This window comes from Hirundo rustica, chromosome 5, assembly GCF_015227805.2.
Source record: "Hirundo rustica isolate bHirRus1 chromosome 5, bHirRus1.pri.v3, whole genome shotgun sequence".
In the NCBI taxonomy this organism is placed as follows: Eukaryota; Metazoa; Chordata; class Aves; order Passeriformes; family Hirundinidae; genus Hirundo; species Hirundo rustica.
In genome coordinates, this window is record NC_053454.1 from 46,250,755 (window position 1) to 46,311,702 (window position 60,948).

Genomic DNA, 60,948 nt, shown 5'->3' on the forward strand with positions numbered 1-60,948 from the left:
AAAAAGCCTCTGTAAACTGTTCACAGAATGCAAAAATTTCATTCTTTGAATTTAATAGCTGACACAGCTATGTAAAAAATCTTGGTGAGCAGGAAGATAAAGTAGTATGATAATCTGTAATTGTTTAGGTCATAGTAATCTGACCACTAGCATTCTGGTGAGGGATATCCTAAATTTCTGAGGGAATTTGCCGTAGTGCAGAGATGAACTTGCCAGACATAGCAGTTTCAGTGTATGACTGTAGGTATACTATATCTACTGTTCAGGGTACTGTATCTCTATTACACATTTTTCCAATAATACTCAGAAGAACTAGCAACATACTAGCAGATAAAAACGGATCATGAAACTCTGAAGGGTTTCCAAACATGTTCTACTGTATCTATAATATGATGTTTCACTTTGGCTTTGATTACTTCTTGTCTAAAGCCAAATTAACACAGAAAAACAATGGCATGCATTTAGTCAGTTAATACATTCTGAGTTATTGCATTAGATGTTGCTGCCATTTAGAAAAACAGTACAATTTTGGTCTTGGTGGACTTAGCAATGAATAGCTTAAGGGCGACTAAGTACCTTCTAGCTCATCATATACAGAGAGTTCCATTTTCCTAATGGTTGTTAAAGGTGACAAATAAAATGACTGTTGGCAGTTGTACTCCATTCCCCACAGAACAAGAGTCAAATTCAGAATACATGCAATAAAAGAACGTTGCCTAAGTTTGACAGGTTAAAACAATCTCAGTAGGACAGCAAGGACAGACTGAAACAAAATAGATTGCATAAAGGTGTCCACAGGGCCTAGGGATTATATTGTTCAAGTCACAAAAGTGATGGAAAATTTACATACTGCTTCCCAACAGCAAAAAAGTTCAACGTCTGCCTCCCCCATACCCCTATTCCTGCTGTGTAAAGACTTTGTTATAACATGAACTCCCATGATCAGGATGAAGATGGGGTGGGTAACTGTGTTGCCCTGTAAAAAATGGGCTGTATGTTGCATGCTGAATTTGCAAGGCATCAGGCCTGAGCTTTATCCAGCTTTATCTATTTAACCTTTTCTTGACCTGCCTGCAACTTTTTTACTTTATAAGCACTAACAGCACTTTTCCTCAATGCTCAGGTTCTAGGGCTAATTTTTTATCTGTGTTATCTTCTACAGTACAATCATAATTTTACACAGATAGAAATAACAAGGAATTCCATCTAGAATGAGACATTTATGGATAACACAATACAGGAAAATACAGACCTAGTGCAACAGCAGAGGCTTGAGAAGTGAAGAAACATGGTGGAACAGAGAGGAGTACAGGCATGAGAAAATAAAAGATGGGGAACAGGTCTGGAACTGTAGCTATGAACTCACCAATGGTCACTGAAAGAAAAGTGGGCTTGCAACTGAACAAAAGGAGGTATAGGAAATAAAAAAGTTGTATCCAACACATGTAAGAGATGCAAAATCTGAATGTGAAGCCGCAGAACAAGAAAGAATGACAGCTGTGAAGAAACATCAAAAGCATCAAAGCATGTTAGCAAACAAACAGTCCCCCACAGACTCTTGAGCCACAGAGAAGCACCAACATGAATATGTTATTCACACCAAAAACTGAGGAACCCCTGTAGCACCTTCACCAACACCAGAAAGAAATCATGTCCCCGAAGTGTTAGGGAGCTTATCAGCTTGTGAATCTTAAGTCTTTTTACATTATTATTGTTATTAAAATTTTCTGCATACATGTAATAATTGCATTTGGACCAGTAATAGTTCTAGGATTAGACTGTAAAGATGTCAATTATGTTAGCAATAAATTCTGGATTTATGTGAGATGTCTCATTTCTGCCCACAAAGTTCAGAGTACAACAGTGGTACCTACACAGTAGTTCTAAAAAAAAAGTCATTTCTCAGTAGTTCTGAAAAAATAAATGGAACAAATGCAAAGGAAAGGTCATCTTCTGCAGAGTAGTTATATCCAACTTAGTTATTCAGTAATATTTAATAAAACAGGGAAAGCAATTGTTCAAATGTTTTGCTTACTCTCCCAAATACTTGTGTAAGATTGTTGCATATAAATGAGACCATATCTCTAATCTTGACAACACCATATTCTGTTCTCCTTCATGGTATACTGGTTTATTTTCAAACAAGTTAAGAAAAACATACTATAAGAAGCCTCAGACACCAGAATGTTAGCCAGTATATCAGAAAACCTACTATGCTTCCTACTAAGATTAGCTATATTTTGTCTAAATATATATTCACCTTTTGTACTTATTTCTTCCAATGTCAAGACTGTTAATTACCCAAAAATAATTTTCATTAACTGTGGAGGCAGATGAGCCTGCCAGGTCTCCAGCCTGGAGGGATGTCCCTTGAATGGAATGGGATAAGCTCATCTCAACCCTCCCCGGGAGAGATAACCTTTAGACAAGGCTGTTCACTCTGGTCATGCGAGCACCCATGATGCTCTGATATGCCCATGTAGATTCTTTCTAACCTATTGTTTTTTTCCCTTTGGTACCACCCCTGCTTTCCCTGATAAATACCCCAGCTTCTGCCCTGTTCAGTAGGGAGTTGACATCCCTGGCCCCCTTTGTAGGGTGCTGAACAGTAAAGGCTACCCTATGGAACTGCCCTACAACTCTCCTGTCTCTCTGTCCCTGAATCAGCCTGGTATCACCTCGCAAGGCAGAGCTGAAATCACTGCTAAGAGCTGAATCACTTGCAGCCACAGGCTGCATCTTGCTGAGGCTGCCTGGCAGCTGAAGGACTGCCCAAGACCCCTGGAAGGTTGTCTCTAGCGAGACCTCTCTGGGAAGGCTACTCCATCCTGGGTCAGACCACAGACCCCTCAGCCATTCTCACCTACCCATGATGTTTACCATTCTAAAAAAACTAGGTGACTATTATCATACTTAGTCTGTATTTTGCCAAGCTAGAAAAGCTTTTTTAACTTTCCTTATGAGACAAATCTTGTTTTTCCAGAAGACAATTAATGCTTTTTTTCCACTCATTTCAGTTAGACTCAGTCCATTCTGAACATGAATAAGAACTGTTAGTCTTACTACCAATCCTACCTGTTAATCCTTAAGTGTTTGTCTTGTCCTTTGTACCATTAGATTTACTGTTTAAATACATCATCCTTTAGTTCCTTTTGTTCACAGTCCAGCTTCTTTTCCTTCTGCTGTCCACACTTCCTTGAGGATCAGTCAGCATATTGCAAGTATACACTGAGCAGTACATTTAAAAATTGTTCCTTTTATGCCTTATGAAATAATTAAATCATTTGTGAAATTATTAAATATTATCCATGCCAACCCCAAACTTAGAGGAACCCGACCTGAAAGCTCCTTTTATTTTAATAATTTCCCAGTAAGTATAACACTTTCTGCTTAATCTGTTCCATACATTATTTCCATGTTTTTCCTCCCATCTTAACAGTCTCCAGTCTTAATCTAACTACTGTCTTCCCATGTGTCATAATGTCAAATGCTTTGTTGAAATCTATACGCATGAATCATTCGCAGGGTTTTTTTGACTGGCCAGTGATCCTTCCTGTCAAAGAAAAGTGTCACTATAAATATATTCAAGCTTGAACTTCTGTGATAGCCTGCTTTCCATTTTCTTCTCTTAATCCAAAACAGTTAACTTCCTGCAGCTGAAGATCTTGCATCTCACTGACCTCAAAGCAAACAACTCCAAAGTATAGTCTTTGACTTGTCTTCCTGTATTATTACAGGCTGAATAGAAAGTGATCACCAGCTTTATGTGGATATCTGTAATTGAAAACCTACACCACTCTGCCATATCCACATTCTGCACAATTCTATACACAGTTCTTCAGCATCAGGAGGCTTAAACCAACACTGAAAAGCCAAAAAACATACTAACTAAAAAATTATTTAGTGGGCATTTTTTGCAACAACAAACTGGAGAAGAGTATGTCTGTAGATGAAATTGCCATTTCAGCAGTACAGCATCCTTTTCACATCACCTTTTATCACTGTACCCATATCAGAACTATATGCTTTGAAAATTTCAGGTGAAGAAACTGAATATTTTCCCAAGAATTCATCTGACATTCCAAGCACTCATGAGTTTCCTGCCCTCTGTTTACATGTAGCTGTCTTGTTTGTGACCTTCAAAAGCTGAAGGGTACTAAATCCTGTACATGCCTGAAAAATAAAGCAGCCCAAACCACTCATCTTTTGAACTGTTAAACGCAGTCCTAGTATTAACCAGAAATCTTCAAAATTATTCCTGGCTTGGACACAGTTCCAAAACTAGCACAGGATGGGTATCATTATAAAATCTGCAGTTTTTCAGTGGGTGGTAGCCTCATGTTTCTAAAAAAGTTTAAAAGTAGCAGTGCAGACTACTCCATATCAATTACTTGGTATCAGTGCTCAGAAACTTTCCTGGGCGCCCCTAACTGATTTGCCTAAGTGTATGTACGCACAGCCTGGGCATTTAGCTACTGAGGAAATCTTATACTGCAAATTAAAAAACAGGTGTAAACAGATTCCTTAAATCTTTAATGCACACAGAACAAGAAATCAGTTATTCTTTATTTCTCCCCTTCCTCATTCCTGGAAACAGGAATTAAAAGACTATACCAGAAAGAATTACTTCGTGCCATATAAAGTTATAGCCCCAAACATTCTCCTCATCTATAGGTATTTTATCTAAAATTTTACCACAGACAGAAAAGCTCATATTACGTAAATATGTTTCTTGTCACATCTTCAATTAGAATCATGAAATCATACAATCAGTAAGGCTGGAATACATTTTCAGTATCAAGTCCAACCTCAGCAACTAAATGTACACCAGAGACCTGACACTCAGATGTCTTAATAGCCCTGGCCAAATTTTTTTTCTGGGGTCAGCTCCCACATTACAGTCTCCAGAGTCCACTTCATCTCAGCCCTGAGTGGCAGCCATAGAAGAATACCAGCTCCCAGCTCTACCATGCAACCCATGGGTCCCGACCCTGACCTGTGGGCTGACTTGCCAGCCTGACCTCCTGTCTGCCTTATCACCACAAACCCAGCAGGAAGTCTCAGCTGTTGCTTAAGCTTGTCTGTGAACTCTGCTCTGCCCTCCTTGCTCGATCCAGGTCCTCAGCTGGCCACACTATCACATTCAGCTTCCCACCCCCCACTGCTCCTTGACAGTATGCATCAGTAATTAATCTCTTGTTAGAGAACAGATTTTGATTTTTTTTTTCCAATAATTCTTTTGAAGTCCTGTAACATACATATTAAACCTTTTCACTGCACAAGGTCAAGATGGCTACATCAGTCACATCAATCAGCCCGGTCAAAATGCAAATTTTCAGCCTAGAAAAGTGTTGCTACTGGAGCTCCTAGTAGGCTGGTTTAGAGAACAATCTTATTTAAGATTTCCACTCAATGACTTGGCTGGAGGAGTAGATATGTACTAAAGAATTTAACTAGTGGCTAGAGTTGACAAGGATATAAAGAAAGGCAGGAATATGCTAGGGAAAAATTAAAAAAAAAAAGAAGACAACCTGAAATAATATAAGCTGAATGAGATCTGACACAACCAAACAAGCATAAGAAGTAGCAGCTACCCATATGACCTTCTACTACAAGCATAGATAATATCAGTTGAATATGAAAAAGGAGAGACCTTAATGGACTAGTCCAGTGTCTGGTGGCTACACAGAAACTTTATGAAATGTCTCTTCAGAAGAAAAACGAACAAGAGTAGCCTGACTCTGTTGTGACCAGCATTAGATTAATTCTTAATTCATTCTCTATCTGAATTAAAACATGAGGATGTTCTCATTACAGCACTGATGATCTTATGCTACACCCAGTTTCAGATGGGTTTTTTTGATGCAAGAAAAACACTTAGCTCACTCCCCCCACTGATGGCATGAGACTAATCAAAACCACTGGCAAAGCACATTCTTTATTAACAATCATTGCTGTGGCTTGTTTGAGAAGTGGTAAGCTAGTCACTTTTCTATCCTGTCCTATGCTCACTAAATATAAGCTTAAGAAACAAAGTGCCAAGGCCAACCTCAATTAATTTGTTTTCTGGTCTGGCCCCCCCCCCCCCCCCCCCACTTCATTTAGACCATCAATAAAACATTAGTTGTGAATGGCTGACTTGTTCCATTTCCAGCAGGTACACTCCAGACTCATTGCAAGGTTTTTCATTTTGAAAATGTTTTTGATGCAACATTGCTATGATACCATCTGCCTGAGTGACAAATCCCAGATAAATAGCTTTATTGGGACACTCTCTGTCCCTTAACATGCAATCTATGCTAAACTTCTACGGGCAGTTTTAAATATATTCAGCCCAAACACAAACACTACAGCTTGCACTGTATGGAATACGTTGAAATGTTATACTAGAATATACAGTGTGAGAAGGCCAATACAGAGAAAGGAAAGTGAAAAAGCAATACAGCATTTAGTATTTATTATGAAGGACAAAAAACCTAGACAGCCTACAATCCAAACCATGCTGTTTTTTCCATCCTGCAATGGATGTCCTAACAAGCTGCAGGGAAGCAACAGGAATGAAAGAAGTGAGTCCTCTCTCTTGGAGGCAGGCTAGGAGTCTGAATGTTTTTTTGTACCTCATAGTAAATGCTGAAAGAGCAAAGGTCCTTTACTGCCATCACCTGGCATAAATGAAACCAGAAAAAAATCTTTTCAAGCAATACAGTCAAAACTCATTATGTGCTGTTATGCAGATACAATGACAACATCGCCTGAGATTCTCATGAGAGTAGTCAGAGCATCAGTGAAACAGGAAAACAATAACTCAAGAAAAATATATATACCTTCATTCAACATCTGCACAATGAAACCAAGCATGATCTCTGCAAAACAGATACTATTCCATACCCCAGCAGGGCCAGGGCTTCCAGTCCTGGTGTGCTCACAGAAAGACTTGTAGAATTAAAACCTAAACCTGAAGTTACCAAGTTTATAAGAGAACAAAGAACAACTCCAAGAGATTTAGGATCAAGAATGTCAGAACAGAAAGCAGAATGATCAGGTATGTCAGACACAAAGGCAAAGGTACTATAAAAACACCATTTATTGATTATAGTAAAATTTAGTTAAATATTATCAGCTTTGTGTTCCACAGTGACACTAAAATACATTCAGGTGGTGTTTGGAGAGATGACAAAATAATGTTCTAATCTACACATATATGAAGTTTGTCAGTTCTTCAGTAAATCCCATATAGAAATATACCTTCAGCTCAGTGTGACACACATTGCTACAGCTGAAACCAACAGAGGAATGAAAGAGACCACAATCACTGAATGCCCCTCATCCTTGACATCATAATCTTTCAGGATTAGGCTGAGCTGCTAAATATTGAAGATATGATTAAAAATAAAAAAAAAAGCAAGAGCTTCCCTACTTTAACAGGCCCCTCAAAGCATTAAGAAATAAAGATTAATCCACCAACTTTGTATCACTTCTCAGAGAATTCTGTATCCAGTTTTTAACTCAATGCAGTGGTTTAGTTCCAAAAAAATACCCAGATGTTATGTGGACCACCTCTGTTGTTTGCTGTTCATATATATCATTTAAGAAGTTTTAAGACTCTAAAAATAACATGGTGGGGCGGGGAAGACATCCATAACTCTTTCAATTAAGTTTCTGCTGTCAGGACAGAACTATTTCCATAGGTTGATGTTCAATATATAATCTTTTCTTATTCAATAAGGTAAAGAAAAATGACCCTAAAAATGTGGATAATGCATTTCAAAGCCTTAAAGAATGAAAATTCAAAAAAGCTGTGAATTCAAATAGTAGAAATCTCAAAATACTGATGTAATACATTTCTCCATTTGTTTAAGTATGTATTAGCAAGGAGGAAAGATGTATAATAACTTCCACTTTTATATTTCTTGAACACCTGGCAAAAGCTGTCAGCTGAGGCTTTGATTTGGACAAGCAGTGAACAGGTTAGTGACTTGTATTTACCCAAGTTTTCTGCATGCAATACTATTAAAAACCCAGGCATAAAATTCCTTGGTATAGATATATATAATAATATATATATTATAGATAATAAGATACCTATTCTTAATATTGTTGTCTCTTTTCAAACAGTCAAAAAGAGAAGTGAAGGACAAAAAATGAAAATCAAAGCAAAATGTACAAGCTCAACTCAAGTTTTAATCTAATCCTTGTGCACACTTTTTGAAGATATTTCTTAGCTGTAACACCTATCCTAGATGAAAAGTAACAGGCTTCAGAGACAGAAAACCCAGGATAATAAAGGTATTACAGAGGGAAATAATTTAAAGCACAAGAATAGAAAAGGAGCTCTGTGGAGCTGGAGTACAAATGGTCCATGCTCTACACAAAGAGGCCAGCTCATGGCAGCAACCCTGAAATGGCACTTTTGTGAAGAGCTGTGCTACACTGCAAACTCACTGCTTGAACACACAAATATTTCCACATGTACTTTTGAACATTTACTTGGGAAAAAGCCATTTAACCTTTTTTTCCCCCCATGACCAACTATCAAATACAGGCATTTGTCCCAAAAGAGAATCTGCAGTGAAGATAAATTTTGAAAATAAACTAAGATGCCAATATTAACTATGAAAACCAGCAGAAGAAAAAACATCAGCAAAACCACTAACTTTAATTTTGTGTGTATCATCTTAGCTTATAAAAGAAGCAAAACACCTAAGGGAAGGATTTCAAAATGTGCTAAAGACTGTAGAAGCCCATATTCCACTGGAAGTCAGAGATCAAAGATTATTATGATATTTATATAGTGGTTTGTAAAACATCCTGTTGTACTAACAGGATTAAACTTCCAGTCTTGGCTTTGTTATATATACATAGAAGAAAAGAATCATGGAACAATGCATGTTGGAAGATAGTTCTGGAAATCATCTCATCCAAGCACCTGTTAAAAGCAGAGCCACTTCTGACATTAGAGCAGGTTGCTCAGGGTCTTATCTAGCCAAGATTTGGAAAGCTCCAAGGGTTAGTATTCTGCATGCTCTGCAGATAACTTCTTTCACCTTCTACAGGTCATTCAAACAGTCTGACTACCATCTGTAAACTGGAGTAAGGACACAACCTTACTTCAAGAAGTTTTACAGGAAAAAATTCAGTGCCTATGACACATAATTTGATTAGATCTACATACACACATAATCAATGTGTCCAACTCTCATGCATTTGGATATCTCCCTAATATTTCCGAACTTGGAAACAATTTGAAGAGGTCACAGATATCAAATACTTCTGCAAGACAATTATGATTTAGAGATCAAATTTGTTTGAATAGAACAATATGGATCCATTTTGTTTGAATAGAACAATTAAAATCACAGGAGAAACTGGAATCAGCTGTTTTTTGAAGCTCTACAATACATTCTTATTTTTTCAAAAAGATAATAAAACCTTCTTGAGAGGAACAGTCCATTATCTTGTTTTTACAGAGCACACTGAAGAACAACCTTTTCCACTTTCCTGTCTTATTTCCATTTTAGTTCAAGCCTTTTAGAGCTGCTGTAAAACAAAATCGTTATAGTATATTTTAATAAACCCATTCAGACTTTATAGGCTTTTTATTTTTGCCATAGAGTGACCCTCCCTCAATTCAGGCACAACTGCATACTGCCAAGCAACAACTTCAGTCTAAAACATTTCCTGATACATTTTCTGTAGATGAAGTTAATAGCCCTGAGTCATTGCCTCAGGCCATCAACCTTCTCAATCAGTCATTAATCCCCTGAAATTGCCCAGAGTCTCAATTGTTATTGCTTGAAGAGAGTAAATTAGGTTTTGAACAAACAGAGCAAATAAAGGTCAATGTCAGGAAACAATTCAGTAAAAATTAAAAATTTTGGGAAGCATATTTAGGTCTGGATCAGTTCAAGGGCTACAAGGACTTAACCACAAGGTCTTCTCTGGTTACTGTAGAGAAGACCAGAACAGGGAGTTTAACCTCAATGGCATTTGTGTCAGATGTTTAATGCCATAAGCTCTCAATTCTGGCACAGGGTCAGGCCATACAAGATGCCTGCAAAGTCAAAACACTGAAAACAAAATATAGCTGCATAATATTTTTGTTATCTTGGGGTGGATGATGCATTTCAAACACACTCTGTCACTCCAAACTCTACAGATATCAGGAATATTCTTTTCTAGCCTTTCCAAAGAGATTAGTATTTGGGAGCTACCTTTATGACAGATTTTGTTTGCCCCCTCCTCTCCCACCACACATACACAAGGAAAGCATATTGTTCTTTAATGTTACAAACTGTATATATGAATCCTCATAACATTAGTTTCATTTCCCCTCTTCATTCTCTAGCCCCATTAATTAGTCATTTCTATGGCCACTAAGTAGTTATAATCAACATTCCTAACCAAGAAACAAAAGCATTACTTGCCAGCTGTCTTTAGTTCAATCAGCTGACCATACAGGGCCCATAGAGGACTCCTGCAAAGGTGAATCCCCCACTTATAGAAAACCAGTTGAGGCTGTACCACTAACACCATCTTCCCTCTCAGCTCCTGGGGAATTCATGCATGAGTGACATTACGGCAGCATATGGGCTAGCAAGGCTTAATGAACCAAAATCAGCTGAAACACAGTACAAATATTTAACAACAAGAAAGCAAAAGTGGAGCACAATATTCATATGCCTAAGCTAAACAGGACTTGCCTGGTTACAGATTGTATTATATACCTGTGCAGCTCTTACAGAGAATAACGGTAGAACTGCAGCATCTCAGAAGCCGTAAACATTGATAATAAACTGGGTTGCAGAAGTAAAAAAATACAACATGCAACATCTGCAGGAAATGTCAATGTCATCATTTTACAGACCATTAAGTAACCAGTGAAACATGCAAGTCGGATAATGCCAAATAATTGGATGAGCAGGACTTAATGAGGCTTCAGGTTAGTCACTTAAGCTCCTACAAGGAAACAGGACAAGGAGAACAGGTTTCCACCCAAATTCAGTACTCCCCATGAGTTTTGGAAATGCTGTGTGAGTAAACTTCCTTGCTTTTGCATGGTCTCTGCTAGAGCTCCTACATGTTGTGCCTGTACCAATAAATTGCTGTAGATCTACACAAGTAGATCTGCTGGCTACCACTACAACATAAGCAAAGATTAGGCTGAAAGGTTTGTCATTTCCTTGTAATCAATCCATGATTTTTGTTAGTGATACCCTTTTTCACAGCTTTCTAATTCAGTGTAACAGCACAGGAACTGCGTGGGCATTGGTCACGTGTGATCTATATTGCAAAAACCAGTTCTTGTTATCTTTTGTGAGCATCACAGACTATGCCTGCCATGGAACTTGGCAGATAGGAGACTTTTATCCTCATTTCCACTTTTGTCTCAGTTAATTTATTGCAATAAATTGAGACCCTTATGCACTTAGCCCATTCTGCCAATATATCCCAACACTTTTACTTCTTATTCATCTATTTAGATCTTAGGTCATATACTTTGCTTAAAATCTATCACTGTCTATTAGGTCTCTTATCAAGCTAGTATTATACACCGACTAATGCACAGACACATAAAAAGATATTAAAAACTACATATATATAGCAATATATTTTTATCTCCTTTGACTGCTGCCTTATTCTGGACAATATGCTTATGACCAAAGTTTGCAGCAGTTAACATTCTCTTTTTTTCCCTAGCCTGTTGCAAATAAAGATTTGTCAAGGTTATCACTTTTATACTGCTACTACTGCTTGCTAATTCAGATCAGACCAAGCTAAAAATATCTATGCTCCCAGAGAAAACGGATGGCACACTGAGTAAATGAAAGCTAAACACAGATGACTTGCTCTTCACCTGTACCAAGGAAACAGGGATTAGCTGTCAAATGTCATGTACAGCCCAATTGGCCTCTGTCCTTCAGCAGTCTCTGGGTCAGAGTTAGGAAGCTGTGTTTTGGGAAGCAGCCTCCCAGCACTTTCTGGCAGCATCTGGAAAATATCTGCCTGGGAGAGACAAGCATTCTCCTGTAGTTATGCAAGTGCAAGTATAGTGTCTTTTATGAAGGGGTCTGGAGAGGAACTGGCCCACCGGAGAGCAAAACAAGAGAAATAATTTCTCAGTCTTTGAAGACCTCTGAGCACTCACAGCTCACCTTCCTTACCAAGGATATCACCTCACCAGCAATCTCTGGCCATCCACCATGACCCACTGGTCAGGTTCTGCATCACTTCTGAGCTTCAAAGATTCCTTTGTGTTCTTCCAGCAGACTCTCAGAACCCCTATGAGTCTCTTCTTAGTCCATGCCAGCCCCCCAAAGCTTCCTCTGTTCCTCAGTCCCAAATTCTTATTAAGTGAGAACATAATGGTTGCATTTCAGAAAAACAGCAGAAAAAAATATATGTCAAAAAATCCATAAAGAATCTGACAAGAAAAAAATATTCTTGGCCTGCTGTTGCATTCTTTTCCAAGCACTTACTATTGGCCATTGTCTGAGTCAGGATACAGATGCACAGTTGCTCTGACATGCTTTTGCAGACATGGTCAAAAACAAAGGGTTTATTATAAAAATTTTTTAAACCACTCACCTTTCTTAAGTAATTATTTTCTCTGTCATTTTACTTGGCATTGCCAGAACAACTGATCCTCTAAGTTTGACTCCTGAAGTAGTTGTCATGGAAATTAAGGGGATCTTGCAAATTATTTATTCAGGTATTATAAATGTACGTGTCACATATGCAAACAAAACTGAAGGAATTCTATGAACCTGAGTATCTAAATTAATCCCTGAAGAAGCAATATGTACAGTTTTGTAAGTGTTTACTCGAACCAAATGGCTTGCACTTTCTCTTTTGTTTAGGTCCAGATAAAAAGAGTAGTTGTTGATTTATTAAATTTGTGATAGAGGATCTCAAGTCTCTTGACTATATTCTCTTGCAAAACTTTGTACCAGTTTAAAAGTTTCCATCATTTTACAGTTCTATTCCAGATGCAGAAAATTCCTCAGACTGACAATCTCAAAATTAAAACAGGGCAAGGGCAGCCATTGTATCTATTTGCCCATTGGGACTTATACCTCATTATTTGCTATAGATTGCATGCAGATCATGAATAGCTGAAGTAAACCCCTACATCTACATTTTTTGATATTTACTGGCTTCTCTTTCTTCCAACGCCTGATTAGCTAGAGGCATCAGAAGATTATATCACCTCTTCACTGCTGTGTAAGAGAGACCAAATAGAATCCTATTTATGTATCTATAGCAGCCCCACTTAACATTTTAGCTACTCAGGATTAGGTTCTCAGCTCAATGGCATCTCATCATACATCTAAGATAATTCTATCTTGTAAAAGGTCTGCTCAAACTTTTTACTTATATAGGAAGCAAAAGCTTTTTGCTTTCAAAATTATTATTTGCTACATGCTTCTGTATTTTAAGCTTCAAAACCTGTTGGCTACTCAAAACTGAAGTTATTTGCAGCTTTAAGGTTTTTTGATTAAGGTTGTGTTTTGGTTTGGGTTTTTTTTAACCAAGTTATTAATTGGTGGTAGCCAAGTTCTTAAAAAGAAGAAAATCTACATTTTTTAAAAAGATGTTCCTGCCAAGATTTCAAGTGAGATGTTAGAAGTATAGGAACTTTGAAAATCAGGATATCTAATTAGGCATGAAAATGAGATTTGGGAACTGTATGTCATGCATTTCAGTTCTGAAATCTTGGAAATAAAATTGACTGGTATATCATAAAATTAACTTTGTATCAGGGTTCTGCTTCATGATAACATTGTTAAGATTAAGATTTCCAGAAATATTTGAGACACATAAATAAGAACAGTTTAAAAAAAACCAAAAACCCACAGGATTTTAAATTTTCAATTTGACTGATGTGAGCTGCTCTCACTTCAAAATTTTGGGATGTTAATACTTAGAACTCTGCTTTAGCCTATCAGGTGAGATTTCAAGTGGCATAGCTCTACATTGAAAATATAGACGTGCAGTAGATGTTGAAATTAATTGCTATTTCTTCATCTACACACATTTAAAATCTTATGAATACAAGAAAGTATTTTGGATCTTTGAATATTTCTCCTCATTCTACTCAGGAACTGTAGAGTTATAATAAAAATACAGAGAGTCAGCATAGTAGGTTTGGGTCTGCTTGCATGTTGGTTGATGACCTGATTCTTGAATTTTTCCCTCAAAATCTCACGGAAGAAATACCTCACCCACAAGGAAAGTGTCATTTGCTCTTTGGGCTTTTTACTTCCTTACCTTCCAACCATATTTGCATAACTAAAGAAATACCCCAAATCTGGAAAAAAAAAAAAACAAAAACAAAAAGGTATCTGCCAGCTCCCTAAGAGTAATATTCTTTTCTTTACCTTCTTTTTCCAGTGCTGGAAATAATGGAATTACAGCCTATAGCTGTAACCAAGGACTCGATCAGGGGAGTAATTACAAGCCCCCAGAGTCATTTCCCCTTAAGAGACATAATGAAACATTTGTTTCAGTTGCCTACAGTTTTCTCTTTTCCTATACTAAGAAGTAGGATGTTAACAGAATGGTGAAGTATCTTTATCCTCCTTTCCAATTCTTAGTGTTCATAATTACATAGTTGTGGGAGGACAGAGACAATATCTGTCAGTTGTTGCACTTCAGCCTTTAAGGATTTTGCAGCTTCCATTTACCCTTTCTGAATACACAAGCATTGCCAGAAAAACTCCAGTGAACTACTCCACATTAACTAGCAAAATGTGTGCAATTATCTAATAAACAGGCTGATGGATCATTTCCTTCTAAAGCATTGCCCAGATAATCACAAAGTACATTATTATTATAAAACTGGCTTAACTTCATATACCGTACATATCACTTTAGGTATTTAGGCAGATTTTTACAGCATTTTTAACAGAGATTAACAGCAGGTCCAAACCCTATATTTTTTGGAATCTGCTGAATGGCACACAATACACCATGTGTTTCTACATAGCTGCACATCTAGACTGGTTTGGAAGCTGCTGCTCTGCAAGTACCTGCTATGCAGGTGTTTATTTTTTTCCACAGTGCTGTTCCAAAGCCAGTAAGGTTGTATCCTTCCTGCAGCTAACCAAATTTAATGCATATTCATCAGAACTAGATTAGCGTGAGTTGAAAATAGTTCTTAAAAAATTTTTTTAAAAGAAAGCAATACTGTAGGGTGACTACATTAAACATGCTACTTTCCTAACTACTGTAACTGGTTAAACCTAAAAGGAAATTCTTTTACCAAGAAATCTTGGTTTCATGAAAAATATTTAGGGATATTTGTGTATTTTGTTTTCCTAAGATCTGATAACATACCAAATTCCCCTGAATTGTAGCATACTTAAGTGTTGCTTTTAAATGATCAGTATGTCAGCACCTGCACAAATAAGTCTCTTAATGTAGATCAAGTAATAATGTCTCTGGGCTTTTCCCCTCAACCTATAAGAATCTTTCCAATGTAGAAGAAGCCAAATATCAATAATTATGAAATTTAAAAGAAAATTCAGAGTCTGTCAATTCTGAAAAATTTTGGACCGATAGGGGAGGTCTGCATGAAGCTCACAGAGCAGCAGGTGATCCCTCCTGTGCCAGAAAGCAGGAGTCCTCTACACTGTCAGCTGCTAATTGGGGTGCTGTACATGGTGCCTGTCCTCAGCTGGAAAAGGCTTGTTTCAACTGGAACTGGCTTCATCTCCTTAAAAGTAATCCCTGGGTTCACAATCTTGATGTGTCCCCTGAGAATAGGAAGATCCCGGCCACAAAGTGGTCTTCACAAGGCACATAGTCCATTGCTAAAATTCCAATAATGGCAATATGTTACCACAACAGTTCTCAGAAAAGATCCCAGTGAAGCTAACTGGACATGTGTGTCAACATCATCTTTCCTTCTTTAACTATCCATGGTGGCATATTTGTCTCACCATAGAAGAATGAGTAAGTCAAGTAAGGTGATTATGAAGTTTTACTATTGTATCTTCAGAGAGTTGTAACAGAAGCAGCCAGGCAAGCTGAAAAATGTGTACTAATTGAGACACAACAAAAGGGTTAATTAAAAAGATTTCATTATGAAGAGCAAAACTAACAGAGGGACAGATCTTCTATTGTCCTGTGATTTCCCATTGCCTAATAATTGCTGGGGGAAAAAAAATAATTGAAAAGCCTTCACAGGTCTGGAAATGAAGCTCATGTTTTACAGACTGACCAAGAAACAGCAAGATCCACTAAGCTATTGTTTCTTTGCACACCCTTCCAGGTAAAATGAGTGGAAGATCAGCAGAAAGTACTTTGGCAGCAGAAGTAGAGGGGGTGGGGAGAATTTCACAGGTAATGCCAGCCTTGGGATACAAAAGTGCATTTAGATTGTTACCCTCCTGAAGAGGAAAATGCTGCAGCATAAAGAACAATTAAAAAGAAATAAAGCAAACAAATAAGTTTGCAAAATATATTCTGAAATGTGTGTGATTGTATGCTTCATAACCATTTTCATCACAGAAATGTTTCCATCTTCACATGAATAGGATGAAATAAAACCATTCTTTCATGGTTAAACCTTGTCTAATAACATAGTTTATTCTCAGTGATCTAATTAATGCACTATACAGTACTTCTCAAACAACATTAGAGAAGTTGTACTGCTGTTGCAACACCCCACATCCAAATCAGGCCCAGGTGATACAAGGGTCTGTGCTGTAATCCTCTCACTGTGATCCAGTGGCCCCAGGCAAGCTGGTGCAAATTATACCCCCGCTATAGATCACCTTCAGTGGTGTTTAATTTATTTTTTTAATTAAAAAATTCCAATACAATAAAGATACCTATCCAACTTAATTTCTTGAAAAACCGGTGTATCACTATTGAAACAGAAAAGATTTCTCAGATACTTTTTCCTTCATGACCTGGCTTCAGAAGCACTATGAAACAGGATTGCCATCTCTACCTCCTGCCTTTAGTCTTCATCACAAGAAAACAAAAGTGACTCTCTGATGAGCCATTTAGAAATGCAAATGTGGTGAAAACAAATACCAACTCAGAAGCAAAAAAATCAAGAGAACAGATCTTAGACTAAAAAAAAACAACAAAAAAAACCCACAAAAACACCAGCACAAGAGTCAGCAATTTTTACACCTGAGAGGAAAATTAATGGATCCTCTGACAGAAGGACGTAAGTAAACCTGAGTTTCAATCAGAGGCATGTTTCACAGAATTCCTAATGTCTTCAGTTCTTTTTTTTCTCAGGAAAGAGGAGCCTTAAGAAGTTATGGACCTATTACAAGCTGCAGGAAGATCAAATTTCTTCAGTAAAGACCAACAGTAAATTGTTAATTAAGATAAACATAATTTTTCTGAGGTTTTACTCCTGGGATTATCACTGTCTACAATGTCCTCAAATCCCTTTTTTTGCCAAAATTAAAAATTTACAGAATGCGCCAGGCAGTATCTAAAAATATTCAGAATTATCATTATACAAAATTATGTCTGAAGTGCTGCTCAGCAATGCAAAACTTAATGCATTTTGTCTAATGTGCTGCCCTATATCTGCAAGATAGGCCTTTGTCAGTTACCATGTAAGCATGAAACGAATTTTAATTGTCCATGCCACATTTATTGTTCATCATCTTCTTCCCAAATGCTTTTGAAAAACATAATACTTCTTCTTTTATCATGGAATCAGAGAATCATAGAGTCATTTACCTTTGAGAAGGCCTTTAAGATCATCAAGTCAAACTAGCAACTCCACTAAACATTTCCCTAAGCACCACACCTACGTGTATTTATGGCCAAGTCATGACCAGCCAGTTTCTCCAGGAAAATGCTGTGGGAAACCTGTCAAGGGCTTTTACTAGCCATTGAGTCCAGGTAGACAACATCCACAGCCTTTCCCTCATCCACTAAGTGAGTCACCCTGTCACAGAAGGCAATCAAGCAGGACCTGCCTTTTATAAACACATGCTGGCAGGGCACAATCACCTGTTTGCCATGTATGCACTGTATGATGTCACTCAAGACAATCTGTTCCATGACCTACAGCACCAAGGACAGGCTTGCAGTGCTCTGGTTCCTCGTGCCTTTGCTGCCTTATGGATCTCCATCCACTGAGACAGCAAACCCAAAGACATTGCTAGCACACCATCCCCCAAATTTTGGCATGCTGCCCACACACACCCCTCTAGTGAGCCTCGTTCTATCTTTTTCCTCCCTCAAATCACTTTTAGAGCTCTTCCAATAAGCTCTGTTATTATCATTGTCAAGATGGCCGCAACACTCAAGGGTGCTTCTTTAAAAACTTCAGAGGGCTCCAAGTATCAGTACCTTGTTATCTAAAAGTCTTTCATACCTTTTCTATGTTGCAGTCCCGTGAGTAGCTCCACACAGCTCTGGATCTTTCTCTCCTTCTTCTGCCTTCCTTCTGCATTTCCAGCTTGCTGCTTCCTGTCCCTAGTACGGCCACCTAACCCTGTCCATCCTTCACACAACCTCCTGTTCCTCCCTCCTCACAGCACAGACAGCAGACTCCAAATGACTCCTTGCCCCCTTAATTCACTCTCTTATCACACCCCTAGCTGTAAGGACAAGGCTGTTCCCACTTGTTGATAATTAACTCAGCTGCAATGTATGGGGGGCAAGATTGCCTTTTAGCACTATCTCTATCTGTCTTCCCACACTCTGTTAACTCCTAAGCTAGTTGGGACAGTAGTACCCCACCTGTCACCTGCAGGCTTGGTGTTGTATAAACTCACCTATGATGAAAAGCCCCAAGGTTCTGCCTGTGACAACAGGCTCAGAGCCAGGTGTTGATCTGCTGGCTCTTCCTGGTTTCTCCATCCTTCACTGCACCTGGAGGGAGAGAGAAGGACACTACTTTTTCTCCTGATCCCTTAACTGGTTGCTCCAAGGTCCTAAATGGCCATACCAGGGCAGAAAACTCCCTCTTCCCATCTTTATCCCAGGCCCCAGGCAACCAGCAGACTTGCCTGTCTGCACACAGGGCCTTCAAAAAGGTATCTCCTTTGACCACGATCGATCGGTTATGGAAGCAGTTTTGAAACAGAGCATAGGGCAACTTTGACACCTCCAAGCGAAATAAACTATCGCCCTTGTTAACCATCATTATTATTCAGTACTGCTTTTAGATCCTCATACCTATTTTGCCAGGGCACCTGGGAAAGTAGCTAAAGCATTCACCCCAATAGTACTATTACTTAGTCAAAGTCCTCACAGAGTTCAAAATTTCAATCTTTGTTCTCATCTTAGAGGAACATCCTAAACCCAGATCAGTATTAGCTTGGTTTTTCTTTAAAATCTAACAGTATCAACTGAATGTTTCTGCTTTTGCCTGGTAGTATGTCAGCAGAATAATTTGGCCAGTAACACTCCTGTGCCCACACTTGCTACATACACCTCTGGCCTTAGCCACCAGCACAAAGCTGCAGAGGCTCACATTCATCTCATAATTTGTGTCATCATCAACTGAAATGACAAATCCCACTGTATGCTGAAAAGCAGGAGTATTTTTGAAGGATGTGAAATCACTTCTTTGTGTCCTGCCTGGATTTTGTTCTTTGCCAAGAAAAGTTAACCCGTGACTCTTACACTAGGGCCAGAGAAACATGGAGATATTTGTTATCAAAATTTTGGTCAATTGAGGTTCAAAGATAAGCCACTATCAGGAGTGTAAACACAAGGCTGTATTCAAATTATAGTCTCTTCTGTGAAATCTTCAGTCAATCAGTCAATGATGAGAAAAATGACAGATCATGGATATTGAATCAAAAACATAAACTATAATATTCAAGGCTGAAATGTTTGCATGAGTCATCTGTACAATATCTGGAAGCAGCACACAACAGAAAAGAGGAAAAAAAAGCAAAACAGAGAAAAAGAGATTCACTGACTCTAGTTTTGATGACAGATTTTGCGGAATTTGGGTTGAATGTTACTGAAGTTACTTTAATTACCTTTTTATTAGAGATTTTGCACATCAAGAAAACACAAAGACACTGAGTATGTTTCCTATTAGTAGACAAACAAAAGGATTTGAGGGGTTTTTTGTTCTCTTTTTTTAAACCTTCAAAGGTTTAACCTTTTTAAACTTTCAAAGATGCCAAGTGTAAAGAGATAACTAGAAAATATTTTTTAAATATACCTGGAAAACACGTTTCCCAGCATCATGCAGTAATGGCTACTCTCCGTAAAGAGGTGGTTATCAGAGGGCCTAAATGTTGCAGGAACATATAACTTGTTTTGAGAAAAAAATGTAATGGCTTTAAAAGAACAAGAAGGAAGTATAATCCAAGCTGTGCAAGTTTCTACATGATAAATATTCTGTACAGCAGTGTACATCCTCAGGCTTAAATACAAGATTCTACATACAGAGGACAATGAAAACTGTATTTGGGTGTACATAAAGTTTGCAGTCTGGAGGCCTTTGCCTTTGAAAGTGTGCAAAAATTAATGTGATCTTTCAATACAGAGATCAAATTGATAATAAGTGAAACCTCCATTTGCCTCTGAACAATAAAATAAAGGGTATTCATACCTTCTTTGCCATGGAGATGGAAATCAAGCTTATACTGTTTTCAGCCTGATGCAATGTTTCCTGCCTCCCACTTTATAAGTTATTTGTACTCATAGAATAATGTATTGCTTACAAGATAAAGACATATGTACCAGTTCTTAATGCTCTTCATGAACAGCATCTAAAGAACTTTATAAAAGGTAATGACATACCTACTTATGGAGGGAAGATGGAGACAGGCATGGCAGTTAACTTTCCTAAGGAGCCTCAGCCCACTGGTTGCATATCTAAGAACGTAAACCAAGTATCCCAAAGTCCCCTTGGGGGCTTTTTTGTCTTTTTCACAACACTGAAAATTATGGCCAAACTATAGAAATCGTAACTTCAAATATGACAGAAAAGAGACATGTTCTCAACACTGGGGAGCAGTTGAAAATGATTCTTTTCATGGCCAACTTTGAAAAGTTGGGCCTATGTTAATGGTTATGTCTCTAAGCTTTCTTCCTTAGGCATAGTAGACATAACTAATGGGTTTTTTTCGGATGAAAGTACATATGCTAGTGCCAACTTTACTCCAGTTACTAGGGCAACAAGGAGAACACACTCACAAAATGCACGAGCCAGATAAAATCAGCTCCTGTTTATGCATGAGTTGTGATGATCAGCATTGGCAAAGGATTTAAAAACAGATGACCGGCACTAGGCTATTAAACAGAGAGCATTAATTTTACTCTTTCTTCTCCTGAATGTATTACATTTCACTTACATCCCTTTGACTTCACTTCCTAGCAGAAAATATTTCTAGCTTAGGTATGGAAGTTATTATCATTCATTCCTTCCTTCAGATTCAAGCATCCAAATAAATGAAACTTCAACAGTGCTTAGCATCAAGCAGCTTCCAGTCTCCAAAACTAATAGAACTGCTAGGATTAAACGTTGTAAGAACAGGCTTAACTATCTGGAATAATGTAGGCAAAATATCATGTCATTTTTATGTGAAGAATTTAGATAGTGAAAAAAAAAAAAAACAAGCCTTACACTGAACTAATCAAGGCTACGTTATAGCATCATATCAAACCTTTATTGAATTAATCTTTGGAAAACAATTCTCAGAAGTTCATTCACTCCATCAATAATACTTTAGTCACAGCAGTTGCAGTTCTGCTGTAAACAACTTGCTAATTGTATTTCTCAGTCTTTATGGTGAGAGACATGCTAATGGATTTAAGCATGTCATTACAACAGAAGAGTCCCTCGCAAGAAACAAAAGCTCACAAACAAGCTACTCTCTCCAGCTAAAACATAGTCACCCCACATACACACCCACAGCCACTTTGCTTCTTCCTGAGAGCCTGCATGGGAGAGGAGCAAAATCAGTACAAAATTGTCAGTACAAACATGCAGTAGAGAAATGTTCCATCATCTGCAAGATCAAGTGCTTGCATAATGGAAACAGTACTTTAATTTGACAGCATACAAGAAATCATACATTCATTATGATTTCTACAAGCTTCCCTGTAAATCAGTAGTCTATAATCACTAATTTGTTGTACATACTGACTTTGGCATAACACCCAACACATGACAAGACTTAACATTTAAATCAGGATTAATGCAGAAAGCTACAGCAACATCTTCCACACATATCTGGGCTTAACAAATTGCCTAAATTAACAATATTTATATTTTATTTGTATAAATTTCATTTTTAAAGTAATATGCTATCTATGGGAGCACAGTGAGCATTTCATTGTATATATAAAGTAATGCTTAAATGTTCTTCATGAAAATATCAGATCCTCCAAGTGCTTTCAGTAAATGATATATGTATAATTATCTAATTTATTTTTGAAAATGTTATTGGATAAGTAACATGTCTACGATTCATATGCCATGAAATTAATAAAGCTAGTAATAAAATACTCTGTTAATCAGAACCAAAAATTCATCCTTGTATTTTCATAACACTATGTTAAATCTAAACTGGAATACCATTGTATCAAGTATGCTATGAAACACTGCTGCCATCTACACAAATTAGTATTGAAGAAATTTGGTATCTGTTTCCCTTTCATTTTGCAGTAATTTGCAGTAATGAAGGCAGCAGCTTTAAGAACCTTGATGCTGGGATAATGATGCAGTTTATTGAATTTTCTTATTGTTTTTCCTTTTTGTGTATCTTTTATCAAAAGAATTCCTTTTTCTTCTCTTACAGTTCTCTAGCAAAAGTGAATTAAGTAAATTTAATAAAACAATTTTTGAACACTATGATAAACATCCAGGAGACTGTTTTAAATAGTATTCAGAACAATTATGCTTAAGCATAAGAAAAAACTCATTTCCACTCACCCATATTTCCACTACCTCATTATGTAACTTCCAGAATACATCATATATATATTCTGTATGTTCTATAATTTTACATTTGTCTCAGGTAAAATAACTCTCTGCACAAAAAAATCCCAACTCTCCTGCCCAACCAATCTATGAACAGATAACCTTCATTAAAATAAGTCCCTAAAGAAATAGCTTACATAGTGCTGGATTACAGCCAGTTTTTCTATGTCAGCAGAAATCTGTCTTAGTTCATACAAATATTTCCTTTGTATGGTGAATATTTTTATATTTAATTCCAGAAAGTCAAAAACATCAGGTCAAGCTTAGCATAATTCCCCAGTATCCAATTAAGTGACATTCAGGACTGAGAAGCAGTCTGCAGACCCAAGATTTTTCATTTTTTTTCACTCATGAACCACCAGAAACTGCAATTCTAAATTATATTGACGGAACAAAGAAACCAGAATTTTACACATTAAGTCATTGTGCTTCTGCAGTTCCTATAAAGCTGCACCTACTGCTATCTCTCATTACCCACTGTCTCGTTCAAACCCTTTTCTCTTCTTCAGCAGTCTGTACCACCTCGTGTGGTCAACCTTCAGTCAAAGGCTATATCCCAAATGGGAACTGGCAGTCACCTTCCCAAGGCACAGAGTACCAGCACCACAGCCCTCACAGTATCCCAATTTGCCTCCTGTGTACACATATCGTGCTCAGAGCTCTTCTCAGAAAGAAAGCAGATCTTGGCCCTTGCAACCCTAAGGCAGGTAGATAAGTGTCCAAGGTCTTTTAATAATATAAATGAAGACTTGGGAGTGGCAAAAGTTAAAATCTGAATCATAGGTCCTACAGTGATTCACTGTGTTAAGGTATTTGACACCAAATACTTCATTTAATCACAGTGAGTAACATGCTCCACACATTCTACACAAGCTCCCAGTGACACATTTTTCAAATGCCCAAGGCTGTTACTACTACAACAGAGCTAGAGATTACCTTTCTATCCCTTCTTCTTGGCCTCTGTACTGTGCTCATATATTCTGTACTCTGCTGAGAGCTAGAAATTACACCAGCTCCAGTTATATTCAGATTTTTTTTCCATCACAAAAACCACATGATCAGCAGCATGAAGTCCTGTATTTTACTGCTTGCAGCTGCAATAATACTGGACAAACATTTCAATTATTTGAATACTCCAGACCACTACATGAAGATTTTTATACCAATAATGTGAATTTTGTTTTCAATTTATATGCAACTGATACACTGGAAGCTAATTTTCAGGCAGGAAAAAATAGAGTAATTTCATATTTAATAATATTTCCTTCTCACTTTAAATAAAAAATCATTTTTAGATGGATTCCTAATAAAAATTGATTATATTTCATTATTTTTTCTCAAGCTTTCCGTTAAAATAACATGGAAATGGCCAGTTGCAATATCTAAGCCTAAGCATATCAATGAGCAAGACAGGGGAAGTTTGACTAAGAACTTTTAGCACAGGTGAGAAATTCCACTGGTTGTAGGAACCTGAAGAAGAGGAACCAGCCCCTTCTTGCTTCGATAGAAAATAATTAAGATTGTCCAAAAAAGAAAAGCAACAAAGTGAAGGAGGAGAAAATTAACTAATAATAGAAACAAGAAAATTTTTAGCAGGAGAAAGAGGAAAGAAAGCAAGCAATTACCCGGAAGAGTAATGAAAATCTCACCTGGTAACTGTGAGAGAATTGCAAAGATTAAATAGAGGTGAAACAGAAAACTAGGCTTTAATCTGTCCAGTTCATTGTGAACTGGAAGACACTTTTTTTCCCCCCTTCCCCTTACAGCATCATTTATTTTCTTCAACTTTTAAGGTCTCCTTCACTGTTCTTTAGTCTAAAAAAACCAAGTGTTTCCTGGTTTTCTGCATAAGTAATTATTGCTGCTCTCTTCTGCAATATTTCCAAGTATTCTTTTTTTTTTTTTTTCCCCAAAAGTGCTTTTTTTTCCCCAAAAGTGAGACTGCCAAAACCCCTGGGAACACAGCTTCTTTGGCTTTCCCCTAAAAGATAAGATAAGTTCCTCTCCTAGAAATGACTCACACCTCTGACCTACTGATTCTTGAAGAAAATGTGAAGGTGCGGTTCATTTTGGTACACAAACGCTGGATCCATTTTGCTGAGCATAACATGGACAAATATGTTATTCATTTCCTTGTTGGTAAGCCCTGCTTCCCACCTTGGGGGAGAGATGGCAGGAAAGCACAGCCAAAGGACATCCAAAGGGATAAGGAGGTTGAAACCTTTCTCACGTTTTCTCTAGACTATCACAGCTTTTCTCTGAAAGTTTCATTAAAAACAGAATCTAGTTCAGTAATCAATAAAGTGCTTTCATCACATTATATGCCAGGTGTGAATATTTCATAGAACAACAGGTTTTGACTATTTATTTACACCCTATTGTTCTTGAAGATTTGGACACATGCAGACTAAAACATAACCCTGTAAACTTAATCTGGTTTCTGTTGTACTGAAGATTAACTGTATTACATTTTAATCACAGCAAGAAAATAGACATAAAATTAAGCAGTCTGTAAAAAATATAGGCTTAAAATATTCTTTTATCCTTGTCACTGCTTTAAAATATGTATTATCAGGAGAATGAATCCTACTCTACTACCACCGTCAGCATCTCAAACCAGCCAGACAAGATTCTTTAAGAATCATGTTTCTTATCAGCACAGTGGAACTGTATTCTCCAGCCACCCTCAAAGAGTACTCGAGATACAGAGATAAAGAATGTACTTGGTACAATTACAATAAAGTAAAATACCTACCACAGCCTTAATTAAAAAAAAGAGAAAGTAAAGGCGTGCCACTGTGAAGCCTGTTTCACGTTTCTTTGTGAAACTCTTCCAACTGTTTCCAAGGATGCACCTTTTCACATAACATGGGCTGACATGAAAAAGCTTATACTCTAACCAATACTTCTGTGTTTATACAAGTCAAGAGATAGTTTTAAATGATTAGAAAAGCTGCTAAGGTATTACAGCTACCAAAAAAAAAAAGTGGTTTGGTTTTTTTATTTTTTCCAAAGTCTTTCTAAATAGTATGGAAAATAACCCCATGCGTCTTTTAATAAGTGCTACAAAGTCTGTGATGGATGCATTAAGAAAACCAAGAAAATTTGGAGTAATTTAATTCAGATTTTGAGCTACTGTTACTGTACAACTATTGGAAAACCTTACCCCTCTAAAATGGACCCAATCAGGATAACAGCAGCCTGTGCCTTCCATTCACTAAGGATACCACTAAGTCTGCCTGATTACTCTGTGTGACATATCAGGGCTATAAAGCATCTTCCTGTGCATGTCATCTACAAAGGGTTACTAGAGCAAGTGATGAGCTGAGCGATTTCAGCACAAGGAACAAAAAAAAGGAACTAGACCAGAACCAATCTGAAAAGTAAATCATTAACACAAGCACTTTTGGTAGGTGAGTGTTTCATTCTGTGGCTAGCTGAATTCTGATTCCTAAAATCAACACAGCAGAACAGAGGGTGTCGTGCTAATGACTGTGTTTACTTACATTACAATCACGCTTATTCAATACATGGTTAATGACTAAGCACACAGTAAATCTATAAAACCCAAGGACATAAGGTACCAAGAGGCATTCTGCTTCATTGTTACTTTGGAGCCTAATATACTTAGTATCAGTTTAATTGGATGGCTTCTCACGAATCTCCAAAACAGAACAAGGTTTAACTATAAAAATTGAATTTACTTTTACTTTTAGTCTAGGGAAGCTACTATTCCATATCAACGGAACTTGAAGACTCATATCAAAATGTATTGTGGAGATTATGTGAGTATAATTATTTGTTCTCTGAAATCTTCCAAAACTTTTCATTCCTCTTGAGTTGTCATCACATGTGTTGGGATCCATTTCCTTTCGATGATAGAAATTAATCTTAGGTGAAGATAATTTATTTGTGATTTGGTCTAATTTTGGTGCTACTTATATATATCAAGTGTCTGAAATGAAGATTAAAATATAAAGAATTATCAGTTCCTGTCTTATAATATTACACCTTTCAATAAAAAACATCTCAAGCCTCCTTGTGCTTTAGGTGGGTTTTCTATGCTTGCACTTAACTATCACCCAACTGTATTAAAGGTAAAAATGTGAATTTTTCAGAAGATACCTATTTCTGGCATTATTTTGGGGGGGTTATAATTTGACAAGTCCATCTGCAGCTGCATAAAGTAACTGAATAGCTTTATCATTTATAAATATTTGGTTTTGTTCATAAGGTGAAAAATATTTTAAAGTAAAAAATGCTACCTGTACAAGAGCCACAACACAAGAAAGAGTTACCAGCAATTGCTCCCCATCAAAAAGCTGTACAATATATTAAATGGCTTCACTAGTGCTCTTTGAGAAAACAAACAAACAAACAAACACGTTTATAGTGAAATTTTAAATTTCCATTCTGGAAACTATTGGAGTTGCTATTTCATGACAACAAAATATGAAATTTCTCTCTGTACCTGGCATACTGATCATTATGTTTTCTAAGCATTTTCATTCAATTATTATTGGTATGAATAATGATTTGTTCCTTTTAAAGGCTTTTTATATGTACATTCCCAACAAAGTTACAAACCAATATGGAATTTTCTAAGGGATAAATATTTTTCCCTTTCTTATTTGAACAGAAAGTATAATTGGCTAATTATTCTAATCTTGCCAGTAAAGTATTTCTTCTGATAAAATTATATCGCATATATTTGCTTTTCTAAAGCTATTGAATCAGGATTAGCAATATGTTTGTGTTTCTGCAGCTTGGGGTCTTGCATCCTTTACTAGACAGTTAAGAACTTGAAAGAGATTTTCTTGTTAGTTTCTTTTTAGTTTCTCTTTTAGTTACACTGATTCTGTAATCTATTCCTGACAATTTAAGGGAGACAGTAAGAATACTATACCTTAAAAAGGTAGTAGAACAATTTCAGTTGGAGAAGTCAAGAAATGCAGTTTCTTTTCTTCTACTGATTCATTGCAATCAATTATATTTAAATAATTGACACTGCATCTGCATATAATATCTTGTCTGACATTAATGGTAGTACTTTATAAAATAACTTTATAAAATAACTTACAGAAGAAATTCGTTAGAGTCATTACAATTGACAATTATTGTATTTGCGATAATAATGCAGTATTTTGATAGCATTATAAAGAAAATTTAATAGATCATACAATTTTTTACTGTGGCAGATGTTTACAACAGTATGTAGGCTTAATATAATGTAACCATTACATATTAGTTAGCCAAATGAACTACTTGAGCAGAGAGGACACAAGTTTCTAATTCTGATACACTGAATTACATCAAAATACCCAAGAATAAATGGTTTTAATACAATCTCTTCCCCCTTCTTCTAAACATTAAAAGGCACACTGATAAACCCTTTGATTTTCATCATCACAGAAACAAGAGAGCAGAGAAGCAACTGTAGACAATGGGGAGCATATCAGTCCCAGGAAAACCTGGTTACAGGCTTTGAGAATATTGGGATGGATTCTCAGGTTAGGTAAATTTTTACTATTTATTCCAATTTCTGTGTGTTATGGAATGGAAAGGGAGAGAAATTAGGTATTTTTATGAAGTAGATGACTGGATCCTAGGAACAGATTTCCCTGCTGAGGCATCCAGACAAAATGGGGACATGTAAAGCAGAGCTGCATGTAAATATTCTCCCCTGGATGCTGCTGGCATTTCATGATAAAGTTGGTCATGAAGCACTGGCAGTTTTCTTTGAAGAGACTCAGCAACAAAATAGCAGAAAAATCACTCTAGCAAATTTCAATCAAGGAAACAGGGCTTATACAGGACAGAGTGGTGAGACTGTTGCATGAATTTCTCCTCTACTCTTCTTAAATGCAATTCTAGATTGAGAAAAAGTCTTAGAAGTACACATTGGACTTAGAGATATTGTTCAAGGAATCTAAGAACATTGAATATACCATTAATTCAGAAGCATAAGAAAAAATTAAAAAAAAAAAAGCAAAACCAGAAGTACTACTTTCAAAATGTGCTTTGTTCATTAAATTAACTTCTTTATATTTTATGCTACCCATATCAGTAATTACATTCTGTGAACTATCAAATAGGATGGAGTCCCTCAAGATCAAGAATGAGATGTACAAACTGCATGTATAATAGATGTATAACGGCAGCAGCTCTGCCAGATTCAGCAATGCAAGGCATCACCACTATCAGAGACCACATACCAAAAAATGGCTCCCTATAGTAAATACCACAGGTAAAACTACCAGAAATTAGACAAGATGACATCTATGACCTCTCTGAAATACATATAAAAGAGAGAGATTGAAGGCTTTGGAGAAATAATTTTCTATTTTAGAAGTATCCCTTCCACCACTGTATCATCTATTATTGAAATTAAATGTAACACATACAATAAACTCACAACAAACCAAAATACTAATGAAATTTTTATTCAATAAAGTTGCACACAAAGGATATCTTTGCAGAAGTATAGCTAGCTCATAGCATGGGGTTAGCTAAAAAAGAAAGCATTTTTAGTAGACATTCCCCATGGGAAATATTCAGACTAAGGAGTCTGACTTCAGTTGTTTCTTATCAGTGGAATGACTTACTGAACAAATATTATTAGAAGGTTGTTTGTACTTCAGAATGCTTTTTCCATCACAAGACTGAATTGCCTGAAGTTTACACATCATAATTTGATAAGAGCAGCCTCACCTTTTACTGATACTTTTGTTGAACTGCTTATGACTTTGGTCAGAAAAAGCTGTTACTTTCTTGATCTTTCACAGAAGGAAGGTAAATTCCAAGTATCATTTTCCAGAACTATAAATTTTTCAGTCCCTTTCCAATCTCTTTCATTGTTTTGGCTAATTCCACCAACACTACACAAACCTGTTCTGTCTGCTCAGCTTATTTTGGAATAGTTCCTTACAGGAGGGTTAAAAGAACATGTGCAAACACAGAGAGGAATGTATGAAGTGCCCACATGGACCACCTCTGTAGAGACAGATCTGTGGTTTTGAACATGAGGGTATCCTGAGACCAAAAGGAAGAATAAATATCTTAATGTCAAAAGTCACTGAATCACCTCTAGAGATTTGCTTGCCTTATCCTTAAGTGTTTCGACACTTGGTAAGAAAAAAAAGCCGAATATTTCTGATTTTTTCCTTCTGAAAAACAGATATCCTCTTCACTATGATGCTGCAGAGAAAAGACAGTATGAAAACCCTTTTTCCATGTTCATCTACAGCAGCTTGTCTAAACTAGCCCACAAAAAGGCCAAATTGCTCTTGGAAATTACTTTCTTCTGATGTTCTTGAAGGCATTTTCTTTGTAATGCAGAAAATTCTGTCATGCTGAATTCTAAGCACAAGAGCTCCAGCAAAATTATGAATATGTTGTGAGAGATGCTAGAATCTAGATATCAAAATTAAACTGTACAATTCTTCACATCCTTTCAGTGACTATACCAGACATTTCCCCCATTTTCTTCAGAAAACTTGGCTCTATTTGTGTGTATTTGTCAATCCACCTGTTCCTAGCAGTAACTCCGAACTTTATAATGAATTTCAATCATATCGGTAGAGGAATGTAATGTCTTCTGAAGTTTCATGAAAACACTCTTCAGTGGGGGAGAGGGAACCAAATTCTATTTCCAGTTAAAAAAATACAGCAGCTGAAACTCAGCAGTCATTTATTCCACTGGCTAGCATTAGCCAAACAATACATCCAAACTTTGGACCCAGTCATGGGAAAAAACCTTGTTTTACTTATCCAGTGGTTGTCTCAGAAAGGACTCCATGGCTTGCAATGTAGATGGAACAATTAGAGAGGAAATTAACTGTAAGTAAGTAGAAAAACAAGAGACAGAAGGATCAGGGAAAGGGAAGAAAAAAAAAAAAAAAAAAAAAAAAAAAAAAAAAAAAACAACAACAACCAAAAAACCTGGTTGTTTTTACCTGCAGTGTCCTAAGAACAAGCTGACATCCGGACCATAATGCAAGTTTCTTTATCAATGTTTGATAATGTTTGCTTATTTTAAAAAAATTATTGGAGAAATTCATGTCAATTTCCTTATTTGAAAAACATTATAGAAGTACTAGATCAAATAGAGAGTTGGTAGGCCATATACCCCAGCCTTTGCTCATTAAAGGCAGGAACTAAAAGCTCTCTGAAATCAATAAAAACACTTCCATTGATGCTATCTGTGAAATTAGAATAAAGTTCTCATACTAAGAATGTTAAGCAGCCCAAAAATGTCCTTGCTCTTCTCAACTAACAAAAGAATTTCTGTCACTTTGTCACAACTTGTTTTACTTGTGTGGATGGGTTCGAGAGCTTTGTATTTAGAAAATTATATTCAGTGAACATAAACTCAAACTCTTCTTCCGACATCACCAAGACAACCACAGTGTAATTTTCGATTCCATAGATTTAAGTTTGCCATGAAGAACAATTTCTGCCAATCCCTGTAGTGAACCATCTTAAGGCATGCAGAAGAAAGGTCATGAAATCATACTGGTAATTTTCCTGTGCTTTCCAGATCTTAGGGAAGCAAAAGATGTTGCATAAGTAAAACAGACATGGCCATAGACTCAAAACTGGTCATCCTGATGTCAGAGTCCAGTGCTCTCTCACTAGGTTCTTTCAGATATTTCACCCATAGAGGCTGAAATGTATAATATCAAGTTAAGTGATTTTATGCAGGCGTTTCTAGCAGAGTAATACAAAATGTTCTGAAAACATAACACAGATGCAATAGAGATGAGATCTGCATTACTGCCTTTCATGATATGCTCTCTGCTGCAGTACTGGCCATCACAGGGAAGGAATTTATGGGTTTAAGTCAGCTCAAGTAGTTTGCTTTTTTCAAAAGTATTTTGCTACCGTTTTAGTATTTATACTCTGTGTTGGGCTTAGACAGATATCCACTCCCCTCATGCTGATCTGGCCAAGTCAGGAAGACATTCACACTCTTTTAGTGGAGTCAGGTGTAAACATTTATAACACCAGTTCATCCTCTCAAATGTGGATAGCTACACTCAGTCTGGTTTGTGCTGAGCTAAAATAAGCTTTCTTTGCAACAGCTGTGGTCAGCCATGTCCTGCATTTTTCCCAGAACTCCATGGGCACACTGCTCCTGCTCAGCTCCCCTGAGCACTCTTCTGTTACAGGGGTCAGTCAGAACTGGCTTCAGTGGAAATGAATGACTTGAGATAGCAGTACATGTAACTACACTCAGGTCTTCAATCAATCCTAAAAATGCGCTGCTTCAAACCAGGGTGGTAGAAATTCTCTAGCCAAAACTAACAGAAAGGAACAATCTATTCACATTTAATTGCCTGTTCCCTGATCAAAACTTAATCTGTTGTAAATTGATTCAGTTCGGAAATGCCTCTACTGCTCTGCTTCCTCAGTTTGTGCAGTGATGAACATTGCTGCTAGTTAGACATTTCCTAGGCACATTTAGGCAGGGCAAGCCTGTATAATTGTGGAGGAAACATGATTTTACACCTTGAACCCTAGGTTCTCTAAGCAGAACCCCAGCTTTCCTACTATAACATTGTTTCTATATATTTCCTGAATTTCTTGAGGTATTTCAAGCAAAATATGTTGTAAGCACAGATGCTTCTAAAATACGACAAGATTTTAACAAATCTTTGCAAAAGAAAATGCCTGCCCCAACATTCAAGTTTATGCCTCAGCATAGGAGATTATTTTAAGTCTTGCTCAACAACTTAAAGCTATACCACCTTTCCTTCTCCCCAGATAACTACATCAAAGGGCATTAGAGTGGTCATTTACTCAGAAAAATAAACTTCTTGCATTTTTGCATTACTTTAGGAGCAAGGTTTTCCTTCTCACCTGCTGTATAGCATCTTGTTATCACAGGACAAGCATCTTGAAGCTAATATCTGTGGATCCCTATTCTACATATACATTAAGTTCCAAATGAGGCCCAGGGTACACAGACAATTCTCACAATGAAAAGGAACATGGGACAGTACATATCTTAAGGATGAGTCTGCAATTCATTTTAGATACAGCAACATATATCAATCTAAAAAAATTAGCTGTCACTGTGTGGCATATGGCAAATATTTATCTCCCTATTTCCAAAACACTCTTTTTCTCAGCATTTTCCCAATTGGTTTATGAGTAAAAAGGCCCTACAGTATGTTCAGCTGTAAAAGCTGGACTTTGTATTTAAATGATGAAAAAACTGCAGAAGGATATCAGTCTACTAATAAGTACTTTACTAATACTAATGCCTGTGTACAGGCATACTGGTCTATTAGTACTTTTTAAAGTAACCCCTCTAAAAATCTGAAATTTCTGACTATGCACTTTTTCTCACTTAGCCATGGACAATTTGTTCCTGTCATTGCTTGGTGGATTCAAAGTAATGATCAAATGTATCAAGAAATGGTGTCTTCCATCTCAGCTAAAATACAGAATTTTTGTTTCGTGCTTTTAAATTTCTCTGCTTAGACTTCAAGCAAGGTCACAGTGATTAGTGACCATGCACAAAACTTGTGTGCATGTCATCATGTGTGAAGGTACAATGTACAAAATCCTCACCATTGTTTTCCTATTCAGGCCTAACGCATAGAGACAACTTCCTCCAATATTATCTGTCTTCCTATGGTTAGCTGCAAGTTTAAGTTCTGTTCCATAAATCAAAAACTACACATGTTGCTCCCCATGAAGCAAAGGAAATGTTATGATTGTTGGTTTGCAACAGAATTACATATATTATGTTAAAAATGTTAAACACCTCAATTAAAGTCTGCCTTTTCCTTTTGTAGACACAAGGAACAATTTTTCCTGCTCCAAATTTTAACCCTATAACGGATGCCCAGTTGCTAGGGGGAGCCCTACAGGGAATTAGTGAGTATCTTGACTGATTCTAACACCAATTTCCTCTTTTTCAGAAAGCTCTCAAAAAGCATTAGGCAAAATATAAACTCATAAATTTGTCACCACCTATCTGCAGATTCTTCAAGGAATCACAATAAGACACACTGATGATGTCCGAATAAATTATTTGCATTTACAGGAACTAAGAGTTGATCAAGATTAATCTAAAATCCTTACCAACAGTCATGAACACTTTATTGAGAAAACAAGAAAAACAAAATTCTGTATTACATCACTAGAGTGAGGGCCAAGAAATGAAAGGATTTTAGTAATGAGTTCAACATTAAGAGCTACCAAAGTCTGCTAAGTCTCTTAATCAGTCATAAGAAATAAAAACAAATGTAGCAGAAAGTTTAAAGAATTAATTATCTTCGCAATTTTTGCTTTCAGTGTTTGTTCCAAAGAATTTATTCACGAAAGCATTTTTCTCAGTTCATATTTTTGCTTTTCCTATTGAACCTTGATGGTATTGCTGAAGGTAAAAATATTGATCTATTTTTTCTTTCATCTGAAATATTTTCATCACTTTAAAACTGTTTTCTGTATCAGAGCTTTCATATCCCTTGGGCTTTTCACAAGACCGTACAGCACTAAATCTTGCATTTCAATTTCTTTAATGAAAATGTGAAGACTCAGATTTAATATCAAATGAACCACAACAAGCATTATTCATCAAGGGCAATCTGAAGTATCATTATGACCAAATTGCCTACAGATTAAAAGTTTAAAACATCTCCCTACACCTTAAACAGTACTTTTAAGGGAATGTTGCTAATATGAAAATATAGCAATGATATTCTTCATTTAATACTCTAAGTACAAATACATTAACCTTAATTTTAATCTTCCTATCAAAGTACATGGAACAAAGTTGTAATTTAAAGGACAATTGAAAAAATAAATAGTTCAGCCTCAGAGAAGGTAAACTCACCATATCCTTTACAGTCACAGAAACTCTGACCCTCAGTCCTGCACATGGAATTCATTCTTATGAGGATGTTCAGTCACCTCTGCTGTCCAACTGACACCAGTGGTACTGCAGAATTGAATAAAATGATATATTTATGTTTTATAGTATTTCCTATATCTTCTCAGTTTTTACTACTATAGTGACTATGTAAGCTGCAAAGATTCCTAATGATAACTATTTTCTGAAAAGTAAAAAGCAACCCTTACGTACAGTATCGCAACCCTTAGGATGGAAAAACTATTTTAAAACTTCAACATAATTTTCAGAATACGCTAATAATATTATTTTTCATAAGCAATAATACTCATTCATTAGAGAAGTTTACTAGTATTTTCTACCTATCAAGCAAACCATCACAGATAACCTCAATAAAATGCCCTTTGGAAATGGAGAAAAATACTGTATTTTAAAACTTCATAACTTTATATGGTTCCTGTGACATTATAACTTCGAGTTTTTCAACAAATAGTCTAACAGCAATTTGCCATCCTCATAAAAGAGATCCCTAATTTTTGTATGACAATTTAATCAATATCAACAGAACATACAAGTATAACTTCCAAGGCTCAGCTACAAATCCTGCTACTGGGCTTAGTTCTGAATCCATGAAAGCCCTCATCTGTTTTACTGATGCTTTCAAATCCATTGAGTTTGTGAGAGGTGATGATGTATCTGATAATAACAGACTGCTTCAATTTTTGATGGTATCTTGAAGTGCAAGATACACAAGCACAGTAAATATAACTGATGTTGGTAAATATTAGTGGGATGTTAGTCTCTTGATCATTTTTTTCCAAAAATTAGTATAATGTTCTTAAACAAAACATGAACAATAACAAATGTAAGTAATTAACACCACTGTGTTAATTTAGAGTCTGTGCCATTTCCTTTTCAGGTTGTGAAAAAGATGTGTTGATTGAAATCTTAACTCAGCGTTGCAACTCCCAGCGGCTCATGATTGCCGAGGCGTACAGAGACATGTATGGCAGGGTACGACAGACACACTTTGTACTTTCATTACTTCTTTCTCTCCTGTCTCCTGTGTACCTGTCAGCCCTTCTCTCAGGTCAGTCACTGGAACCACAAGCCTGTCAGACAGCTGGCTGGCACAACAGGCTGGCACACAACTTTGCTTATTGGCTATTGATACCTGTGATGGTATCACATTGTCATTTCTACAGCAGAACTATTGTCTGCCACACACAGAGTTAGAAAAGGACAGGAAAAGGTCCAAACTAAATTTCTGAACAGAGTTATCTCTTCCTTTATGTGCTTTGGGGGGTTCTGAAATAGATTTTTCAAGTTTTTGGAATAAATAATAAAATAGTATTGTAACCAAAGAAAAACACCATACAAAGAGTTACAGGCCTTTTTGTCTTACATAATGATTAACATTCACATCTCAAGCACTGACATTCTCACACCTCATTCCATATAATCTCATCTATACACTAAGCACAATATTCTTCTGAGCTGCTTAAAGTTATGAATCTTTGAAAGGTGTTTAAAATTTTTTAAGACATAAAAAGGTTTTTTTTAAAAAAAAGTATTTTATCTATACTTACTCTATATAAAAATATCATTTTTGTTATCTGAGTTGTTAAATAGACACAGAGATAGATATTCTATTTCCCAATATACTGCCGCAAACCAACTAACTATGGGAAAGTTGCAATGCCTGCATTTTCCTTAGTTGCTACAGTTATATAAGGACAAAAATAATACCAGAAACACCTTTTTCAAAAGTCTTGTGAAAGTCATGAAAAGCACTGTGTGAAACTAGATACTATTTGATTAAATTGACTAGAAATGCCCTTCCCCTGAAAGAAGCCAGACAAATATATATAACAAAATCCAGTTTTTCTTCATTTCCTGAAGCCTGTAAAACTAAGGGCTCACCAGAAAATTCCTTGAAAGCCAGTGTCTGCTTGACATTGAATCAATGAGCAAGAGTGGGAACAATGAGTCTGCACAAATGCTACCACAGAGCCATCTCTCTTAATTAGGGTTAACTGAAAATGGTTCTTTCAAAAACTCCCCATTACGTGGTGCTTTTACACCATGAGTTCATTAGCCAGCAGAACAGTGTATTTTTTTTTCTTTGGGTAGCCAAAACGTTATCTAGAGACAACCTCTGTGCAATATTTCTATACTGAAATACCTCAAAATTGCTGACCCCTGAATAAGCTCAAACACCCATTTACTGTCTTAGATCTGGAGGGAAAAGAGCTGGATTTAATCACTGTAGTGGGTTGATTTTTGCATTGTTACTCATCTCCAGGAAATCAATTACTTTATTTGGACTGTTAGAAAAAATGAAACACACAATAATTTTGATATTTTAGATGTAGCCTTGAATGAATAAGTATATTTTATAGAGACCTTTATTGTTCTTTATTTTAAGAACAATAACTGAATAACAGCTGTCCAGCTTCCAAAGACTGTGACAATAACTGAAATCAGTGCACCTAAATTATTAAACCTGGTTTTTTCTATTATGAGGTATTTATTAGGTTACCATCACACATGCAAACCACACAAGTTCAGTGTTTATCCATGCAATATTCCTCACTGAGTTTTAATGTTACTTATAGAAAACTAAAGTATGCCAAGCTACCCAAAGGTGCCTGTGACATGAAGCACCCAAGCCCATTTTTTGCTATTGTTCATTTATCTCCTTCATCACTGGACAAGCCTTCTCTACTCAATCCATAGCAGCTGGCTGGTTTGTTTTAACCTCTTCTCTGCAGTGTATCAACTGGACCTAACACTTTAACAAGGGAAAACATTTAAAAGCTTTGTATCATGTTTTTATCTTAATTTCTGCTCTCTGATGCATGAAGATGATCTAGAGATAATACAGTATCATAATAAAGAATTGGCAAATGTCCTTCAAGAATGCAGCTATTTCATATTCACAGAGAACAATTATTGACTTGCTCAACACTAATCTAATTGGATTTTCTTCTCAAATCAAAAATTAAAATATAAACAAATCAGTAAGTCCCTATGAAAACACATCACCTTTAAATTCATACCTCTTTTAGCCATGTAAGTCAACATGAAGTGCTATAAAGCCAGTGGACACAGACCTAAAGACCTAGAAGAAAGAAAAAAGCCAAAGAAAACCTCAGATGTCCTTTTTAAGAATCTCAATCTCTAAAGCTATGAATAATAATAGAAGGGAAAGGCAAGAAAACTGTTTTCATACTCCAGCAGTGGGCTACAGAATATTCTAAAAATCATGGAACATGCTCCAATACACCCACAATTTTAATTCGAATTAATTCATTAAGCACTATGTAGACTTTAGAGTGCAAGATTCATCATGATACTCTTGACAGTTTCTAAAAAACCCCACTAAGAATGTGATGTACCTTACCTTGAATTGCTACAGTTTGTGCTTTGAAAGATAATTTAGCACACATCACACTTCCCTGTCTGTAATTTGTCCCACTAGTTATATTGCATTGATCAAATGCACCATTTGGCAAGCCCAGTTTATGAGTGGTAAACACCACAGGACAGAGAAGAGATGCAGCAAGGCAACAGCAGTTTTAACCTTCTCATTTCAATTTATGGTAAACTTGTTGGTCCAATTCTTTTTCCCTCTTTATTTCATTTCAGTCTGATCAATATGGTAGCCACTATGCCCATTCATTAGGCAAACGTAAACTGTGACACATTAGAAAGAGAGAAATATTAAAAAGAAGACCTGAACTAGCTGCATGATTCAGACATACAGAGAAGTTTTAAGATTCCTTCTTACAATTAGCCTTCAAAGATTTCTTACAGCAAAGATGATTAGGAAATTAAAATAATGACAACTTAGAGCTGTCTTTTCTTATTTCCAATATTTCCCTTAGTTCTGATTGCAGGAGTAATTTTTAAGTAGTATCCATGTGTATTATTAATTCATTTTCCCACAGGCATGTTGTCAGAAGTAAAATGTCTTAATCAATTAATTTCTACTCCATGTGTGATTTAGTGGTTGTCAAATGAATCTAAAGTGCATTCACTGAAGACTATGTATGTTTCTTTATCATAAATTTAAATTTCAATATGCATACGTCATCTTTCATTGCTACTCTAGCCATTAAATTAACTATACTCAGAAATGTATCAAAATTAAAGTACAGGCCTGAAAAAAGAAATATGAGGAGGAAAAGAGGGGTTCTATGCTATTAATCCAGCATCTATCAAAAGTAGTGAATTCAGTTTGAACGTAAAATATAATTGAATTGAAGCACATAACCTTCCAGCTATCCAAAGCTGATATTTTTATGTACTAGGAGCAATGCAGATGATTTTTCTCAAATTATTCACATGGTAACACTGAAAAAATAAAAAAAACCCCAAACTGTGTTTTATGAGATTCATATTCCAAAGGTGCTTACCTCTCTTGGATTTGCACAGGGAATATGCTAAGGGAAGCTGCAGATGCTCTGCTGTGATATTCAGTTTTCCAAGACTTTAAGGAATAGTTGCACTTAAACATCTGCATTTTCTTCTCTGTTCTAAGAAACCGAATACCAACGATCCATTTGGCCTACTGGCTTGTGCACCTATTCTCATTTTGCTCATACTAGCAGAACAAGCATGTACAATATAAAAGTATTTTCTTTTTTACTTAATCTTAGCCAGAACTCATCTTTGACATTTCATACTTAATCATTTACAGAGAAAACCACTAATAACTTTTTAATTTGTCTTAATAAAGTGTGACTATAGAGATAATCCTGTTTGTGCACTTTGGTTTTCTTTTCAAGGATCTGATAACAGACCTAAAAGAGAATCTCTCTCATCACTTTAAAGAAGTTATGGTTGGCTTGATGTATCCACCAGCCTCCTATGATGCCCACGAGCTTTGGCATGCCTTGAAGGTAATCTTCATAGTCAGAATTGCTTAGAGTCGTAGTCATTCACTAGAGTACTGAACATACATTAAATTATTTTCTTTTTTATATATTTCATTGGTTGATAAAATACTGAAAGTTAGTACACTGGAGTAGAGTACAATCACATAGTCCACAAGTCATCAGAAATACAGTGCCATTTCAAGTTTATTCATTGATATGCTAAACCCAGCATAAATAATATCCTTGTCATGGAACAAATACAACCCATTTAACACTCATGGTAAACTCAGAAAATGAAGAAATATTTATACAGAAAAACGTAAGGTGCTGTTTTCACAAGTATTTATGTATTTTACAAACCAAATTTACTTCCACAGCCATGGCCATGCACTAGGGCTCCACGTCTCTAAAGACCAATACTTCTTTAGAGGAACATGTGTCTTTGTATAAACACTTACAAATTACTCTGTGACAAAGCGATGGTAACTCTACTGAAACAGAACTGATTTCCCATTTTGAAGAAAATATTTCCTTGTCTTCCCCAGATCTGAGACTGCGATCCTCACACAACCGAAATTTTGAAACAAACAAAAATATTTTTTAAAATACCAGGTCATTAAATGTTGAAATTCATTCCCACAGGGCATTGTGGAGACCAAAAGCACAACTTCAATTTATGCTTTGAAACCAGGTTGACTAGGCTATTTTAAATAATATTCTTCTCAGGAAATTCCAGAATTACTAACTCCTAAAAGACAGGAAGGCATATCAGAGTTCAACACTGTTTTCCTTTTCTTTCCATGAATATTCACTACTGTCTGCTGTCACAAGCAAGACACAGATCACATGACTTTGGTCAAGATCATTTATCTTGCCAATTTTGAGAATTCTGCCCTCCCCAAACAAAAGAGTTAATAGTTTTTTCTTGTTCTTCAGACACTTAAATCGATTTTTAGAAATACTGGTATGTCTTTATTATAGTTGGCATTAAAAGGATTGTGAAATATCATTGCTAACAAAGGAATCATGTCTTTCATTAACATTATTGACAAAATTGCTAAAGTTTATTTTTTCCTAAACGTGGATCAAACCTGAACATTCTTACAGTATTCTATCTTGACCCAGATTCTTATTGCCAAGGTAAAAAAATAGCCCAAGTGTATCTATGGGCTCTAATGTTCTCCCTTTATCCCAAATGCAGAATACTCATTAACACTATCCATGTGCATATCAAAAGCAGCATATGTACCAGATCTTATGTCAATTGAAGTTTATAAAATTTATTCAAACCCTGTGGGAAAATACAGTGATTTACAGCACTGCACGTACTCCATGTTTTCCTTTAATACCAATTCTATGCTAGATATTACAGACTGTAGCATTCCTAAATAAATTTAAAAAAAAAAAAAAATAGAAGACCAACATAATAACATAATACCTATGCTTACATCTACTTCATATTTCCTGAAGACTTGCTAGGAGGATGTATGCTCAATCTTTGCATCTGATTTCTTTCAGCAAGCAATAATTCTCACTAAAGCTCTAAAATGATTCCCATTATGGTTCTATCAACAGTAGTCTTGCTTCATTTCCCACTTGCTAATGTACATGCTGAAATTCAGATTTAGAAATATATTTTAAATACAAGTGTTTACTATTAAGTAATTTAAACAGTTGATTATGCAAAAGTACACTCTGCAGAAATTGCTATTATTTTGTTATTTCTGATAAGGACAGCATTGTTTTCTTGTAAAAACTGGGGGTTCTACTACACAAAATCTTTTCGTATTTACTTCTTTCCATACAGGGAGTAGACACAGAAGAAAAATGTCTAATTGACATATTAGCCTCAAGATCAAATATGGAGATCTTCCAAATGAAAGAAGCCTACCTAATGCGTAAGCTTTTTTACCAGTCACGGAATAGCAGCTGTACTATGTGTGTTCTCAAGGCATTAGCACACATGAAGGAACAGGACAACAAAGATGACTCCTCAGTACAGACTGGTTCCCTTTCCACAGCCTCTCCCATAACTATATACAAAAGGCTGAAGCAATGTGGTGGGCGGGCAAGCCAGTGGGGACAGTGGCTGAGGGCCCCCAGCAGGGCCAGACACATGTGCCAGTCCCACAGCCAGGTCCTTGTAGAACCTGCCCAGGTTACACTGGAATAGAATAAGCCTATTTATCCTTTATTTGATAATCTTCATTTGTACTATTCAGAGCATGTTCATTTTTGATTTACATTATATGTTTTTTGTTTAACCTAGAATATAATACTGATCTTCAACAAGATATCGATTCTGAGACTTCAGGTCACTTCAGAGATACACTCATGAACCTTGCTCAGGTACTGCAGAAACAGGAACTACGACTTATATTTCTAAAAGAATCATAATGACATTCGATAGTATTTGATAAGTTTTACATTTTAAGCTGACTGTGATTAAAGCTAGTTCAATAAGGCTGCACTTTTAAACAAGAGACAGGATGGAAGTTGATGAGGAAGAGAAACTGAATTCCTTCATCTAGTCTGACTTAGACTTTGGATATCAGGTGGAAGCAAAGGTAAATAGATTATTTTATAAAGTCCCATTGGTATTCAACTGCTGACCCTTTGCTCCGTCTCATGTCAAAAGGAGTCTACTTGTATATACAAATGCGATTGTCATTTTTTAAAGCATGTGTTTTCTCTGTTATCAGAAGATATCATAAACATTATGTGAAAATAGGGATATATGCACACTTGACTAAGAAATAAAGAATTAAAGAGTTCGCTGCTTAAAATATAATGTTCTTTGTGCTATTGCATATGCTAAATTATAAAATGCTAGCACAGAGGCAAAGGAAGAATCCCTTTTACATACTACCTTTTGCAGTTTTACCAGTCTGTAGTTCATACATCGAAGTGGTCATCCTTGTCATTCTCATGGTAGTCACTGTGTTCATTATCTTTAAAATCTTTTGTAAACCAGCCTAGCAAATAATGAAGAATTTCCAGGGGATAACAGCACACATAAGGCATATTTGTACTTTTATATATGTGCATGTCTGGGCAAAAAATTCTTACACAATTTTGAAATAACAGTAGGCTTCACTGAAGGAAAAAAGACAGAAGTTTCAAAAGTAGAAGCTATAAACAGGATTTTTTTTTTTTTCCTCATGCTGGATGAAAATTCTTCCTTGCTTAAAAACAAAGAGCTAGAGATTAATCAACCTCACTTCTCATAATTAATAAAACCATAGGACATACTTTATCCATCAAATGACCCAAATTTAAAATAACCTCTGAGTATACGTTACTAGTCCTAATTTTCTTAAACCACAGATTTTGATAAAGAGGCCTAAAATCAGTAATTTCATGGCTAACAAAATCTGCTATTTCACTCAAGATAAGGAAAAGTTGCAGGAAATTTCAACTTGTCTCAGTTATACTGTATACTTCTAAAGATTGTTAGTCAAATCACTCATGCTTGCATATCATTTTATATCAAAACTCAGTGATTATTTAACTAAAACATACCCTTTCTAGTTCTATAACCATGTATTTCCAATGCATCCTTTAGTGATTTTTTTGCAGAAAACCTCTGCTTTGATTTCTATTAAATCAGACTACTGAGAGAAATAAATATGCTCCACATATGCAGAGCAAACTATTCAATTGCTGTAGTATTGTATTTACAGTTTTCATGTCCAGCCTGAGGCAGAATAGAAGTTATAGGTTATGGTCCTTCCTAAAGAAATTAACAGAGTTAAAAGAGTTTCAAATTCAGACTTCTTTTTTTGAGTATTAATTGAAATATGATAATTTAATTTAAAACATAATTATACAAATGTTACTGGAGAAAGTGGGCATTTGACTCATGTAGAGTATTAAAGTTCTTTTATTGTTCACTGCCCTGTCTTTATTCCCTTGTTTTCTTGTGTATGGAATTTTATGCAGTCATCCCATCATAATTCACTTCAGATAATTTAACTTACTACTAGAAATTTCACTGTGTGAAATCCTCACCACTTGATTAACATGTACATTAACATTTTTAACAAAAAAGAACTACAAATCAGTCATTCTGCAATGACAGCCAATACCTATTGTAATCCTCCCCTTTACATATAAGGTAACATGACTGTAAATTTTAAACTAAATTGCTTCAAACACATATTATTACGGCAGTAATTACATGAGCTTCAGATTCTTAAGAGCTATGCAGACAAGGCTGATTTGTATCCTTATAGGAAGACTATGGTTATAAAAGCAATTCCAAAAGTAGTGTGCTTCTCTCTTTTTCTGACTATAAAATTCAAATCATAGTGTGTTTACTAAAGAACTTAGCTTGATTTCTGTAACTGAAAGGCTAGTAAATGTATGGGAAAATTAGAAGTATTCTTTTGGGGTTTTGTATTAAAGTTGCTAAACAATTTCCTAGTCTTAGATCTTAAGTTTAGACAATGATTACGAGCAAGCAAAATCTCCATTATTTGGTGAGCTTGCTCTCATGGTTTGTGCAGGAAGAAAAATACATTGAGAAAAGATTCTTCTGGTAATATGCATATTTGTAAGAACTAATCAGTTAATGGCCAATGTTACTCCTATCCTTGTTTTCCCCTCAGAGTTACATAATAGAGTAAACAATATAACATCCATACTTCTGAAAAGGGTGGTGGGATTGTGGTGGTCAGGTAAAAGCTTATTTTAAAAAGGACTAAAAGTGGGATAGGCTTATCCACTTCCTCCACTTTTTTCTCCTCACAAGACTGTTCATCATTCCAGAATTCCTCTTATTAAAAAAAATTCAGACACAACACGACAACTTGAAGATATTGTCCACATTTGCAAATTCAACCGTGCAATATACTGATCCAGCCTAAAAGCCTATATATATTATCTCAAGAAATTCAACATAGCTTCATACACAAAGAAGTTTTTATTCCTATAGTGGTTTAGGATTTAACTTTTGAAGGATATGTATCTCTTTTTTTCCCTCAGGGAACAAGGATGGAAGGATATGCAGACCCTTCTACAGCTGCTCAGGATGCAATGGTAAATATGCTCAGATGTGAAGTTCTCAAATGTTTTTAAAAAACAAACAAAACAAAACAAAACAAAACAAAACTAAAAAAAAAAAGTTGAAAAGTGATCAAGGACTTACTTAAAATATTTTGCGTTTTTTCCTCCCTCTTTTTCTAATATATTAGATTCTATGGGAAGCATGTCAGCAGAAAACAGGCGAACACAAAAACATGCTGCAAATGATTCTCTGCAACAGGAGTTACCAGCAGTTGTGGATGGGTAATCCAGCAGTTCAGCTGTTCCAATACAGAGTGGAAAAGAAAAATGTGACTCACTAAGAAAGCCATGCTTTGCATACCAAGACAGTCAGTGTGCAGCAGGACACTAGCCTGAAACCTAAGCGTGAACTCTTGGAGCTCTCAGACTTCCAGGGATGCTAATGGGAATTTGGAAATAATGCAAAACTGGCCTTTGCCCGATGACTACTGACAGCTGTAGACAGAACAGACAGGCATCAGGATGCCTAATAACCAAGAGAAGAATGCATGACCAAAGAAAGGCAAATGTTACAGCTGCACTGAGTCTACACATGACACAACAGGATGAGGGAGATTTTTCTTAAGGATTTTATTCATTTTTCCTAAGCAACTCTTATGAGGGAAAACACCTTGAGAGAGCTGGATGGAGTATTTTCAAGAAATGTCTGCCTGTGAAAACACATTTCTGTGTTGAAGCTTTTCCCCAGAAGTTAAATAGAAATTTTTGATGGGAGCACTCCAGTGTTCACATCTGCTCTCCAGTAATGAACATAAACACAGAAACACAAGGGCCATTTTTATTTAAAAGAGAAAATAAGACAGAGCTATAGATTGCAGGAAATTTATGTGCGCTCATCCAAATCTTCCATTGTAGAAAATAAACCTATTTTATCCGGTGACAAGTTGGAGTTTCTGCCCTGCAGTAGAAAAACAGTCTGTCTGCTGACAAGTTTATCACTGTGCAGCCAGCTGTATTCCTTACATCAACTTCCAACAGTAACTTAGAACCATTTTACTATCATGGATCAACAAATCCATTCAATTGATGATGACAGGATTAACACACCTGCTCTATGTTCTGCTCTCTTCCTGAGATGTGAGGGCCCTGCCTGTATTGCACTCCTTCATAAGTTTTGCAGTCAGTAGAAAAAGAATTTTCTTCCTCCCCTAATGGAGGAAACTCACCCTGGATATTTGTGTGTCGGCATATCTGCATCTTGCAGCAAGTGCGCACTTCATGCAAGGCTTGGCTCCTTGCCATAATCCATGAACCTTGCCAGTTTTAGCCAAGCCAAGCAAGGAAGTTCTCTTCAAGTGTCACAAACAGATGTTGCTAGATCTGCTGCACGCATTCATTTTATACTGTAGGTTGAAGAACCCAGGGGGAGAATGTCCTAGAAACCAGGTTTCAGACTGCTCATGTAGGTTGCCTGACCTGGGCAATATAAACAGAATTAAACACTGAGAATAATAAGGGTGAAAAATGAACTCAGTAGTTACAGTACATGGGAGAAGCAAGGGCCGGGGGTGGGGGGGGGGGGGGGGGAGGGGAGGGGGAGGAGTGCAAGTTGATCATTTCTAATGAACTGGAATAAAACAAAGGGTTTTTTTCCATCCCCACCAAGTTTTCCAGGAGTTCCAAAATATCTCTGGGCAAGACATAGTAGATGCCATTAATGAATGTTATGATGGATACTTTCAAGAATTACTGGTTGCAATAGGTAAGGTAAAGATATGATTTTTACTAGAAGAAATCTCTGAATAAATTCTAGTATACTATCTCTTGTGCATCAAGAATATTATTTTCTGATATTATATCCACTTTAATGTCCTATATTGTGCAATTAATTTTTCAGAGATTATTAGAAATGAATATTTTAACTACTTCCCCACATTTGTATAAATCTAAAAATGTATCTATGCAACACTAGCTTCTGACTGAGCAGAACTAGTCTTTATTGGATAATAAATTTTCTGTGATCAATAATAATGGCATTTCCAACTGATTTTACACATATTAAATAACCAGCTAAGTTTTCAGGACTTTGGTGGTACATAAATAAGTTTCAACCTTTATGTACATTTGTCTTTCATTTATAGAGTAAGGATAAAATATTGCCACAAATAGGACATGCGAGTGTATTCACCGATATTTAATAGGCCCTTTGATGCAACAGCAATGAGCACCCACCACCAAACTTTCAAAATTATAAATATAGTTGTATTAGTGAATATTGGTAGCTTAATTTTAACCTGAGGCATGGACAGCACTACCCAGTTTTACATTTCAAGGGGACCAAAGCCTACAGAAATTATTTTACAATAATCTGTTTACCTGTTGCAACTCTTCCCTCCTAGTTCTCTGCATTCGTGACAAGCCTTCCTACTTTGCTTACAGGCTTTATAATGCAATTCATGTAAGTAGTCATTCTACTTCACATTTCATAAAAATAAGCTTCCCTATTTTTTTGATTGTTTCTTTGTTTGTTTGATTATTCTTAAACAAGTACTTAAAAATCAGTCTCTTCAATCTTTAAGGTGTAATTGCGTGTTCTAATACTGTTGGTACCTACGTAAATTTCAAAGCAGTAGTGCCTAAGCAACTAAGCAGTAAAAGTGCCTAAGCAGTAGAAGTAAAAGGTTAAGTATCTAGATGCCTTAAAAAATTATATCTCTGGTAACTGCCAATTTTTTATTATTATTATTTTTATTATTATTGAAGACTTTTTTCTATGCATAGTAACTCCCTCTGCTGTGCAGAACTCAATGTGCAGTATTCTTACTATGTATTTTTTTGTCTCTAGAGATTTAATAAATATGGCTAAAACTTAAATAATAAATTAATGTTACATTAATACAAACGGTCATATTTCTTTCTAGGACTTCATGCAGATTCTTTTATTTTTTTGTATAAGTGCTAACTTCTTTTGACTTTTTATTGCCACTAGATGTCCCCATTCTTCACAAAATTACATTATGAAAATTTATTTAGAAACTGTTAAAATAAAACACATCAGAACACAAACTATGTAAATTCTACACCTATGGTTAAAACCCTCACAGAATTCACACGAGGTAGCAGTTATTGTGAAATAGATTACTGGCCTCATTATAGTTTGAATGGACTCCACAGCAACAGTCACAACTGCTACTCACAAACTGAATTCCTAAGAATACAGACAAAAGTTCATCACATTTTCCTTTTTTAAAAGGTTCAGTGCATAGATAAATCATGGGCACACGGGGACCCCCAGTTATTCAGTTACATGAAATCTATTATTTGAGTACATGAAAACTCTGTAGGGTATAACCCTTAAACTTCTTTAACATCTAGAATACCTTTGTGGGTACACCTTTTATATGCTATATACTTATACACCCCATACGAGTATATCTTGTCTTTATCTGTTAAATGTTTATATGAGCATTCACAAATGGGCAAACACATATTGTCCAACTATCAAGTTTCCTCTCATTTCCTTTTTTCATTTTAGGACTTTGGGTTTCACAATAAAACAGTTATTAGGATTCTCATTGCCAGGAGCGAGATAGACTTGATGAACATACGCCAGCGATACAAGGAGAGATATGGGAAATCACTCTTCCATGACATTAAAGTAAGTTTTAACTTCTGTGTATATTCAGCACTGCTATCACACAGACTGTACCACTCTGCTTAACCATTTGGTTTAAAACAAAACAAACAAAAAAGCGAGGTGTAAAAACAATAGCACATTTCCAGTGCCTCAATTTGATTTGAGTAAGTGAATAATTCATTCCCAGCTCACTCTCTGTGATTTTATCCCTCCCCAATGCAAAATGTACATATAAATAGGGCATGACAGTGTGAGCTGAACAAGAGTTTGTATGAATGATTTCTACATTAATTGATAACACCTTATCTCATGTTGATCTGTAAGGCTAGGCTGTACTTCAATTTTGCACACTTCTGTACAAAACTGAAGTAAATACCTGGTTTTGTCCTTGTGCTTAGGTAATACCTTCACAAACCCTCTTCCGCTTGTACTCCTGGTCTGTTTCTTAAAATAAAACTTTGTATCTGTTTAATTGCACAAAAAAAATGTCTCTTGCTAAGACACTATCATTTTTATGTCGCTATAATCCAGCTGCAAGGTGTGCAGCAACTTTACGAAATTGCTCATTAATTTTTGGGTTTGGACTTGAAATTAACAGACAGATTTGATCCAGCCTTTCAAATATAGATTGTTTATCTAGGTGCCCAAGCAACCAAAGGCCATGGCAAATGAAATTTAAAATATTCCAGCCTAGAATCCTTATGCGTAATGTTTTACAAAACCTTACAGTAGTCTAGTCCTTGTCACACACCAAGGAAAGAAAAACTCAGAAAATGTATAGTCACTGAAATGTTGATTTTTTTTTTTTTTTTTTTTCCCCCTCCTTGCAGCATTTTGCTTCAGGGCATTACGAGAGTGCTTTACTTGCTGTCTGTGCTGGTGATGCAGAAGATTATTAAGAAGATGAACTCTGAAGGCTGTGCAAACCTATTTTAAATAAAAATTGAAGCTATATGCAATTCACTAACTGTAAGAGATCCCTAAGTTTACATAATAGAACAGCAAAATTTGTCCTGTACACTTGCTAATATTAAATCTTTCTTGAGACAAGAAAAAATGTTGTCAGGAACATGATTTTTCTAATTAATATTTCTGGTTTTATAATTAATGTAAATTAATTGAGCAAGTGGTAAAATTACTCCATGTAAGCACCTGTTTATCATTTAGTGTCACAACCCCCCCAAACATTTACCAACAGCCTCTGGAAGAATTTATTCTCTTCCACTCTGGACAGAAAAAAATATTTTGCTTTATTTACTTTTAGCAAGAGGACTTCTTCCTTTAAGGACTTTTTTTTCCACTTCTCTTTCCTACTTCTTATATCTCATATTTTATGCTCTTGAACATTATTGTTTTAGTTACTACCAGACTAAGCATCTACTCCCATCTATTGTCAGTCACTCACCAGAGTGCTTTTGTATTCTTTTACTTGGTTCACATACTCAATGGCCTTTCTCCTATTCTGCTCGGGGGGGAAAAAAAAAAAAAAAATAAAAAATTAGAATCAAGTACTCCATCCATTCCAGTGCCATGCGCTGGGAAACCTGGAAGATGAAGCAGCACTTAGCTTTAAGCAGAGAACTTCCACAGGATTAAACTCTGAATTCCATTTTTACCTATCTGATTTTAACCACTAATTGAACGTTGACGGTCGAAGCATGGAGGCATATACAGAATGCCCTAGGTGGCACAATTCAAGAATCGACTACTAGTGGTAGCATTGCACCTCCGAGTGAGGCTGAAGCATGCGGCACTCCCTTGAACACCCGTGAACAATCCGAGACAACAGTGGGGAACAGCAGCGGGGGACAGCAGCGGGGGACAGCAGCGAGGAAAGGCCTCGAGTGCTCGCCCCAGGGGAAAACGTGACGCTGCTTTAAATGCCCCGGGTCTGTTCAGGGCAGCCTATCCGGGAGATTACCTCCTGTCAGCCTCACACGGAAACAGAAGCGAGGGAAAGTGTGGCAATGTCCACTGAAATATCTGCCTGGGGCTTTTCTCCCGCCGCCACAAGGTGTCCAACTGGACACAGACTTTCTGGATATTTTTAGAGACATTCTGCAGGTGCAGTCCGTGTGACTGAGTAAAGCACTGCTACAGGAAGGCACAGGTATGTGGCTGCTTTTGTGCCGTTTGCACCTGTCGCTTCCCTCAGCCTCTGGAAATAACACTAATTACAGCGTATCTGGCTTCTTTGCAAATACTGACATCGTGTTACAAATATACTGATCTATAATAAACTTTAAATTTATTTCCAATCTCTCTTGAGCTTGACTCATTTCCAAACACTTCGGGCGGATAATAAAATTGTTAAGCCAGAACTTCGGGAGGAACGGCTCCGGGAGTAAAACAAAAACAAAACAAAAAAAACCCAAACCAAAACAAAAAAAAAACCACCACCACCAAAAAAAAAAAAAAAAAAAAAAAAAAAAAAAAAAAAAAGGGGGGGGGGGGGGAGGGGGGGGGGGGAGGGAGGAGGAGAATTATGTTCGGGTTTTGCAACTGTAGCTGGAGGTAGCTCCCAACAGCCGTACCTCGGCACTGCGCAGTCACTTGGTTCTAACTCTGCAGGTTTGCAGAAAGGAAGCTGATACTTCCCGCGACTGTGAACGCGCTGAGCTCCCAGCGCTCCCCGAACTCCGGCCCCATCACGTGAGCCGGGAGTACCGCCCAGAGTCCGTCACAAAATGGCGACGGCGGCGGCGCTAGGACCCGGCGGGCGCCACGGCGCGCGGGCGCTCGCGAACCAGGCAGGAGGCGGGCCCCAAAGCTTCCGCCCCGCCCCCTTGCCAACGCCCGCTTTTATTGGAGAAGGGCGATGTCAATCTCGCGCCTCCGCCTATCGCCAGCGCTCCTCTCCTGGCCCCGCCCCCGGCGGCTGGGCGCCACTTCTTGGGAAGTTGACGGCTGGAAGTGGCGTTCGGAGCGCGGCGCTCCCGGGTTCTGTGGCAGCTCGGCCGCAGCCCCGCGGTGCCGTCGAGCGAGAAGTGGCGGAGCAGCGGGACGAGCGGGGCCCGGAGCAGCAGCAGCAGCAGGAGCGGCGGCCGCTCGTCCTTTCGCCGCCGCCGATGGAGGCGAGCCTGACGTGCGCCGTGTGCCTGTCGCTGTTGGAGGAGCCGGTGACGCTGCCGCTGTGCTCGCACAACTTCTGCCGGGGCTGCGTGCTGGAGTGCCTGGCCTCGGCCGAGGCCGCCCGCCTGCGGCAGCTGCAGCGGAGTCCGGGACAGGCCCGTCTCGGCCGCGGGGCGCCGGGGCCGGGCCCGGGCCCGGGCCCGTCCTCCGCCCGCGTGCCTTGTCCGCTGTGCAGGAAGCTGTGCCTGCTGCCCCGCGGCGGCGTCGCCGCCCTGCCCGTCAACACCACCCTGGCGGAGGTGGTCAAGCTCTACCGGGCCGGCGCGGCGGGCGCCGCCACGGCCGTGGAGGCGACGCCGGGGTCGAAGCCGGGGTCCGAGCTGCTGTCCCTGCAGGCGTTCGGGGGAAGCTGCCAGAAGCACCCGAGCCGGCCGGTGCAGCTCTACTGCCGCATGTGCCGGCAGGCGGGGTGCGGGCAGTGCGTCTCCGAGGAGCATCAGGGCATCTTCCACTCCGTCAACCTCATCGACACGGTGTACCAGGAAGAAAAAGTAAGTGCGGCGCTCCTCCTCCGCTCTAAGGTCCTGGCTGGGAGGTCGGGTTGTCCACTGGAGATCCCACTGGGCACGGGTTGTTTTTACTCAAAAACACAGGAAAAGCCGCGGCGTGGTGCGCAGGAGAGAGGCAGAGGGCTTGTGCTGCTTTGGGGCAGTAAGAAGTTGTTTGTGCACTACCGGGTTATGGCTTTCAGGGCTGCCGTCAGACTGCATCCAACGCGCACAGAGCGCCGGGCGGTATTACAGTAGCAACATACTTGAACCCAGTTTATCGAAGGACCTGGAGGGTTGATTTTAAGGGTGGTGTCGGATTTTTTTGGTTTGATTTGTTGGGAGGGGTCTTGGTGTTTGGTTTTGTTGTTGTTTCTCCAAATTCAGGAAGATCTAACAACTCCAAAAACCCACCCACAGATGTTTTGTTTATAGGCTCTCTAGCTGCGATAGGTAATTTAGGTCACAGATAATTACATATTTAGGGAGAGATAGTTTGGGTGAGTAATAATAAATGTATAAACAAAATGCTTTACGGTCTGCATAAGAAGGCAACTGTCTGCCAACATGATGGAAAAAAGTACAAATATAAAAGTTTAAATACAGCAGAGACTATTCTTTAAGACAAAAGTTGTTTTTACACTGATTTTCCTCCTGCCTTTCCATCACCAGTTGTATCTCACTTGGGATGCCAGGAGAAAAGAGCCTTTGCACTAGACATACTACTACATAATATAAAGTAGTGATACTGTAGAGAAATAAAGGAGGAAGACTCAGTGATAGTATTAGTTTAAACTCAAATATCTTGATTATGAACAGCTTTCTATTTAAGCAACGTGAGGCATCAAGAAAAGTGAGTATCACACTATTTTTTGCCAAACTGGAAAAAGCATTAAAACTTATATTGTGATAGATGTGTGTGAGGGGAGGTGTTAAAAAAAAAAAAAAAACTGAGAAAAACATTGTTAGGTTTTAACTATAAAGTAGTCATTCTATCAGTATGCATTGTAGGTAAGCCTGAAGAACATTACTTTGAGAAACAGCAGAAGAAAGTTTGTGTACTGATCCAGGAAAGCATTAAATGTTATTAAGTGATGTTTTGAGTCACAAGCTTTTTTGCTGTATTGTTCAGAATATCACAGAGTTGATAGGGTTGGAAGGAACCTCTGGAGATCATCCAGTCCAAACCCCTGCCAAGGGGCAGGTGCCACAGAATTGTGACCAGGTGGGGTTTGAAAGTCTCCAGAGAGGGAGACGCCACAACCTCATGTGCAGTGCTCTTCCTCCCACAATGTAAAGAACTTCTTCCTCATGTTGAGGTGAAACTTTTCATGGTTTAGTTTATGGCCACTGCTCCCTCCTTGTCCTGTATTTTCAGCGGGCACCACTGAAAAGAGTCTGGCACCGTCCTTTTGTCACCTGCCTTTGTGATAATTATATACTTCATTGAGATCTCCTTTCGATCTTCTCCAGACTAAACAGGCCCAACTCCTGCAGCCTCTCCTTGTAAAAGAGATGCTTCAGACCCCTGGTCATCCTTGTGGTCATCCACTGGACCCCCTCCAGCAGCTCCTTGTTTGTCTTGATCTGATTCTAGATAAGCACTGGAATTTATTTATTTTATGGAGTGGATAAAGTTGTAATAAATATTTCAATTGTCTTGCAGTTAACCTTCTTTAGCACTCTGAAACAAATGAGGATGATCAATGAGAAGCTGGTAAATGAGATCTCAAAACAACCGAATGATGCAGATGTGAGTTACAAATGCTGGATATTCTATGTGTGCGTGTCTTTGTTTCTCTTCTTGTGATAGTTTGTCCACAGCCTGGAGCATACAGGTGCTCCTTGTGGTATAAATGTGCTCTGAGCTTTCTTAAAGAGGTGACCCTGTGTGTCATTGCTATTTAATTCGCATCTGTTCTTGTGTTCTCATGCTTCTAGATGATGCTGAAAAATGATGTGGAGATCATTGAGCTGAAATTTGGAGAAATTTTCAAAACTCTAGAAATGAAAAAACAGCAATTACTAGAAGACGTTGAAGATCAAAGAGGTAAAAAAGAGAAAGAATTTCAGATTTGGAAGAAAATGAAAGAAACTCACAAGAAGACCATTGAGAATTTTTTGAAGGATTGTGAAAAGCTTGTCCATGAGTGTGATCCTCAGTGTTTCCTGGAGGTGATGGCCTTTTGTTTTGATATCAGTTGTATAAAGAACTCAAATAGAACCTGTTGTATTGCAGATTGTGATTATAATCAATCAGGAAAAACAGTCAACAAATGAAAAACATAGATTAAGATTACTTAATGCTTCATACTTTTTTATATCAATGTTTTTCATTTTTAGAGAAGTTTGAAAAAGCTTTATATGCAGCTTCTCAGTGATTTTTACTGTTTACTTTCCTAAGAAACAGCATATTGTTGATTTTTGCAGGGGGTCCTTTGGTGCCTACAGATAAATGGGACATTAAGAAAGTGCAGAGTTTGACTATAGTGTCTGGTAACAACCTGCAGAGGAAAACTTAACTTTTACTTGAAGTAAAAGCAAGTCCCACTTTTGGAAGAAATATTGTGATTCCAGTGATTAGTATGTCACTAATCACTGCCACATCTCTCTTTCTCAACTTCCTCCTTTTCTTCCTGTTGTTCCTTCTCCCCCTCTTTTCTTGTCATTCCCCATCCCATTTTCATCTTCTTCCTCCTAGATCTCTTGGTTTGCTTGGTATTCTACCTGTTCCTTCTGTTCTTCCTCCACTTTCGTCTTTGGTTCCTTCTTACCTTCCTCATATTTTTCCTCCCATTCCCCTTGTTCATCTAGTTCCTTCTTCTGTTACTTGTTTTCTTTTCAACTTAGCACCTCCCTGCCTGCCCTCAGTAACAGTACATTGATTTTTGTTGTGTAAAGATGCAGTATGGTGAGATCACCAGGTTTTTATGGGGAAGCAGCTCTAATCCAGTCAGGTTTTTTACTTTTCATTGCATGTTCTTTGGGAAGTATCATGTGACTACAGTGCAGTGCACTGCACTTCTTACCACAATTATCTGGCTGATTTAAAACTAAAAGACAGCGCTTTTTAATAATATAATAGCATATTGATAGCACATAGCAGCGGCTTTCCTCTCCAAGAAGTACAAAATAGTCCTTCATTTGAATGTTTACAAGTATCTCAACTTCTGAAACTTCTTCAGGTGACCATATGGGCCATGACTTGAATGCCTTCATTTGGCTCTTAAGGAGGCTTTTTTGGTATTTATCACAAAATATTACAAGATAAATAGTTGTCACAGACATATTTGTATAGCTTGGGGGTTTTTTGATTGGTTTTTTTAATGTTAACAGCTTTAATTTCTATAGTTCTGTGAAATGAAGACAGGGACTTTGATCTCTCAAGTATTTTGATAAAGCAGTAACTTCCTGATAGTTGGAGAAATGCTCATATCTTACAAATTCTTGTTTTATTTATAGGTTGCCTGTGGCTTGAATGCAAGGTATATTTTTTTCATGTTTTGTTAGTTCTGTAGTTTTCTTTTAGATTTTTGAGGTTAAATATTAAAAAAAGCTACATTTGATATCATAAAACAAGCAATTTAATATGAAAATTGTATTGAGTAATTAAGAGATTATAATACTTTCATATTTTTGGATGCCCAATATTCCAAATTTTAGGAAATATGTCAAGAATTTGAGTGACTGTCTAGGATTAGAGATAACCAAGCTTTTGAATTATAATAAAAAGCAAATATAGAAACCCGTTAATACTTGGTGATTGGGTATTTTCAGATATCTTATTTGAACTCAGGAACACTGAAGCATTCTTGAAGCTTTTACAGAAATGTTTCAGTGTAAGAGTGTGTGGAGATTCTGCAGTATCTTTGTTTTTGTGTTGGTAGTGCACATACCCTGTAATGTATTCTAAGGGTTCTTAATTTCATTTCTTAGAATCTTTTAACCTGTATTTAAGAAAGAATATTAGAAATTAAGTTCTTTAAACTACATTGCTATTGTTAGTCTGAAGTACAATACCCTCTGAAGAAGGAGTATAATTTAGATTCAGGTGATGTACACTAAGGAAAGTGGAGGGTGTAATTTTTTTCTGACTTACCAGCACTACTTATTGCAGTTTTCATTAACTATGAAACCTAATTCAAGTAAACAAGTTCTTAAAAAAAAAAAAAAAGTAGAGAACTTGAAATTTTATTGTAAACAAAAATTTTCTGATTCATTCTCCTTCCTAGTGATTTCTTTATATTTTTTTTTTTATATATACTAGACAGCTATAATTTAGCTAGCACATAAGAATGAGGAAAAATGTTTTAAGTTGGTTCATTTTTGGTTTTTGGTTTTTTCTTTCCTTTTCCAGAATGAAAACTCAGCTTGATGTGATGAATATAGCATCCAGCTGGGAAAAACCACCAGTGTATATGCCAAAGAAGATAGATATCAAGTCTGTGGTTAATGAAATCTTAGCATTGGAGTTAACACCTGTTGATGCAGGCAATGTTCAAGGTAGGAAAGAAGGACTTTAGACAAGATTTGAGAAGTCTAGAAACCTGGAACTTATGGAACCAATTGCTAATAAACAATCTGCATGGCAAACACATGCAAGAAAGCATCTGAGCAAATTAAATGAGTGATAAATGCATGAGGGGTTTTTAAATACGTTTTATGAGTGTGCTTTCTCTAGGAATTTCCTAGGCTGTATTTTTGGACTCTTCTGTCCCATACTTTTCATAGCAAATCAATAGCAGCACTGACAGAAGTGTGTTGTTGTGAACTAGATGGGTTTGTTGTAATGTCATGCTTATGTCAGATATGCTCACATTAAGTGCCTTTACCTCAGGAGAAGGTGTTATGTTTTCTGTAAGGCCAGGCATTTCCAGCATTTAAAAAAATGTATTACACAGGCTTCTTGCTTTCTATCACAGACAATTTAACAAGGGCTAGGGTCTCACTTAGGACACTATGTGGAATCTGTTTAGGTGTACAGGAACCTTTTGGTGTTTTCTATATTCAATATATTGTCCATCACTATCCTTGTGTTCTTTCTAATAGAGCTACCTTATGAAGGAAATGAGAGCTCAACTCTATTTAAAGATACCTTAAAGCAGTGGCAGGACCAGAAGAATGCACCCAGCACATTTCTTGTAAGTTCTTGACTATGTGGTCTTCAGCTTGGTACTATTTTGTCTGTTTTGGCTTATCAAAATGAAATATAATGTCTGCTACAAAATATTTTTCAGCCTGTAGCAGGACAGGATGAAGCAGATGGTAGCAGGATCCCTACTCGCTTTATGTCAATATCAGAAATGTCAGAATTTCGAAATATGAGCCATGAGGTATGATTGAACATCAGTTGTAAGTATGGCTAAGTTACTATTTGTTGTGATGCAACTTATCTGCTTAAGCTTTTAAAGTGTTTTTCAGTTTCCTCGGTAGAAAGTTACCCTTCCAATTCTAGAATGAAATCTATTTAGGTATTAAAGCTGTCAGAATTTTACTTTTTTCTTTAGGAGGCTGAAATTTTTATCTTACTACTGTCTTCATATACTTTTATATTTAGTGTAGCTTTTTGAGTCACAGCTGTAGCTTTCTAATCTGAATAAACTGGTGTCTATTTGAAAGGAAAGTCATCTGCCTGTATTCTGTTTTCTAAAGAATAGAAAGACCACATAATAATTTGACACGAAACTGAATTAAGTATCTTCTTTTAAATTTAATCTTGAATTATGTAGTTATACAACTAGATGGTGGGGGTTTTTTGCTTACTAGCATGTGGGTGGCTGAGTAGTGTTCTATCCAAAATGATTCCAGTTAGAGTTAGTGAAGCATGGCTGTGGCAGTGGATCACATTATGTATGTTCTGAGAATACCAGTGGCAGATGATTGAATTAAAAAGTTCCTTAGGTCCTTTAAATATAGATTATTTTTTTCTGCATTATTTTGGAAAGTACCTGTTTTCTAGTGCCATTAAGAATGTAATCATATATAATAACAAAAAAGAACAAAACCCGCACCATCTAACTTAATTTAAGATGGCTATTTTTCATGAGAATTTGATTGAGAGTTTGTTGCTTAATATCTAAATTAGGGTGTTTTTATCTATTTTTGGTTTTGATAGTGATTTTAAATACAGTTTTATGTAGTCTTCTCTTTCAAAACCTACTTTGTCATCAGGGTTCTATGTATATCTTGTTCAATTGTCTTTAAAGCACTTTTTTCTGTCGTGACTAGTGTCCTGTTGCCTTTCAGTACCAGTGGAAAAATACATTATAAATTCTCTGGAATATAGGAAAATTTTTCTTCAGTCTTAGTCATATGTGAGTTTTATAACCTCTGAATCCACAAATGCTATGTTAGATAATGTGATGTTTTTATTTTTTTTCCCTGTAATTATAGGAGTTACGTTACAAATACTATATGGATCTTCAGAAGCTCCCCAATGTGTTTAAGACTCAAAATTTCCCTGCAAACAAAAAGTATAAATTTGTAACTGCTGAGGCCTCCAAGCATAAGTCCTCTGGAACTTCTCTTACATCTTCACCTACCAAAGCAAATAACACAGATAAAATAAAAATGGGAGCCTTGCAAAGAGGAGGTGGTTTTGACAAAAGGAACTTTTCTGGAAGCAGTGCTCATAGCATCCCATCCACAAATACGATTTTTTCTGAAACAAATGGTGACTTAAAATTATTTCGTGAGGGAAATGGCCAGAAAGTATCTGCTCCAGCCTTGTCAGAAACCTCTCCAGACTTGTTAATTAAAGAAAAATGGCCAAGACCAGCATCAGCAGGTAGTGTTTCCAACGAAATGAACTCAAATTCTAGCACTTCTTCGGACTTAAAGCCAGCAGCAACAGTGGCTGTTACTGTTTCAAATTCAGACTCTGTAGATGTTTCAGCAGAGCGACCTTCAGGTGTACCTTTTACTTTCAGTGCATCTAACAACTCAGTACCAAGATTTAGTAAAGACAGAGGTACATTTTCCTTTAAAAAGCAAGACAAGAGAGGTGCTTTCCCTCAGTTTTATTTAGGGAGATGTGATAAGGTGGATAAAACCAATAACCAGGATAAATATGGTCCTGAAACCAAAAACGTAGTTTGTGATGCTTCAACAACTCCTAATTTGGACTCAGCAGAAAGTGAGAAACCACACATTATGTTTCCCTTCGGCAATTCAGAAAGAGATTGGTTTGCAGGATCAGAAGCTAGCAATTCCTGTAAGGTGTTACCATCATCCTCATTTCTTAGCCGATCTGAGAAGCCATCTGACAAAAAAACATTATCCCACATGAGGGAAAAAACACCTTGTGCAAAGGAACCTGCAGGATATGGTACACAAAAACCATCTGTCTTAGGGGAGCAAAACCCTCACACTTCAGAATCCAGCATAACTGTAGCTTGTGGTGCTTCAGAAACCAACACTGGAGCTGGGGTGAATGGTGTCTCCAAGCCCCCCCTTCTCCCCAGTAACTGTGCATTTTCTTTCAAAAGTAACTTTCCACTGCCTTCACCAGTATTTTCATTCGGAGGCATTGTCAGAAGTACCTCTGATTTGCTGACTTCTTCCATGTTTTTTTCTGGGAACAGAACAGACAAAATGGAAAAGGAGAAGGTGAAATCTCCTGACAAAACACTTCTAAATATAGGGAAACATGTATCTTCAGAGTGTGCAGAGCCTGCTTCTCTTCAGAGTCATCCAAAATGCGAAGGCTCGTGTTTGCCTATGAACTCATCTAAAAGCACTGAAAGTGCAGAACAGCTCGGTGATGGTAGCACTCCTCGTCAGCCTTTATGTTCGGGAGTCCTTCCCGTTGAATATGAGAATGCGTCTTCCACTCAGCTCACTACAGCAACACTGCAACAAAAAAAGGTAAAAGATGAAGGAACAGTTGCTGAAAACAACTCTGTGTGTCCTAGAAGGGAGGATAAACCTGAGCCTGTACAGTTTCAGAACACAGTTTGTTCTGTTCCTGGCACATGCAATGATCCATCTTCAGGAGATTCTGTGCTTGCAGTAAGTGAGACAGAGGAATGCTAAGAGACAGCACTTCTGACACTTAAGAGCCAAGTTAAACATCTGTCTCTACTGGTACCAGCCATACATCAGAATATTTTTCTGTTGCTGAAGACAAAATGTCTGGTAGAAGAAAATCAGATGTGAAGAGAGACTGGAAAGGAGAATAAGCTGGAATTAAATAAATGCTACTTAACACATTAAAAGGTGGGGATACTTGTGGTTTTACAGTTGTTTTTCTCGCCAGCCAAGATATCTCTGTGTTGGAAACATAACTATTTATGAGCAGTCCAATGCAATGAAGTGATTTTTATAGTATAGTCATAAACTCAAAAAACAACCAAAAAATGTCATGTCTAGCTCAAGACCAAAGCATAACCATAGATGCTGCATCTTCAAGAATGCCAACCTTCTGGGGTATGTTTGGGGGATGGAGAGCTGAGGTGTCCCAGAAAGCGAGTTGAGTGAATCCTCAGTGGCAGGAGGCAGAAAATTGCTGTTTGTGTATAGGAGCACTTGCACTTAAATGGGTAAGAGAACAGCCAAGAGCATTCACCTCACAGGCAGGGAGGGAGGAGAGCCGCAACAAAAATAAAGGATGTTGAAGGTGTTACTGAAAATTGTTTTGCTTATCTTCCCTTGGCTGTTTACCTTTCTGTGGTGTGTTTAATGTATGTTGAAGGTGTAAGTTTGAGTGCAATTTCAATAATTTCTCTTGTGCTTTTGAAATGGAAGTATCATATCAGCATTCTTGTTATACACTGCAGAAGGGTGTCAGCTACACTTCTGAAGTGCTGCCTTCAGGAAAAAAAAATCACAATTAAATTTCAGGTCTTTTTGGCAATATTTTAGGAATACTTGGACAGATTACTTTGCTGTTTTATTGACAGTTTTTGGAGAGCCTAGCTTTTAAAACACAAAGATTTCCTTTTAAAATCTGTGTGTAATGACAAGAAAAAAGGTAAACTACTTATCACTATATGTATTAATGATTT

General features: G+C 37.1%; 2 protein-coding genes across 2 annotated transcripts; both read left to right on the forward strand.

Annotated features, from left to right (window-relative positions):
- Positions 1-26,700: 26,700 nt before the first annotated feature.
- Positions 26,701-49,222, forward strand: ANXA10 (annexin A10). The gene is made up of 12 exons (XM_040065183.1): positions 26,701-26,718; positions 33,739-33,820; positions 35,716-35,810; positions 39,590-39,703; positions 41,487-41,577; positions 41,949-42,028; positions 44,666-44,719; positions 44,875-44,968; positions 46,353-46,448; positions 47,086-47,144; positions 48,222-48,344; positions 49,154-49,222. The coding sequence occupies exons 1-12, from the start codon at positions 26,701-26,703 to the stop codon at positions 49,220-49,222; spliced, it is 975 nt and encodes a 324-aa protein (XP_039921117.1).
- Positions 49,223-51,066: 1,844 nt separating this feature from the next.
- LOC120753253 (uncharacterized) lies at positions 51,067-60,573 on the forward strand. The gene is made up of 9 exons (XM_058420769.1): positions 51,067-51,739; positions 51,791-51,946; positions 53,610-53,696; positions 53,885-54,118; positions 55,406-55,428; positions 56,301-56,446; positions 56,993-57,084; positions 57,181-57,276; positions 58,337-60,573. Exons 1-9 carry the CDS (start codon positions 51,392-51,394, stop codon positions 59,975-59,977), a joined length of 2,823 nt encoding a protein of 940 aa, XP_058276752.1. The 5' UTR covers positions 51,067-51,391; the 3' UTR covers positions 59,978-60,573.
- Positions 60,574-60,948: the final 375 nt, after the last annotated feature.

Bases quoted from the DNA above. Each gene is read 5' to 3' on its own strand.
- ANXA10 (XM_040065183.1), top strand. The intron at 39,704-41,486 runs GTAATCTTCATA...CTTTCCATACAG, and splicing joins AGCTTTGGCATGCCTTGAAG to GGAGTAGACACAGAAGAAAA. The intron at 44,969-46,352 runs GTAATCCAGCAG...ATCCCCACCAAG, and splicing joins TTACCAGCAGTTGTGGATGG to TTTTCCAGGAGTTCCAAAAT.
- LOC120753253 (XM_058420769.1), top strand. From the start codon at position 51,392: ATGGAGGCGAGCCTGACGTGCGCCGTGTGCCTGTCGCTGTTGGAGGAG. The intron at 57,085-57,180 runs GTAAGTTCTTGA...AATATTTTTCAG, and splicing joins ATGCACCCAGCACATTTCTT to CCTGTAGCAGGACAGGATGA. The intron at 57,277-58,336 runs GTATGATTGAAC...CTGTAATTATAG, and splicing joins TTCGAAATATGAGCCATGAG to GAGTTACGTTACAAATACTA.